The sequence below is a fragment of the Equus przewalskii genome, chromosome 7, assembly GCF_037783145.1.
Source record: "Equus przewalskii isolate Varuska chromosome 7, EquPr2, whole genome shotgun sequence".
In the NCBI taxonomy this organism is placed as follows: domain Eukaryota; kingdom Metazoa; phylum Chordata; class Mammalia; order Perissodactyla; family Equidae; genus Equus; species Equus przewalskii.
In genome coordinates, this window is record NC_091837.1 from 75511489 (window position 1) to 75583577 (window position 72089).

At 41.0% G+C, this 72089-nt stretch overlaps 1 long non-coding RNA gene across 1 annotated transcript; it reads right to left on the reverse strand.

Annotated features, from left to right (window-relative positions):
- Positions 1-14537: 14537 nt before the first annotated feature.
- LOC139084568 (uncharacterized) lies at positions 14538-20582 on the reverse strand. Its single transcript, XR_011542054.1, has 3 exons — positions 20175-20582; positions 14984-16141; positions 14538-14851 (listed from the first exon to the last, which is right to left on the reverse strand). It is a non-coding gene; the product is annotated as an uncharacterized lncRNA (long non-coding RNA).
- Positions 20583-72089: the final 51507 nt, after the last annotated feature.

The following is a 72089-nucleotide window of genomic DNA, read 5'->3' on the forward strand; positions in this document are numbered from 1 at the left end:
TGTAGAAGGCAGCATCTTCCCTTCCCACCTGACACTCACGTCACCCAAATGCCTTCCTGCTCCCCAAACAGACAGGGTGATGTCCACTGCAGACAGGCTTCCAGGATGCACTCTTCCTTAGTGTCTGCTTTCATTGAAAATGTCTGTCCTTTATCCCATTCCTTCAAGGTCATTGGAAGTGGCAAAAGTTGTTTTAAGTTAGTTGTTAGGGACAGTAATAATAGCTTTTAAAAATACTGGCCTTTATACTTTCATCACCTTAACTCCAAAAATTAAGGTAAAATATTCAGGTATGAGGTTAATCATTCAGGCAGAGGGACATTTGGTTCATATCGAATTCTCACTAAGGGAGCCCCTAGTCTGCCTTGAAAATCAAATTGCCTATGTATCCCAAGTTGGGTCTCTGATTATCTCAACCTGTGCAAGAGATTGGAAGAATAAGGGGAGGGTATTTTTATCATTCATTTATTTATTCATTCATTCAATGGATATTTTACTGCCTAGGGGGCACTGCCCTAGAAGTGGAGGATAGAGTGATGATCAGAAACAGACACAGTCCTTACTCTCTAGATTTTACAGTGTGGATGGGATAGATATGAACCAAATAGCAACTCTGAAAAAAATTAAAATAAAATCATAACTGTGATTAGTTCTCCAGAAGAAAACACAGTATATCCATGAAAACATACAAACATACTGTAGTCTGAAGGAAAGATGTGGGTCAAGGGAGGATGGAGAGCGATGAAGAGTGTTCCTGTAGCGGGAACTGCAGGACAAGGTGCTGTAGTAGGAGGTGGCACGACAAATGCCAGGAATTGGGCCCCTGTGGTAGACAGAATTCTAAGATGACCCCCACGGCTCTCGTCCCCTGGATGTACTCACCCTGCACAATTTTTGAGACTGTGAATAAGATGGATTCTATTCCCCTGATTAGGTTATATTATATGATACAGTTAACTTCCAGAAAGGAAGATTATCCAAGCAGACCTGATCTAATCACAAGAGCCCTTTAAATCTGAGTCTAGAAGTCAGAGACAGAGGAAGTCAGAGATTCAAAGCATGAGAAGGATTGACTATGCCATTTCTGGCTTGAAGATGGAGGGGGCCACATGACAAGGAACATGGTGACCTCATTTAGCTGAGAAAAACACTGGTTGGCAGCCAACAGGGAAATGGGACCTCAGTCCTATACCCAGAAGAAAACTGAATTCTGCCAACAGCAAGAATGAGCTTGTGTGTTAGTCTGCTCGGGCTGCCAAATCGAAGTACCACAGACTGGATGGCTTAAACCACGGGAATTTATTGCCTCACAATTCTGGAGGCTAGAAGTCCAGAATCAAGGTGTTGGTAGGTTGGTTTTTTCCTGAGGGCAGTGAGGAAGGATCCATTCCAGTCATCTCTTCTTGGCTTGTTAGTTAGCCCATGGCTTTTCCCTGTGTCTCTTCACATCATTTTCCCTCTAAGCACGTGTGTCTCCGTAATTTCCCCCTTTTATAAGGACATCAGTCATATTGGATTAGAGCCCACCTCATGACCTCATCTTAACCTGATTACCTCTGTAAAGACCCTATCTTCAAATAAGGTCACACTCTGAGGTATTGGAGGTTAGGACTCCAACATATGAATTTTGGGGAGGAGAAGAGCTGGGGAGACACAACTCAACCTATGCAGCTTGGAATTGGATTTTTCCCCGGAGTCTCTAGACAAGAACTCAGTCCAGCCAACACATTGATTCTGCCTTGTGATACCCTGAGTGGAGAAGATAGGCAGGCCATGCCTAGACTTCTGACCTACAGTACTGAGAGCTAATAAGTGGGTGTTGTTTTAATCTGCAAAGTTTGTGGTAATTTGTTTTGTAGCAATAGAAACTAATGGTGTCAGAGCTTGGTGACATAAAAGGTTGGCATTGTGGCAGGAGCCAGATTGCACAGGCCGTGAAGACAGTGGCAAAAATTTGGTCTTTATCCTGAGAACAATAAGAAACCACTGAAGGGATGAGGATGATAATGACATGAAGAGATTTTGTTTCTCTTTTGGTCCTTTCTTTTTACTTTTCTTTCTTTTTCTCCTCTCCGAATTAAAACTCCCAAGGACTGGGTGGCTAAAGAGAAAAACTGCAGTTCCTTATTCTACGTCAATCCTTACAGCGTATTGAAAAGGAAGAAGGAGAAAGACGAGGATGAGAACAAGATGAAGATAAATACCATTTTTTTGAGGGCTCACTCTGAGTCCGTTACTATTCTGAAGCTCTAGGTGCATTTTCAAATTTAATTCTCACAACAAAACTCTTATTACCCTTGTTTTAGCGATGATGAATTGATGAATTGAGACATCTAGAGGTTTAGTAACATCCTCAAGGTCATCAGCTTGGAGGGAGTGCAATTGAGATTTGAATCCAGGCCTGATTGGCTTCAAAGTTCCCATCTTTAAACCCCATGCACTAAAACCATGCCCCCATCCCGCCTCGGCCAGTGCCCTTTAAGAGTGCTTGGTAGATCTCGTCCAAGCCTCGGCAGAATCCTATGAGTTAGGCAGGACAGGTGTGAGTGCAGAGAAGAATGCTTTGGCATGAAGAGTCAGGTGGATTGGCCCAACTGAACACAGGCAGCAGAACTTGTACAAGAGCCCAGTCACCTACCTGGCTGGTCCCCTTCATTCTCCTCCCTTTTCTTGCTTGAATAAATTGTCAGTGCCTGAGGACTGGAGCGGAGGAGGTGGTAACAAATCCTCCCTAGAGATTTAAGGTGAAGTAAAGGGTTTTGAAGATTTTGCTTTTTTCCTTTTTCTCCCCAAAGCCCCCCGGTACATAGTTGCATATTCTTCGTTGTGGGTCCTTTTAGTTGCAGTATATGGGACGCTGCCTCAGCGTGGTCTGATGAGCGGTGCCATGTCCGCGCCCAGGATTCGAACCAATGAAACACTGGGCCGCCTGCGGCAGAGCGCGCAAACTTAACCACTCGGCCACAGGGCCAGCCCCAAGTAAAGGGTTTTTAAACCTTTCTCAAGAACATCCAAGTTCTGAATGGTCCTCAGCACCCCCTGGGGGCATTGCATTTTTCAGCTGGTCCTACTGAGGAAGGCAGGACACAGAGCTAGGAGTGAATCCTGCTGATCCATCCCAGGGCACTTCTGAAGACTGGAAGAAAACACTCAAGTCACCCATCAACTTATTAGTTCTTAAAACAATAGTAATTTTTTTATATGTAAAGATTGGCACCTGAGCTAACAACTGTTGCCAATCTTTTTTTTTTTTTCCTGCTTTTTCTCCCCAAGTCCCCCCAGTACATAGTTGTGAATTTTAGATGTGGGTCCTTCTAGTTGTGGCATGTAGGACACTGCCTCAGCATGGCCTGACGAGCGGTGCCATGTCCGTGTCCAGGATCTGAACCGGCGAAACCCTGGGCCGCCCAAGCAGAGCGCGCGAACTTAAACACTTGGCCCCGGGGCCAGCCCCCCAATAGCAAATATTTTGTGTACTTCCTTCAGTGAATTACAAGAAATCATAAATCTTATTATGTTCTCTAAAGAATTATTACATTGTGTATTCTTTACCTTCTTATAAAAAGAAGGGTGGATTACTTTTCTAGCAGTCATTTATGTGCCTTTGATAAATTACTGTAACCAGATTAGGGAGATAAAATAACCAGTCTATTAATTACAATGATTATTATTTAATGGAAAATGGGATTCTAGGCCAAGTGTGTAGTAAGAAGAAAGCTCAGCAATGCATTATATAGATGTGGTATTTTATCTTAGAGAGTAAGATAAGTGTCCAGTCTGTTCCACAATCTAGAGAATATGTTCATTAACTCTACAAGATTTATATGTATAATTGACCATAATATTTTAACACTATTTCCTTGATTTGGTGGTACACGACGAACAAGGAAAAACCGTAACTTCAATTAAATCGAGTAAATCCCTCAGCGAACATATAGAAGGCCAGGTCTACCCAGCAATGTGAGGAGCAGAAGGTTGAACCATGGTTAAAAAAAATTTTTTTTTTAATTAAATAAGGTATTGTTTTAATTTGAATTCATTGGCAATTTATTTTTTAAATGGTAAGGATTGGAAAGAGAGCTTTGCCCATATCACTTATCCTTATAACTAATCTCAAAAAAAGCCAAAAGTGTAATTTTTGGATAAATGTTAATACTTTCTAAAAGAGAAGCTTAGCATCATGGTCAAATCCTGACTTGAGCAAGAGTGGATGTCAGATCTTGTCTCACTTTCCTCAGCTATAAAAGTGAGAATAATAGTTGCAAACCATGGCCAAAACCAGCCAGCTGTTTGTTTCTGTACGGCTTGCAACCTATATTTTTAAACAGTTGAGGAAAAAAATCAAAATAACCGTACTATTTCACGACGTGAAGATTTTATGACATTCAAATTTTAGTGATTGTAAGTAAAGTTTTATTGGAGGATAGCTATGATTATTCCCTTATATATTGTCTAGGGCTGTGTTAGCGCCACAGTAGCATGATGGAATAATTGTGACAGAGACCGTATGGCCAGCAAAGACTAAAATATTTATTATCTGCCATTTTACAGAAAGAGTTTGACAACCCACAGACAAAAGGAGTAACACACAGGTTCTCAAAGTTTGCCACACATTAGAATCATCTGAGGAACGTTAAAAAACGCTTTGTCCATGTCGCATCCCAGACCAATCAAATAAGAATCCCCGAGTGTGGACGCCAGGCATCAATAATTTTAAAATTTCCTGGGGGATTCCAACGCGCAGCCAGATTTGAGAACCAGTGGACTGACGTGCTGTGTGAGGTACATAACGCAACACATGGCAAGCCCTTAATCATTGTTAGCTGAACCAATAAAATAAATTCTCATTTTATTCTTCAATGGTTTCATTAAAAAGTTATTAAATAAGCATTGGGTGCAAAATGTTTTATTTCCCTTCCCTCTCTCCTTCTTTGCTGCCCCTGTTCTCACTTGCATGCAAGAATATGGACAAGAAGAAAAACAAAGTTTCCTTCTGCGTTTCAAGTTTCTAAACATTCACACGTTCATTAGTCTTTTCATTTATTTATTCCACAAGTTTTCAGTGTACAATATCCAGTCCCATACAACTCTCATGGCAGGAAAGGGCTGTAAAGACGAGCTTTCGAAGTTCTAGAGAGTGTGCCGGTGTTCTTATATATGGCCCCCTGTGTTTGGACAGAAACCTCTTGAATCTTCAAGCGTTCTTGTAAGCAGTCTTGTAAATATAACCTGACTGGCTTAGTAGCAGCCTTTAAACTAACAAATGCATGGCATCTTCAACAGGCAATAACGAAAAAGAACACCTGTATCCATGTGTAGTCAAGCAACCAAATAATTGATTGGGTGCATACATGTATTCCATATTAAAATATATCAGAGAATGGTAGAGGGAAAAAACCCCAGAGGCAATGATTTCCAGAGGCCTGTGATCTACTTAGTAAGCCACAATTACTGTACGTTAAACAAGCAGGAGATTCTAGCTCCATCCTGAAGAATTTACTCCTTTGTCACCAGTGAACACCCACTAAATCTCCCCAACAGGGAGATGGATATGGACAGGAATAGAGATAAGACTAGGACAGAGAGATTAAGTATACTGGTTTTGAATTCACACCACCAGGGTTCTAATTCCATCAATAACTGCGTGATCTTGGGCAAATTACTTACCTCTCAAAGCCTCAATTTCTTCAGCTATAAAATGGGGATAATCATTCTTATCTCATAGAGATGAAGTAACTATTTTGAGAATACATGTAAAACCTGGAATTTTTTTCCCCCTAATTCTTAGATTCTTATGCTGGAACATGATCTTGACAGCCTAAGGCATAGTGTTGGGCCCCTCTGTGCTATGAACTTGGTTCTCAGTGTCAAAGTTCTCACTTGAGCACTGTCCTTCATTGTCAAATATGAATTCCTTGAAGGAAAGGATTATCATTACACAGACACTCCTCAAATTACATCACTATGCATTTCAAGAAGATCTTACAAAATGTGAATTTGGTGTGCAATGAAAATATATGTATCTAACGAAGGGCTTTAAATTACGAGGGGATCTTCTGAGTGATAAACAGAAAGCAGTTCCTATTTGCAACTTCCCACTACATTTGCCCCAAACCAAGTGTATCTTTTGCAGCCTTCAGTACTGGGGTTGGTTTTAACTCGAAAACATATACTCTTGGTGATATGCTTTCTCCAAAGTCTATCTAGTTTCATTCGTACAAAGACTTTCTATGCTGTGTAATCTCCTTCTATATTTCTTCTTAACACTCCCATTTATATTTTTGTTGCTTTTGTGTCTATTTTAGCAGTTGTACCACCCATTTTTTGATCGTTTCAATTACTACATGACCCATCCATGAGTGGCCCCATTCTGCAAGAGATCACTGTGTTTTCTCTTTCCTTCTTCCGACTCCAAGACTATTTACATGGTCACTAGGCTAAGTGATACGCATTTTAAACTCTGATTCACCACAATTGGGAGTAAACTCCTCTCCATAAGTAACTTTTCCTCCTGAAGCCTGCTTTGTTAATCCTTTGGATTTTAAAGATGAAAAACATTTTTCGTGCTTTTTATACATCATCATTCAAAATGCTTTTCTCTAGTAAATAAGCCAAATAAGATTCATGGACAATAAAGACTATGGGTACCTTTCTATTTCTTTGATATTTTCATTTTCAATTATAAATGCAAACTGGTCCTCTATTCTGGCCATCGCTTTGTCAGTTTCTGGTACTAAATAAAACAAAGCAAAGGGGAAAATAAAATAAATAAATGAAATAATGCAAGATAATGCAATTAGAATCCACATGGCAACAGAAACCACATGGGACTCAACAGAAGGGCCTTCCCTCTGTTAAGTGCTGGCTGCCTCCCGCTCTCCATCCTAATACTGTTCATCTCTGCCATGAGATACTTTACATTTCCATGGATTACACTAATATTTTTGCATCTCTAAAATTATATTCTGTCTTTTATGGAACAACTTTTAAAAAGTTAACATTATACAAATCAAGAGTTGCACATTTATATATCCATATACACATCACCAAGAGGCTCTAACCTCTGCGTTGCACATTTCATTTACTTTGTCAGTGTTAGTTGATTGATTTCTCTACAACAGCAGAACTCAGGGACCTTAACGCCTGTCCAGACAAACCAAATAGAAAGGCTAACAAATGTCCAAGAAATGCAATTACCTATCATATTAGTTATCTATTGCTGAATAACAAATTGCCCCCAAATTTAGTAGCTTAAAACAGAAAACAGTTATGATATCACAGTCTCTGTGGGTCAGAAATTCAAGCTTGGCTTAGCAGGGTACCTCTGGTTCAAAGTCTCTGAGAAAGCTAAAATCAAGGTGTTGGCTGGCTGAGTGGTCTCATCTGAAGGCTTGCCTGGGGGAGAACCTGCTTCCAAACTCACTCAAGCAGTTGCTGGCAGGATATAGTTCCTCAAATGCTGTGCCACGTAGACTTCTCCATAGCAGCTCACAACATGGCACTGGCTTTCCTCAAAGCAAGGTAGCAAGAGAACAAGAGGGGGCATGCAAGATGGAAGCCACAGTTCTTTATAACCAAATCTCAAAGTGACATCCCATCATTTTTGCCATATTCTGTTAATTCGAAGCCATCACTTGGTCCAGCCCACACTTTGGGTAAGGGGATTATACAGGGTGTGAATTACCTGGAAGTAGGGCCACTGGTTTTGGTGTATTGGAGGCTGCCAACCTACCCCTCCTGCTCTGGACTTGCTACCACATGCCTCCTCATTTCATTGACTCACCAGCACAATTCATGCGACTTCCTGCTTCATTTAGGCCTGTCCTACAAGTGCAGTCGTTTGAAAAAAATCTCAGTAACCATCACGTCTATCAGCCTAGTAATTCAAGTTAATAGAAAATATTTTGCAGGAAAAATATGGTCTTTTGTAAGAGCTAAGTGTCTTAAAATAGAGAGTAAAGTATGTCAAAATCTTTCTACATGCCATTGAAAAAAAGACAATTCACAAAAGTTAAAAATAAAAGGCTGGATAAAGATAGATCCATAATACAAGGAAAACATGATTCAAAGTTCACAATATCAATATCATAGAAGCAGAATTCAAGGCAAAATGTCAAATGGGACAAAGAGGATCATTTTATTTTTATAGCGGTTGCAATGTAAAATAAAGATATAATAGTACTGAAATGTACGCAACAAATCAAACAGTATCAGAACACATAAAGTAAAACTAACGGAATTAGAAGTAGGAATTGACCTATATAATGCAATGCTTTTTTCACTTCCTGACTGATGAAAGTAAATAGTACTTAAAGATGGAGAGAATTCGAAAAGTAAATCTAAAAGTAGACTGATTTAATAGATACACATTCAACTTAGAACCCCATGATTAGAATGAGCAGAAAATATAACTTCTATGTCAGCGCCCATGAATTATTTACCAAAAGAGTGATGATGTATTCATCCATGATGAAAACAAATTTCCTGAAGCAAAAATCAAATAGACCATATTCTCTGACTGCAGTGTGATAAAAGTATAAAAACATACATTTAAAAGTCAACACTTTCCCCTTCCAATTATGACCACCTTGAAATAAAATAAAAACAAATAAATAAATGAAATTACAACACCTCTCACCCAGCTGGAGTGCAGCAGTACATGGTGTCCCACGGCTTTGACCTCAGTCCTCAGGACAGTTGGGTTGGGTGTGAGACTGGCTGAGTATTCTAAGTTCAAAGTCGTTGACCTTGAACGTCCTCACCTAGTTTTCCCACAGTGCTCTACAAAGCTTATTTGCCATATGCATGATGATGCGCAAGACACAAACTGAACTTACAGGCTATTTATAAATTACTGACAACGAGACTACCATCCTCAATCTTAAGTACAGTAGGAGGCAAAAAGTAACAAAGATAAAAACAGAAGTCAAGACATTGATTTTTTTACATAGAATTGATGAGTGAAAGGCCAAAAAGGATGTTTTTTGGTTTTTTTTTTTAAAGGTTGGCCCTGTGCTAACGTCTGTTGCCAATCTTCCTCCATTTCTTTTTCTTCTCCCCAAAGCCCCCAGTACATAGTTGTATATTCTAGTTGTAGGTCCTTCTAGTCCTGCTATGTGGGATGCCGCCTCAGCTTGGCTTCATGAGCAGTGATCTGAACCAGTGAAACCCTGGGCCCTGAAGCACAGCATACGGACTTAACCACTTGGCCATGGGGCCAGCCCCAAGGATTTTTTTCCAGGGTTTTTGTTTCTTTATTGAGTTCATAATAGTTTACATCAGTGTGAGATTTCAGTTGTACATTATTTCTTGACTGTCACCACATAAATACTCCCCTTCACCCCCTGTGCCCACACCCCAGCCCCCTTCCCCTGGTAACCACTGAACTGCTTTCTTTGTCTGTGTGTTTGTTCATATTCCACATATGAGTGAAATCATCTGGTGTTTGCCTTTCTCAGTCTGGCTTATTTCACTTGGCATAATTCCTTTCAGGTCCTTCCATGTTGTTGTAAATGGGATGATTTTGTCTTTTTTTCTGGCTGAGTAGTAGTCCATTGTATATATATACCACATCTTCTTTATCCAATCATCAGTCAATGGGCACTTGGATTGTTTCCATGTCTTGGCTTTTGTGAATAGTGCTGCAACTAACATAGGGGTGCATATATTACTTTGGATTGTTGATTTCAAGTTGTGTGGGTAGATACCCAGTAGTGGGATAGATGGGTCACATGGTAGTTCTATTTTTATTTTTTTGAGGCATCTCCATACTGTTTTCCATAGTGGCTGCACCAGTTTGCACTCCCACCAGCAGTGTATGAGGGTTCCCTTCTCTCCACACCCTCTCCAATATTTGTTATTTTCAGTCTTAGTGATTATAGCCATTTTAACAGGTGTAAGGTGGTATCTTAGAGTAATTTTGATTTGCATTTCCCTGATGATTAGTGATGTTGAACATCTTTTCATGTGTTTATTTGCCATCTGTATATCTTCTTTGGAAAATGTCTGTTCATATCCTCTGTCCATTTTTTGACTGGGCTGTTTGTTTTTTTATTGTTCAGTTGTGTGAGTTCCTTGTATATTATGGAGATTAACCCCTTGTCAGATATATGATTTGTAAATATTTTCTCCACTTGGTGGGTTGTCTCTTTGTTTTGATTCTGGTTTCTTTTGCCTTGCAGAAGCTCTTGAGTCTGATGAACTCCCACTTGTTTATTTTTTCTTTTGCTTCCCTTGTCTGAGAAGACATGGTATTTGAAAAGATCCTTTTAAGTTCGATGTCAAAGAGTGTACTGCTGATATTATCTTCCAGGAGTTTTATGGTTTCAGGACTTATCTTCAAGTCTTTGATCCATTTTGAGTTTATTTTTGTGTATGGCCTGAGATAATGGTCTACATTCATTCTTCCAAGAATATTTTTTTGAGTCAGACAGACTGAGTTCAACATCTGCCTTCACCAATACTAACTATGGTGCCTGAGGTCAGGTACTACATAAGCTCTGGAAGCCTCAGTATTCTCATCAGCACTATGAAGAAAACCAGAAGGCTGTTGGGGGATTAAATGAGATAATATACATAAGGTTCTTATCATGAAATCTCCAACACATGATAAATACTCAAAACATGGCTGCTGTTACTAATCAAGTGTGGGCTTCTGAAAAGATCAGTAAAATAAACTCCTGATCAGTCCAAAGAGAAAATAGACAAAAATGAACATTAATGATGAGAAAGCATATCTAGCAACAGATATGATTATAAGAGAACTATATGTTATTCTATTCTACCAAATTGAAAATCTCAATGAAACAGATTATTTTCTAAGAAAGTATAAATTACAAAGTCTCTCTCAGGAGCAGTTAGAAAACCTGAATATATCAAGACTATTAAATAAATTGAAAACAATTGTTAAAGCATAATCCCCCCCCAAAAAAGCCCATAATGTTGTGTAGGGGGAATTCTAACCACCTTCAAGAAACAAAAATCTCCTTATGATTTAAATTTTCTAAGCATAAAAAGATGGAAACATATCAATTCGTGTTACAAAATGAGGACAATCTTTTTATCAAAACTTGTCAAAGCACAAGGAAAAAGATTTGCAACCAATCACACTTATGCCTATTAGATACAAAAATACTAAATAAAATATTCATAAATTTAATTCAAATGTATAACGCAAGATTATGCACCATGACCAAGTAGGGTTGATTCTAGGAATGCAATCATAGTTCAACTTGGAAATGGATTAACATAGTTATCATATTAATTGGACAAAGGAGATAATCCATATTACCATCTTGATGGAGGGTGAAGGTAGAGTATATGCTAAAATTCACTATCAACTCCTCGTTTTTTTAAAAAAACTATTAATAAAATAGAATAGATTTTTCCTTAGCATTATTTACAGAAGTACTTATCCCTGACCCACTTTTCTAATAAAGTCAGGAATGATATAAAAATTTCCACCATTAACACTTCTATTTAAGATTATCCTGCAATTCTAGTTAATGCCATTAACCATAAAAATAAAATATTGGAAAGGAAAAAGAAAAACACCCAGGAATTACAGATGTTATGGTTGCTTACCTGTGAAAAATATTGGAAAAAGAAGATTTATCTGAAGAAGTATTAGAACTGACATCCAGGTTAGTATTCAGCTGCTGTGCCACGGAAAGTCTGTACAAACCATTCACACCCAGTGTCTGTGCTCATTGTTGCATTCAAGCTGCACCACTGATTTAGTATTTTGAATTGTAGCTGCTAGTAAGATGTATCATTAAGAAGGCTAGCAATAAGTCAATAGGTAAATCAGCAGCTTTCCTACTTACCAATTATGATCGGTTAAAAAATATAATGGTAAAATGATCCTATTCACAGTAGTAACCAAAGATATGAAATATCTAGGAAGAAATAGGGCCAAAAGAATACGCAAGACCTTTTTAATGAAAACTATTAAATTTTACTGAGGGCCATATAAGAAGACTTGATTACTTGAATGCAGAGAAGTTGTATTCCTGTAGTAAGAATACCTAATATCACACAGATTCTCTGCAAATTAATCTATAAACGTAACTCACTCCTTCCAAAAATCCACTGGAATTACTCTTTGGAGTTTGATAAAACTCTGGTAGAATAAATATGCAAAAATATTTTGAAAAAGAAGAGTGATGGTTTGGGATTTTCCTTAGCAGATATGGAAAGGTGTTATAAAGCCACAATACTCAGAATAATTTGACATTAATGCCAACATAGACACATCGGTGAAATCAAGTAGAAAATCCCAAAGCAGCCCTATGTATATTTAAGAATTTAGTGTATGATAAAGATGGCATTTCAAATCTGTGGGGAAAAGATAAATTACTCAATTAATAGCTGAAGAAAATGTGGTGACTAGTTTATAATCTTGAAGTTGGGAAGGGCTTTTTCTAAACATGACACTACTGGTTGAAATCATACAAGAAAATAAGGATACTTGTGATCTCTAAAAAAATTCTACTGACAAAAATTAAAGAATGAAGAATAAAGTCTTTAAAAAAAGAGCCAATGTTTTCTTGCTCATCAGTAAATCTCTAGATCCTGCAATAGTGCCCGGCGCAGAGCAAGAACTCAAATAAATGGCTACATGAAGAGGCCTTGCAAGTCAGTGGGAAACAATGAACACCTCAATTTGAAAAATTAGCAAAGGACATGAAGCATTAAGAAGAAACATGAAAAAATCAGTAAAAAAGTTCAAACATTATAAACTCACCAGCAATAAAATAAATACAAGTCAAAACAACAGTTTGTCATTTTTCATCTATTACTGTATTTCTGATTACTCTGAATTGGCCAATATGTGGGGAAAAGAGCACTTATCAACTGCTGGTGTAAATTCATAAAGCCTCTCTCATAAAAATGTGTGTAATATAATTAAAAGTCTATAAAACTGCAGACTGTCTGACCTAACAGTTCCACTCTTAGGAATTTTCTCTAAGGAAATTATTAAACAAACATGCAAAGACATAGATACAACGATGTTCATTGAGCATGGGTTATAAGAGTGAACAACTTGAAACAAATGTTCAAAAACAGGGAATTGATTTCATAAATTTTGGTACACTTTTGCAATGAAATATCACCCAACAGCAATAAGCAGTGACACATTAATTAACATCAAAAGATGTTTATGATATGCTACTAGCTAAAACATTCAGTTTCAAAGCAGCATATGTAAAAATCATATCTTCGTATGCATGGAAAAAGTCAAAAGATAAACTACCAAAATTTCAGAAGTGGTTTTCATCATAGTATTTTTATTTTCTTCACCATGATCTTCTATATGGTAGAATTATATTCAATAAATGTGCTAGTTCTACAATGAAAGTGGTAATTTTTTAAAACAGTAGAAAAGTAGTAGTATTCTGAAAAGCAATCTTTAGGTTTCTTAAATGATGTTTCCATCTCCTGAGCTTACTGTCTTACATTGAATGGCTTCTTTTCAGTAGATCTTTATAATTTATTTGCTAGAAGGTAACATTTACTTATTATTAAATGGAAATCCTTAAATTATTTTCCACTCTCTGCTACTATATTCATCTGCTATTTCCCACCCACTTCAAACCATTACTCTTGTATTTTTTATTTTCTTCATGGTCTTCTATGTCAAATCATTTCATTGACATATTTGCCTACTTGTCTATTATTTATGTTTCTCCAGAAGAATATAATCTCCACAAGGACAGGGACTTGAATTGTTTATGTCCACAGCTATTTCCAGTACCCCTGGCAGTGACTGGTATATAGTAGATGCTCAATAAATACATGTTGAATGAATGAATGAGTGAGTTTGTTTTGGAAGAGTTGGTTTACCTTGTAGGATTAGGTAAAAGATTCGTTGCCTCTTGAGAACCTTTTGGAATTAGATCTGCTAATTTTCTCTGTTAAACAGTGACGCTGACCTACCAGGCAGTGGTGTATGGTCGACATCACTCAAGTCAAGAAGCTGTCAGTAGAGCTGGACTGCAGTCCTGACCTCACCATGAACAAGCTTTCTAAAGAAGTCAGTTTTGCTGTCCTTGCTACATGAAACTGGTCCTAATCAACAGCTGGAAAAGGGCAAGAGACTAAGCTGCTATCCTTGCCCCCATCCATGCTGTTTTACCTCTGCAGTAGGGTTCACGCCCTCTCCTCGTGCCTCCTCCTCCCCTGCTCTGCCCACCCAGTTGATGGATGGTAAGCTGCTTAAGCCTCCATAAAGTGCACTCCGCCCATCTCCAGGGGACACAGGCTCATTTCCCTGCCCTCACCATCCTCCTCATTTGCCTCTCATGGGAGCTCCTTTCAGGGCAGTATCCAAAACACTCCTATCGATTGCCCTACTCTACGTGCTTACTCACAAAATCAAAACAATTTTGTTGTCTGCGAAGCAGGAACCCTTGGGAAGAATCATCACCTTGTGACATAAAACTCAGATGACAAGAATATGCTATATAATTACAAGGCACATTTACCAGTCATCTACGTTTGATCCAAAAATAAAGTTATAAAGAAAATCAGAATGCTTTCTAGTACAGAATAATTTAATTAATAATAGATGTCATCATTAAATAGCCATCCATGTCTTTAAACACCATCATCCATGTGGAAGGTAGAAAAAGTTGGATCCACTGCTAGCTTGGTGGGCTCAAGACCTAAACTGTAAATGTGAGAGACTGTCATCTCAACCACGCAGGACTGCCTTGGCCCTGGGAGGAATAGTATTGCAATCTTTGAATTAATCCTCTCTTCTTTCATTCCCAGGCGTTGATAACACAGCTGTGGAAAGGTGCTCCTGGCAGCAAGGTGGCATGCAATTTCTCAGGCTGGAAGCAAATATCTGAATCAAAAAGAAAAAAAATCCAAATGGATGAATTTGTTCAAGTTTTAGAACTGGGGGAAAAAAAAATCACTAAAGGTTGAAAGCTCAGGTCCAGAGAGCACGGAATGATGTCAGAAAGTAGGTAATTACCTGAATAATCCATGTCCCAAGCTCCCGCTTGTTGTTCAGTTTTCCAGGTAACACAGGCTGAAGCTGATTTCCTCTTAGGTGTGGAATTGGTGATTGCTCCACTCGAAGATGCGCTATACAAGTCTCCATTACTAAGCACAGGCTTAACTTTCCAGATCAGATTTTAAAAGCCTTTGGTTCTTAAATAAAACATTTTCATTTGTAATACATTAGCCCTTTGCTTTCTTTTTGGGGGTGGGGGTATAATTATGTACTGTGTGGTTTTCATAATTTGAAAACATATTATAAAGATGCAATTAAAGGACTTTAGGAAAGATATTAAAGGTACTTATGGGTCATGAGACTACCTGAGCTGAGAGGAAAGCAGATGACTTAAGACTAAAAGAATTCACCATTCATTGAGCTCAGAGGAAACCAACCATCTCTGTTTTATAAGCAAAATCAGATACAAGGCTGTACTACTCAAGAAATAGCAATGAATGGAACAGCTCAAAAGGGCAGGCAGTCTTTGAAAGATGCGAAGATTGCACATTAGTTTCTGGCAGGCTGGAGAGCTACTGCAAAGGCAGCATCCTCCACTCAGGGCACATAGCTGGACAGTGCCCACATCCACTCAGCAGTATTGTGCAGCACCCCACAGTTACCAGGGCACTTTAGTAGATACCATCTCATCTGATCTTCACATTTTTCTTTGGAATGGGACGGGCAGAAGCTAGCTTCTATGGAGCATAGAACCATATTAGTAACTGGCCAGTGGACATCTGTAAGTACAACAAATCAGTCAGATTTGACTAAGGATCAAAGCTGGAAGATCTCAGAACTTTGAGATTCTTATCAGTATGTGAATGTTGTGGATACACACTTCTATAACATCCACTGCACCCACAGTAGTATTTTATAGAAAAGGTAATTAATTGCTATTCTGCTACTAATAACTGTTAATACTAAACATTTAAAATTTTCCATGCAATTTCCTAAGCATATCACATGTATTACCTTATTTTATTCTCATACTAACTTCAAAAGATACACAGTAAATATCCAGCAAATGAATGGCCTGACTTATGTCAATTAACCAGCACTGGGTGATACTACTTTCTCCCTTCACAACCATAGCACCATGACCTTCATTTGACTCTTGTTAGAAGTATCTGGATGCTAGAAAAAGAAGGGAAAGATGGAGAGGTAAGAGGCTGCAGTTCACTTCATCAGAAGCTTGTGTCCCTTGTCCCCAGCTCCAGGAAACTCAATCCCACATTTCTTCAAGTAGTAAAAGCAATGTTCTAGAGCCAAGAGAGGACCTAATTATTAGCCCAGTCTAGAAATTCTTAGCCCTCTCAGGATGCAATTTCACTGGTGGAACTTTTCATTGGAAAATTTGTGCGAATGTTTATTAAGTGTCTATAATGTTTGACATATTCTGACACCATAGAAGAAACAAAATATCACCCTCAGGATCATCATAATAATAGATACTATTCAGTGAGCGCCAATTCCATCTAGGCTTTTGTGTAGGCTCTCATCACTATAACCATGGAGGAATTATTGTCCCTTTCTGACAACTAGAGCTAAGAGAGATGAAGCGACCCGCACGGCTCAAGACGTCAAAGCTAGCAAGTGGCAGAGCCTCTCTGAACCAAGTTCAGCTTGACACAAAAGCCTGTGCTCTTTCTACTACTCTATACTTCTTCAAGTGTTTAAGCTCCTGCCCTCGAGGAAATTATGCTTCAGAGGAGGAGACAAGATTCAGAAAAAGATAGCCAAAGGTGAAGGGGAGTTCAAGTGCCAAGGGAGTGGTCCAGTCCAAAACCCCGTCATTTGTAGAAAGCAGTAATGACAGCGGTGGGGGAAGCATCAGAGAGGAACTGAGGGAATAGGATTTTAGCGGATGGAAGGTGAGCAGACCAAAGTCTCTCAGTGTTCACCAGGAAAATTCTCCTCTTCTTTCTTTGAAGAGGTTTAGCTGGGTCTTGTTTGCCTAACGATATTCTATTTCCCAGATTTCCTTAAGGTTAGCTATGGCCATATGAGCCCGTTATAATCATGTTAATGAGAACAATCCCCAAAAGGAATAACAGAGCACAAGGTAGAAGGACCTGGTCCTTGGACCTCATGGAGCAGACACTCTTCCCACCTTAATATCATGGAAAGAAACTTCAAAATTCTTTGAGATGCTGTATTTGGGGATATCTTTGTAACAGCATCAGCCCATTCTCTACCCATGCAATGAACCAAGCACAGAGCATATTATGAAAAGGGTAATCAACTGAGCTGGAATTGAGAGTTTGGGAAGGTAGAGTAGAAAAACACCTAGCTTGAAAGGTCAGCTGTGGTCCCACTGTGGAGAACCTATCTCATCATTTATCCATCCAAGCACATTCATGGAGCACCAATAGGTTAGGTACTATGCTGGACACTAGGGGTACAAAGATGAAAGAACTTCTCAGTGTCGGCAAGGATCTCAGCCTCTATAGAGGGCAATAAGGAGAAAACAATCACCTAGCATTGAAATAAGTACCATGACAGGCTGCTCAGGGGACTGTGAGAACACACACAGAGGAGGCCATCCAATAAACTTGTATGTATCAGAGAGGACCTCAGGAGACACATGAGCTAAGTCTTAAAGGATGAGTAGATCTTGGCCAGGCAAAGGCAAGTGGGCCAGGGAAGATGTGGTCCAAATAAAATGTATAGGGGAGAGGTTAGAAATAATGATGGAGAAACAGGCAGGGGCCAAAATTATGCATTTACTCATGTATTTATTTACACAAAAATATTTATAGGGCATCTATTTATTAAGTTAATATAAGTAAATTGCTTACAATAGAATCTGGTGTATGGGTAAGAGCTATATATGTGAGCCATTATTACCTAGAGATAAGACAGTTATGTGCCATACTATGAATATTGTTATAAGCAAGAAAGACGCTGCCCCTGTCCTCTCAAAATTTAATCTAGTGGATAGGTCATTTTTTTTTTAAGAAAAAGCAGGAACACAAAGATTCCATCATAACTGATAAGGAAGTAGATGAATGTATTATTCAGTGTAATTTACACTAGCTGATGTAACAAACAATCCCCAAATTTCAATGGCTTATCACAAAAAAATGTTTATTTCTTACTCACACTACAGCTCCAGATCTGGCAGCTCTCCTTCCCAATGCTGAATCAAGGAGTCATATTTTTCCTTCTTCTGCCTCTATCTACCCTCCAGGCCCTCCCCAAAGTATTTTTCTAAATTATCTTCATTCAGCTGGTCAGTGAGGGGAAAGGAACAGCCTGGAAGATAATATATCTGACACTTAACCACTTCTGGATGTGATATACATCACTTGAGCTCTTGTTCCGTTGGTGGGAATGAACCATATTGTTTCATCTGGATGCGAGGAGGTGGGAAATGAAGTTCCTGAGTGGAGAGCCACTTACCAGCTGAAACTCTATTCAATAAAAGGGAATACCACTTGGAAGTCATATGTCTGGCTCTGTCACAGGGAGGTATCTGAATGTATAGGTGGGGGAGCCTAGCCAACTCTAGAGATCAGGGGAGGCTTCTCCAAGGAAGTAATGTTTCAACTAATGCTGATGAGCCATGCTGGGTAATTTTAATTATATCCTGAAGCAGGGAAGGAAAATTTTAAGTAGGGAAGCAACATAATCTGCTCTAAGTTTCAAAAAGATCACTCTGATTGCAGCATAGAAATTGGACTCATGGAGAACAGAACTCTTGGTATAGAATGCCATGACTCAGATAAGAAGTGAAGAAGATCTAGACCAAAGATGTGAAAATAGGGTTGAAGAGAAGAGAGACTACTCTAGTCAACTGGGCCTGGTGGTGGATTGGACAGAGGAAGGAAAAGGAAGAATATAATGGTAGTGGTCAGGGATCTGGTTTAAATAACCTGAGGGAATGTAATAAAATTGAAAGAAATGAAGGAAGATGGTGACTGTGGGCATGAGAATGTTGCTTTCCATTTTGGATGGGTTGAATCTGACATACTTGCTGGGCATCCAGATGCTAATGTCCTGTCGAATAAAAAACACAAGTCTGAAATCTCAGGATTAAGATCTGGAATGGAAATCATCAGTTTCCATCAGTATGAGTTGGGAGTCATCAGCTGAGATGAGTCATGTGGAAGTCATGGAAATGCTACACTGTTTGGACTTTATCTTATAGTTAGGGAACCTATCCCATCTGCTTTCCAGGTTTCTCCCACCTGGAGGACCTCACTGCTGTTTGCAATGTCATAGTGGCATCCTGTCTTCCACAACTCTCCCCTTTCTCAGCCACCATCTGGGTGATTGTCATCATGCCTTAAACAAACTCTGTTTTTACTCAGAGTTTTGTTCCTCCTCGTGTTCTCCTTTTTATTGCATGAAGCATGTGCTCTCTCTTGCCTTTACACATTGTTGATGGGTGCTGTGCAGTTTTCCACTATAGAAGAAGTACTTCCCTACTCCATCTGAGCCCCTACTCTTAGCCTGGGGTTGACAGAGGCTTTTCTGCACAGCTGCTCCTGCCACTCTGCCCCAGGTTCAAAAGGAACAGCAACTCCTCGACCAAGCAGAGATGAAGAGTGTCATTTCCCTGGCCCTCTGCAACCCATCTCACACACCCACATTTGCATTAGTTCTCAGCTTGTTTCCACTCTGCCAGTTCTGTTCACCTGTCTGGCACTAGGGGTGGCTCCCAGGACTTTCTGCAGCCCTCTTCTTTCACCCAGAAGGAAGGTGGACCACTCTGACCCCAATGTACTGCTGAATGCCAACTGGCAGGTGGCTGGGGCTAAGGGAGAGTGATGACACTGCAGGGCACTCCCAGTAGGCAGGAAATTGGGGCACCAGAATGGCACCCACAGTTGCAGCTTAAAACTGTCAACAACAGCTAGAATCCTGGAAGCTGAACCCTCTTGTCATTCCCCACAATCTTGGAATCTTCTCAGAGTGGCTTGAATACTAATGTAGAGGAAATTTCTGAGAAGCCACATTCAGTCTAGGAATCAGAGCTGAAATAGTGTCTCATCCTCTTCTAGATGCATGTAACATACAGATTCACTCCCCAAACCAATCTTAATCTCTTCAACGATGGAGGAGAGAGCAGTTGTTAGACATACACCATAAACAACATTCTTCTTCAGGATACCACCCAGCTTCTGCACTGCTGTTTCTAATGTATTGGGGTGCAGGGTCTTACTGTTTGTGCAGCTTTCTAAAGATTCCTCCCACCAGGGTAGGTTGCCATTGATGTCCAAGGAATTTTTACATGCACGAAAATCATCAGCATCTCAGCTTGAAATGAGGCTTTACTCATGGATGAACCTCTCTCCAACTCTGACTTCTGCTCTCAGAAACTCACCTTCTCCGTTCTTGAGCAAGGAAGATTTCTGCCTCCCTCCACTCTCTACTCCTCGACATCCACATAACCCTCCAAGTTGTCTCTCTCTCAATCACACCACAGCAGCTTCCCTTTCTATTCCATTTAACTGGATCTCCCCACATCCAATGGGCAACTGTGTGACCAAATGGCAGCAACTCATTTGCTTTAAGATATATTCCAGCTATTTCTTATTAGCCTCTCCATATCCATTCTCCACCCTTTCCCACCCTGCTCTCTGCTTTGGGAGGTTGACTCATGAGGACTGAATGAATGGGCTCCCTTGTGTGCTGGCAATGGGAGTTTGGCCAATAGGAGGTTCCAGGAGGAGACAAAGGGTGGGAAGAAAGTGAGGTCAGTGTGTTTACTGCCCTAGTTCCATTCCTGCCAAGCACTGCAAGTTAGATGCCTCCCTCTGCTATAGGTAGGAATTCCTATGAGAAGGCCCTCTTCTCATAGCTTCTCTCTCTGGGTTCCCCTTAGCTGCTCCTCTGCTTGAACCTTCAGGTCTAGGGCTGGTGATGGCTCCCTACGGTTGCTAGCCTCAAAGTACCACAGTATCCCTCTTCGACTTCCCAAAACTCTTCCCAAAATTTGTAAATATTTCCTTGACTGAACTCTCCTCACATATCCAGTTTGGATGTGTCATCTATTTCTTTCCAGGACACTACCTGATACAGGAGACTTTTACTACACTGTGATGGAAGGTTTTCCTAATTTAATCCGATTTGATTTAACAAATAGTGACTGAGTGTCTACCGTGAGTCAGGTCCTGTTCTTCACACTGAGGTTACAGCAGCAAACAAAACAGAAAAAATCCTGCCTTCATAGAGATTGCATTCTAATGGGGAGAGACATAATTTTTAAAATAAATAAGCAAACTATATGATATATTAGCAGGTGAAAAGTGCTATGAAGAAAATATAAATCAGGAGAAGGGGATAGGGAGTGGCAGGGGTTGGGAGGCATGCAATGCAATTTTATAGCAGCCAAAGATGGTCTCAATGAGAAGAGACTTGGATAAGAATGCAGCAAGGGCACAAAGAAGTATAGTATGTGAAATGTTTCCCTGAAAGAGTTTATACTCAGGTTAAGAAGACAAATTGAACACAGGAAATTACATATACTACAAGACAACAATTCAAGAGATGTCAAAATGGCAGCAGATGATTAAATGTCAGCCAAGAATATGACAGTAAGTTCTGCCATTGTCATAGGCTGGGTTCTTGGTGAAACAGACTCTGAAGTGAGTCTCTGAGGTTCATGTGTGGAATTTTTATTAAGAAGCACCCTTGGCATCAGCATCTATGGAAGGAAGGGAAGGGAATCAGGATTGGGTAGAAGGAGAAATCAAACTGTGAGTAGGCCTGACAGCCTCCGCCAATGGTTCAGAGACCGCTGGAGCTAAAATTGCCCATCAGAGTTGTCTCGTGTTGGGCTAAAAAGGCAGAGTCTGTGTACCTTCACCTTGATCCGTCACTGGATGTCGGCCACCAGGAAGGGCATGACCTAGGGCTAGTCCATTCTCTGAAGCAAAGACAATTCCTGCAGGAGCTGAGAGCTGAAAGCTGTCTGTTGACAGCACTATCAGTAGGTGGGGCAACAAGTCCTTCTTCAAAGAGGGGTCAGGACAGCGTATCTCTGTGTCCACTACACCCATGTACTAAAAAATACTTGAAAATGAGATTGTTAAACCATCATCTGTGTATCGAGAATCATAGTTACTCGAGATGTGCAAATATTGATTTCGATTTTAGTTCTGCATAGCATAAATCTATGATCTAAGGATGATCTTGGGCAAGATTCTAAAATGATTGTTAAAGCAATGTTTTGTGGTCTGTTAGAAAATGTGATAAAATCTGAGACACAACTTTCCCAAGAACAAGTCCTGCCAAATTAACCTCATTTCTTTTGATAAAATTATTAAATTAGTTCATCAGGGGATTTGGAAGACAGACTATGTCTAGATTTCAGAGAAATTATGATGATGCTCTTGTCAGAGTGGCATGCTAGACTACACGCCTGCCATATCAATTTCCTTTTCTAGTTTCATCAGTGAAATCAGCCCTGTTAAGACACAGATACTCTTACAAAGTGATTCCACTCTCCCTGCTCCTCACTTGCATTCAATAAACCAAGCTTGACCAAGAGGAATCAATCTGCCGTCAGCCAGTGACCAATCCACTTCTCTCCTTCTAGGATTTGAACTAATAAAAGAGAAAAAAGAAAGAAAGGAAAATCAGGCAGATGATACTGGATCCTGAAACAGTATGTCCATATAGAAATAGTGCCCAGATTGCTACCACAGAAAATTAAAGTTAAAAGGAGGTGAAACTAAGAGTCTCACAGAGGCAGTTGACCTACAGTAAGATGAATGGAAGAGATGTGTGGACCCTAGAGAGAGAAATGGAAAAAGTAGCTGACTAATGACTTTCCAATTCCATGGGGCCCAGTAATATTTCCAGTAATTAAGTTATATGAGACTCTTTGTGTCATTATAAGTCTATTTTTACCTAAGCCACTTTCAATAAGTTTTCTATCACTTGCAATCCAATAATGCCTAACATGAATCTCTAATCATATTCTTCTGTGTTGGTAGTATACTGATAATGAACCAAATGACAATATATTAGATGGGTTATTAATTGGTTGAAAAAACATATCTAGAAAATACTGCTTAATTAATTGGTAGGTACCCAGAAGGGATTCCAAATGACTGACACAACATTGTGTCTTCATTGCTGAGGCATTGAAAAGTCTTGTCAGTGACTAGAATATATGCTCCATGAAAGTTGGTATTATGACCATCTTATCAAGTGTCACATTTCATACATAGTTTAGCAGATAGTAGGTATTCAACAAAAAGTTGTTAAGTGAATGAAGATCTAGATTTTGCAGATAATATGAATCCAAGAAAGATAATGATATTGAAGAGTGAGAGAATTAGGAATTAGCTTAGTAAAATGATTATATCTTATAGGAATAGATGCAAAGTTCTGGAAAAGAGTTCAGAACACCAACAGTGCCTCTTAGGAGCATATTGAATAAAGAAATTTTGGAGTTTTTATTGATTGTGGGCTCAAGAGCCAGCAGCAAGCTGATGAACTTGCAGAGGGATTGATGCAGACTTAGGCTGTGCTGATGGAGGTATAACAGCCGAAGAAGATTTGGTCCTGCTCAAGCGTCCACCAGTCAAACCACAGGTGGCATATCACATTCAGCTCCAGGCATTACCTTTAAATAGAAAACCACAAACTAGAGTATAAAGATAGGAGCCAGAATAGTGAAGCGACTCAAAAAGTATTCCAGAGAGGCCCAGGAGTGAATACCTGTAGACCTACAAACGTGGAGCAGATACGGTGGTGAATGAAGGCAGCCTTCAAACCTCTGAACAGCTGTCATGAGGAAGAAGAAAGACTCTTAATTCTCTCCCACAAGAGGAAAAACTAAGACCCACAGATGGAGTCTATATTCTTTGTATCAATAAAATATTATTTGAGCAACCTACATTTAGTCAGTCAATGTTTTATTGCTGGTTTCACTGTGCAGAGCAAAGCAGGCAGTCTCTGCCCTCGTGGAAACTTGATTTAACGGAAAGACTGGCATTAAACAAAAAGCCACGATATAAATGTATAGGAAGGGCTAGGAAGGACAAGCAGAAGGTGCGGTCAGAGTCCCCTGAGGTTTTAGAGAATGATTTGTTTTGATTTAATTTTTGTTTTGCATTATTTTGTTTTGTTTAAGAGTTAAAACAATGTTACTGAAGCCTAGGGAGTAAATGGGAGAATGGTATGAATTTTTGGGAGACCAATTAAAATGCAAGAGCAGAAGACCAGGGAAGGGATATTCTTTAATGGGTTAAACTAGGGTGGTGGCAATGCAAATAGAGAGAAAGCATTGTATTTAATGTATACTCTGGAGGAAAAATCTAAATGACTTCAGGATATATTGGGCAGAGGTAAATAAGACCTTTATTAACTCACACTCTTGGTTTCTTATTATCTCGATGAAAATTTCTCTAAAATATTTTTAGTATCTGTACAGAAATGTTTACTGAGTCAAAGAAACAAATTTGGAGGGAAGGGATTTGGGAAGAAATGTTTAACCTACTTCAGAGAATAAATATTTTTAAGGGCTTAGGTACATGCCATCATTAAAGAAGACTCATAGGGTCTCTATAATTTGAAATAAATTTCTGAAGCTCAGGCTTCTCACAGATCCAAATAAGTCTTTATCCTATGATCATTTATTCATTCAAAAAATTTTATTTATCATTTAGAATATTCAAGAAACTGTGTGAGTTGAAAAGTTGAATCAGGAAGGGGTTTGTAGGAAAGTAACAGGAATACAGAATGTGTCCTAACTTAGGCTCCATGACAAGCACAAATCAAATGATCTAGAGAAACAGTGAAGATTTTATTTGTTTTGTGCCTTGAAAGATGAGTAAGGGTGGGCCATTCAGAAGCAGATAAGCAAGGATTCTAAGAAAAATCAACAGCATGAGCATCAATGATATCGAGAAAGTTGAGAACACGGGCTGGGCCAGAAAGAATGGTAAAATGTGTGGGGTAAGAACTAGAAAAATGTTAGTAAAACATTTAGTTAATGAAAACATGAAAAGTAGGGAAATGAAAAGTTTCTCCCCAAATGTACTTTATGTATCACAGATTCATCCAATCATATAGCTGAATGGGATCTTAGAAGGCAAACTCTCCAACCCCACTGGTTTTCATCACTGCCTTGCTATGGTTTGGCCATAAAGACCTAGGACTCCAGTTGGCTTCCCATGGCAAAAGCATGAAAAGTATTGATCTAATGTCCAGGTTTCTGATCCATAGACCCTGTTTCCACTCCAATTTTCTTTCAAACTTTGAGTGATATTGTCCCCTTATAATTAAGCTTTGAGGTCATCCAGATATTCCACAAAGTACAATTTCCATTTATGGGTCTCCAAGATGCCAAGTAAGCCCACAGGCTTTTACTTGGGGCACAAATATTTGAGGCTCTCCTGAGTTTCCTCTTGTCAATGTTTTCCTATCAATCCCAAATAAGGCTGTATACTTCCAAGGAAGATGGGAGTGGGAGCGGGCTTCGGAGATTCTATGCCCAAATGGGGTTAAGCAAATGTGGGATTGATGGTTACACACACAGAAAACCGGCAGCAGACATCGTTCTTGCTGCCAAAATAGATGTTCTGCATCCTTTTGTTCACAAATATCACATAATTTTTTTTAAAGACCTCCCCTCATAATATGAAATACTTTCTTTAAAAACATAGTGACTTTTATTGAGCAGTTGCCAATGCCTATTTCTTTTGAACTATTTTTTCCAGTAGTGGTCAAGGAGTCAAAACAATCTATCCGTTCTTACCTTTTGACTAATCTTACCCACTTAAAAAAATGACTATTCAGGATCAAGAATAAAAAGTAAGACTAAACCTGCAGAGAGCAGAACCCATGATTTTGACTTCATCATTGCTCTATACTAACCTGAGCTTTCCAGCCTTGATAATTAGGTACTGACACTCAAGAGCCTCGAATCACACACAGCAAGCAGCTGTCTCTGGTAGCTTCATATTTATGCCAAAGATATCACCATTTGTCTGGTCCTAGGAAACTCAAAGCCTGCATTTCCCCTGAGGTCCACCTAGGAAGTTTCCCACATTGAAGGATGGTTTCTTTAACTTAACATAGCAAGTGCTAGTGAAAGATGGTGAGGTTCACAGAGTAACAACCACCTGTCATCTCTTATTAGTTAGATATTCCATATTGGGGATTTGTTATATTAAAAGGCACTGAAATTGCTTACATCAGATAACTGAATTATAATTAAATGCTATGTAGATTATTAAAATACTGTTGTTCCTATCATAGGGAAACATAAATAATAGCATCAAAACAGGCTCGTTATAAAATTAGCGTATTTCTAGACACCCTGTCAGTTTGTCATTAAGTGGAGGCCTTGCCAGACCTGCCTGCTCTCACAGTCCCTCTTCCACCTCCGCTTTCTTGAGAGCCACATCCCAAGTGGATGGAAAGAGCGTCACATGCTTACAACTGACTGGCGGAGTGAAGAACTCAGAGCAGAGATCTAATAGCTACCATAGGCTCCTCCACTGGAGGCACCACTGGATCCAAAGAGAACCCACGTAAAGGTGAACTAATCACCCATGAAACCTCAAGCTCCTCGGGACTTTACTTCAGGAAAAAAAATCCATGAACAGCTGAGGGGATGGCAAAAATAATCATCCTAAAGTGTTTCTCCATATTAAAGTCAGTGCAAATTCTCCAAGTTCAAAATCCTCCAGGGAAATCTAGAGTGTGGGGAAGACAGTCATCACTTCACTCAAGTTTGGCCTTCTCTCTACCCCATTTTCCAGGTTGATGTCTTCCCAGGACAGCCCAACTCACAGTTGCACCTCCCTCTGCTCTGAATTCCTGCAGCATACGTTGCTTGTAGCATTCATTACTGCTTCGTAGACATCTCTAAAACCACTATGTGGAACTATTGCTTATCTCTTCTATTGATATTTAACTTCCCCATATCGATGACTTCTACTCCTAGTTACAGCATAAGATATGTGAGATTAGGACCTTGTTTTTTGTGCTTCTGGTCTGCCCAGAGCCTATCACATAAGAAATAGGTGTATAATAAATGCCTACTGCTTGATTAGAAAGGATGGTGTTGGAAAAAATTTCCAATTCGAGAGAAACTTCATGTAGCAAATGCTGCTGCCATGCAAATGGAGTTCAGTATAATTGAATATGAGGCAATAAAAAAAGTATAAATCAAAGCATATACCCACTTTTAATTTCTTTAAATTATAACATCCCCAGGGCCTGAAGAACTCAGGATTAACGCACTAAAAACTCAGCCCAGGAGCATGATGAAATGCTCACGGTCAACATCATCAACAACAATTCCCTTGTGAGCATTTTTGAATATGGACACTGCCTTTCTGCAGGATACATGATCCATGCTCCTGATCCCCCTTCTCAGCCCTCGGACCATGAGAGTTCCACATCTAGACTCACAGGAAATGAAATGCACCAGAAACACATAGGGAGAAAGCCAGGGTGACTTTTTGTGTACTCCATCTGGTATTTATTTCCAGAGTGAGCTTAATATTAACCAGAAAGGAAACTATTATTATTTAATGGAGACCACCATGGCACTTGGTCTTCAAGTTCAAGTAGGAAATCTCCTTTTGGGATAACACTGACTTGATCTCCACTTGAACCCCACTTACATCCATCACTTCAGTTGCCTGGCCAACACACATCCGTGGTCAGCACATTAGTGACTGTACACGCATGTGGAGATTCCATCTACATTAACAGTATCAGCCTCTTCCTTCCCCCAACCCCACTCATCTGTAGACACTGAGGACCTGCAACCTCAGCTCCACTTGCTTCCCCCGGTGTAACCTGACAGACAATGGTGTGCAGTGGAAGAGTTCAGGCTTTTGGATGAGGCAGCTCTGGATTCAAATTCTAGGTCCATCCTTTGCTAGCTGTGAGCACAAGGGTGAATTAGGTGACATCTAAGCCCCAGCTTTGAAAAGAGAATAATAATAAGTCCTCACAGGGCTTTTTTGAAGATCCAATAGGTGCTCAATATGTATTATTTCCCCTCGGCTATCCTTCCAAGCCTCTCTCACTGGGAGCTGGACCCCTATGTCCACAGCTTCTACCACCAGATGAGCTCCTACTCTGATTCATTAACCACAGGACCGAAGATTCTGCCATTATCCTGCCTCCAATGTCACCCCTGCCTGCAGTCACCTGCTGGCATTGTCTATCCACCAGATTGGACCTACTTTAATGTTGGGTGTGAGCCCAGAGATAGGTCAAATTCACCACATTGCTTTGAGAACTGTCATTTGGAGTCCTGACCAACACCACCCAAACCCGTCCATGCCCAACCTCCCTTCCTCTGCTGCCTGCCCGGGCGGAAGTCCTAGAACATCTCCCTGTGGAGTTTTCAGTGAGAGATCCATTTTAAAGGATGGCACTGTCTCCCTTGGTTCTTGCTGGGCCACTGGTAAGTGCACATTGAGGCTGGCAAAAGAAAACACACACCTCACTTGCATCGTTTGACCTAAAGTCTAAAAGAGCTTTATAACATTCTTTTGTTGTATTAAAAAGTTGTAGATAAGGTGAGGGGGAAAACATCCGGCAGTATCTTCTGATCCCCAATACAGTCCTCATTCTTAATGGCCCATGATGGAATGAGAGAGTGTAAACTGAGGCTTACATTTGGGAATTCCCTTGAAGGATTATAAAGGGCAAGCATGGTGATTAAGAGAAAGAACTCTGGAGCCAGGCTGAAGGTTCTGAATCCACTCAGCCCCTTCCAAGCTATGCCATCTTGGGAATGTTAACATCTCTGTGATTCAGTTTCCTCTTTCAGAATAATAATAGTACCTACCTCAATAGATTATCGTGAGAATTGAATGAGATACTGCACAGTGCCTAACTTCTAGTGAGCGTTTGACCTATGTTAGCCATTTTTTTTACTATCCCAACCTGCTCAAATTAGGAATGCCTTATGGAAGTCATTCTTTGAATAACAAGTCCAAAAATATGAAACATGAGAAATCTGATTTAAAAAAACTCCAGGTGAGAGCATAGTAGTTAAAAGGTGAACTGTGAGAAGGGTGTCTGGAATATCACAAATTCTCCATTCTTGAGTTCTTGGATTCCCCTTTCTACAAGGTGGAGGTAGTCTTCAAGTAATGGTTTAAAGAAGAGAATTTTTGAGCTCTTGCCTGGTTGGGAATGTCTCTAATTGTCACAGACTTCCAGCCTCCAGAACTGTGAGACAATAAATGTCTTTTGTTTAAGTCACCAAGTTTGCAGTACTTTGTTACAGCAGCCCTAGCAAACCAATACAAGGACAGGGCCAGACATCAATTTTTGTTGAGGTCAGTCAAGTAAGAGCTGCTTGTTGAACACGTCAGGACACTGTGCCAAGTGTTGAGAGGGAGAAAAGCTGTCTAAGGTACAATCCCTGTGTTCAAAGACTGACATTCTAATGGAGAAGGCAAACACACACACAAACATACACACACACACATGCACACAAGTCAATGTACAATCAATGTCCAATGGGTGGTTGGACAATCCATGTTACAAGAGTTCAGAGCTAGGTAGTCAGGAAAGGCTCTATCTAGAAAGGTCACAAATGCATTCCAGCACTGGGTGGAAACAGTTAAATTCCTGCAAAATTCTTCAAACCCAAGAAATCTGTCCTCAAGGACCCTGCATGCCCCTTTTCATGCTGTCTTTAATTCTAGCTGCGTTTTTCTCAGCACATCCTCTGGGGCGTATCTGTTCAATCCATAGTCATTCCATACACGTGTGAAATTCCTCCCCTTTTGTTCCTTCAACTTTCTTTGCAGAGGATGCTTCACAGCAACAATCACATTAGCTTTACAAATGCTGTTTGGAAACCCAAGCAGAGCCATGGCTTTCTCAGATGGTTGGGAATGTGATACTCCAGGTGATTTTTTTACCCCAATTTAAGGGTCATGCTGCTCAGATATACAGAGTAGGGAAAGAAAGATGAGTGGGAGAAATTCTATCCGCCACCCCCAACAGAAACATGCAGCCTTCCCTGGAAGGCACCAATGCCACAAAAAACAATCAAATAAATAATAAATATTCTTTCACTAAAATGCTAAGTCTCACTTCAGTAAGCAAGACATTATGCACCATACTGGTATAATAAAGCGCACATCCCCTTGAATCATTCCCACTAATACAATGTATTCAGTGCTCATATGATTACACTTTTACAGCCTGTTAGCAAAAACACATACAATTGCAAAGTGCTGTTAATGCAATGTGACAGAATACTGTTATTACAAGAAGAAGTTGTCAGCACCGAGCAATTGATTTTCCTTCATCTCCTTCCTGCTTCGCCTGTCCTCCCCACCTCTCCTGGAGATGTTTATTATGTACTCTGGGCTCAGTCTTTTCTCAGAATCAATTCCGATAGAGTGTAGGGAAGGAATTCAAAGACAGGAAAAGTTAACACTATTCTAGGTGTTCTAAGGGGAAAAAACTTCCTTTGGGGATATTGTCTTCCCAAAGTCTTTATTCAAGTTTGGGGAGCTGTGGTTCCCTTCCCGCAGCAAAAAGATCTGGTCTTTTTCTTCTATTGTGCATGCCTATGTATTTTCCCCTTCTCTTCCCTTTCCTTCTTTTTGTAAAATAAAAATAGAAATGGCTTTAAAGTATGAAGGCTCCAACATTCCTGCTGATTCACTTCCATGCACTTTGTAAAGCAAAGGAGGGAATAAATAAGAATACAAGAGGCCAAGAAGAAACATTATTTGGTTATTGGTTGGTCAATATTTTCCTTACAAATGTTTACCTCCATTCACAAGGTGACAATAGATGTGTTAAACAATGATGTCTTTCTGGAAATGAAAATAATTCTCTGGCTAGCATCAGCAACCAAATGTAGAATCATAGAATAGTACAACTGGACAGGACATAGAGATCATTGAGTGCAGCGTAATTATTTTACAGATGAGAAAAGCGAGGCCCCAAGAGTTCAGGAATGTATCCAAGTTCTCACCACTAGTTAGTGTTAGAGCTGAATCTAAAAGCCATTTTTTTGGGTGTTATACCATACTATGCCTTTAAATGTAACACATGTATATCAATACTATATGTGTTACAAAATCACCAAATGGCCCCTACCATCTCTGTTTTCTGTTTCTTGCTTACAAAGGAATCGAAGAGTTCCTCTAGTCGATGTTGGTGTGAAGAAGAATAGACAAGTCCATGACAGTTGCTTGAGGGTCTTCTGAAAGAGCAAGTTACGAGAGAAAACATTAAAATATCACAGTTACAGATTCCGTCTTGGGATGTAAGACCTTCCTGGAGTATAAAAACTTGCTATTTCTCCCTATCCTATTTCAAGGACCAATTCCCCCATCTTCATCTTCCCACTTCATCTCATTAAATGGACCACCCCTTGTTGGTACCAAACATAAATGCTGACGCCTCCTCTTTTGCTCAGCAGGATCTCATTATAACATGCTCCTAAATATCTGAGTCATATGAACCAAGGGTTACATACAGGTCCCCAAACATTACTGCCCATTAGCATTAGAAAGTTAAAGTGGATTTTGACCCACTGAGGCAGCTGAATCTGTGGTTCTGGTTAGCCTTTACCTTTTAAAAAGTTGGCTGCAGAGTTTGGGATCATGTCTCTTGAGTGTGGCTAAGGTGCTCCATGTGTGAATAGAGGGTATATGTATGGGTGTGTTTAATCTGAATTTGGTTTTGGTTTATGATGCCAACTAGCAAATATTCAGGGGGTGGAAAGCACTTAATTGGGGCCCAAAATGATCCGTGTTGAGTAGGGATTTGTAGCTAGAATCACTGTTTGAGAAGAACTACTCTCCCTCACAGTTTCACACCCTTGAGCTGCCCACACTAAGAAACAGAACAGAAGGACAGCAGGGTGTACCTCCCATAATCTAGTGTAGCAGCCCTCTGCAAGCACTGTCCTGCTGTGACAGAAGCAGCCTGAGGCAACTTTATGGAGTTTAGGAAGACTCACTTCGCAGCGCATCCACCTCATCTTTATTACCCTCCTTCTCCCATTTAACGTCATTTCCGGATGCCCCTTCCTACAAACCACACTGAAGCTTCTCTCTTTTCAGTGATGTTCTTGGCTTTCCTCTTTCCACATCAATTGTGGAAATGCCATTTCTTGTTTCTTCCCCTGCCCATAAATCTACTAATTCATGCTAAGCCATTAGGTAGGACCACCACTCATGACCTCCATGATGGCAATTTTCTCTAGTTCAACCTAATGGGTAGCAATTAAGACACTATGTCCTCTCTAGTTTCTTTCTTTCTTTCTTTTTTTTTTTAACTTTCTTTCACAAAAAGCTCCTTTAGACATGGATACCCTTAATGGTGGAAATTTCAGGCTCAGTTGACATGTATCTGGTACAGGGGTGCTGTGACATTCCCAGAAAACTCACTAGACACCCAGTCACTGTACATTCCAATTCTGTAACTGATAAAGGAAAGGGACAGTGGAGGATTTGCTTCCTCCATATTCCGGTCCTACTCAACTCATTATATTCACTGAATATTAATATAAATGTGGCAGACACCATACTGAGTACTGTGAAGAAAGGCAAGTTGAAGAGTAAGACACAGTCTGGGTTCCCCCAGAAAGTCTTAATCTGAGTAGGAGGACAAATTCCTAGGTACCAAGTGGTATAAGAGAACCACCACAAAATGTTTTCAGAGCTAGGATAGAAGAGGTGAATTCCAACTCAGATACCAGTCAAGGCAGCATGGAAGAGGAACATCAGCCCTGGCCCTTGGAGGAGGTATCAAGAGGTAGAACTCTGGGGCTAGGTCTTCCGGCAAAAAGCACAATCAGTATTAATAACTAAGCAGACTTCCTTCTAGAGGCTGGTTATCCTGCAAGTGGTTATGACATCTCTGGTGGAGCCCATCGTCTCCTGCTGTCGGGGTAAGGAATGCAGGCCAGCAGAAGGGCTGGGGAGACCCTGGGCATATGTTTGCTTGTATTTCTGTGTGTTCATTTGTTGAGCACTTTAACTAGCTATGATCTTCTCCAGAACAGTGGATAAAATGCCAAAGGAAATATGGAGCCATAAGAAGAGGCTAAGGGAAAGTTGTTGGTTTTAATATATGCCTCTTTGTAGGCAGATAGGCCATAACATAACAATAAGGAACTATAAATGACCTACATAGAAAAAGATAAAAATCAAGTAATTACTCAAGCATCATTTCTTTATGAAATAAGTGGTAATGACCTTTGATAAAGAAATCACATTGTGATATTGCTGACAGGACAATTTTCCACTGAGGCAGTGGGGAGAAATGTAGCAGCTGGTTCTAGAAGCAGGAAAAATCTAAGTTAATTTGTTATCCCAGTCAAGAAAACTGCTCATTTATTTGTACAAGCTGAATGAGTACATATTTTTTAACTGTAGGAAATAAGAGCGGCCAGTTAAATAATGCTATTCCTAGATAAAGTGACAGGTCATCATTAGTTCTCTACCCAGATTCCCAGGGGTCACCTAGCACTCCAAGCATGCTGATGGCTTCCTGAGTCTCTCTGCCTAAGGGTTTTCCAGTCATACTGTCCCATAGGCTGGAAGTACAGAAGCGTTAATACCCTAGAACCAATCCTCAACCAATCAGGAGCAGAAGTTAGGAGAAAATATTCCAGATTCATCTCACCTCAGTGGTCCAACCCTGATGTATGTTTATCTGAGTCCCCATCAGGATTGAACCTCAGGTGCCCACAGCTGTAACCCCTACTTCAATGTGCATTTTATTCACTTTCCTCACTCTCCCCTTCACTTTCCTACTCTGCCTGGGCTTCCTGGATCACCTCTCAAATAAACAGCTTGAACCCAAATTGATGTCTCAGGAGCTGATTGAGGCAGGGGGGCCAAACTAAGAAACATCACTTTTTCACATGGTGATGTGTCAACGGACAAGTATTTATTCATTGAGAACATATTATCTAAATAACACAGTGCTAACTTAAACTACAAGGAAGTTTAAGTCCCTAATTGCAAGGAACTCACAATCTAGGTGGGCTAGTAAAACATGGATTCCTCAAATATTAAATAATAACACCAGGCAGCATGTGATGAGTACAAAATGAGCTATCCAAGGAAAATTGGGAAATGCACGGATTTGGGTATCTGAGACGGAAGGGGAAGGACAATCCTGTTGGAATGACACAAATGCAGATAGACACTGTCTCTAAGAAGAAAGTCTGCAGTACAGAAACATATTAAAATATGATTAACCCAGTGATTCCCAAATATTTCTGATCTTGCAAACTTTTCTTCAAGTGACATCTTATAAAACTAATGTTCAATTGAAATACTGTCTTGGAAGTCAAGTTCCAGCTTCCAGTGTCAGAATCCAATGCCTTCCTAAGTTCAGCCCAGGGTTTCCCCACCTCCAGCCCCATGGGCCAACTCAGATCTGAAGTAATTCAGTACTTTAAGCCAGTTTGGATGAAAACAGGTAGATTGAGCAGTCTTCCCACATATCTGAGTTTTTCTGTGTGATGTCAGTGTGGATGTATGATGACATCTTTCCAATATCTACAACATTATTCAAAGCCCTGGGAACAATAAGGAGAAGCTGACAGATACTGAATCTATTCTTTAGAACTCCAACTGCCTTGGATAGAAAATGATCAGTTTATTCTCCATGAAAACATATATTATAATATATATATATATATATTCTCATGGGGATATATATATATATATGTATATCTGTTCAATTGTCATTATCTGTATCAGATGAAGCACAACCTTGAGAACCTTGGGCAAATTCCTTCACTTGTCTGCACCTCTCTTCTTCATCTGTCAAATAAATTTACTTCATGGGCTACTGTGAGGATATAATGAAACAATACATTGAAAGGGCTTAACATCATTCCTGGCCCCCAGCAAGAGCTCAAGAAGTGGTACCTCTGTCTGTAACACGATTACTACTGGTATCATTCTCATTACTTGGTGCCCTTTTAACTTGAGTGGATTTCCTTCCCCTGTGACCCAAACTGCCTCTACTAGAACATAACCACAACTTGGGCACTTTGCAGAGTACAGACAATGCCTAGGCAAGCCAGACACAACACGGACAAGTTCTTAAAAAGAGAACTTGAAATTCTCCCAGAGGGAATTGTCTCTGCTGATACAACTTTGGGGAATCTGGATTTAATACATGAAGTTATGTATTAATACAGATAACTTTTCAGTATAGAAATTGTTGCAAAAAACAAGAGACTTTATATAAACTTTTTCAGAGAGTTTTGTCAAGCATCTTTTATTAATTTTTCCCTTTGCTTTCTTGCCTCAATGCGTATCATTGCTCTGAGGAGTTGTAAGTCAGTGCTGCAGCCTCTTTCTCCTCCCTTCTTCCTGGCTTGGTTTGCTAGTAAAATCTGATGCATGTATGGGTGATCGCTAATGTTAAAATATCATGGAAAGCTAAATAAATAAGATTGGTCTTCATGAAACATTCTCTTCCTCCCTCCTCTCCATCTTCCTTTCCCTCCTTTTCTTTCTCCTCTTCTCCAGTGCCCCCTGACCCTCTCATCCTTCCTGTCTTTCCCTCTCTCTCCCCATCTTCTCTCTCTGCTTTTCTCCCTACCACATTCTCATTATCTCCAATTCTCTGTGCTTCTTGTCCAGTCTCCCTGTCTCTCTCTCTCTCTCTTTCTTTTTCATCTGTCTATTTCTGGCTCTCCATCTCTCTCGGTGGGTCTTCGTCCTCTCTTGGCATCTCTGTCTATCTCTCTCTCTCCGCCCCTCTATTTCACTGGCTCTCTTTCTCTCTCCCACCTCTCCCTTCATCCCTCCTTCCCTCAGTCTGCAGTTCACTTCCTCTCTCTCTTTGTCTCTACCTCTATCTCTCTTCAGCATGAGCCCTGGATGGAACCAGACTCTGTATCTCATATTGTCCTCTAAGAGAGGATTTCCTGATGTAAATGGAATATACAACATTTAATACTGCTGACAGCTTAATGAGTGACACAGTGTCAGCAGACTTCACCAAGTGTGTTGGAGGGGGGAGGAAACGACCCTCTCAAATGGCTGCAAACGCTGAAGCAGATGAACAAAGGAAATTAAACCAGTTGCATCCAACAGACTTCGAAACACACCCACAAGCCTTCCCTGCCCCCTCCTCCATCAGCAGATCTTCACACTTTGGCTAATACCAGCTGGTTCATACACTCCAGAAGTATCACCCTCTCCAGTTCCTGAAAGTGAGACTTCAAATATGGGTTAAATCCACTCTGGTCATTAGGCAGTCTTTCTGTCCAATTTTTCCCCTGGATTTTCTTCACCTAGGAAAACTTCATACTTTACACATCCATCATAGGAGAAAAAATACTGCAGCAACTGGGATGAGGAAAGGAGAAAGGGGAAAACTAGACAAATGTCACCCAGAAGCTCATTTTTTTTCTTTCTTAAAAGTAAGCAAAGGGATCAGAAGGACGGTGCTAGTCTCAATTCAGCAGTAACTGGGTAAATGTGTGCTCCACAGATACAGAGAAATATCTGATATTTGTGTGACATCTTTTGGCAAAGATTTCAAAGAATGTGAGGTTAATCAGATAATGCTCACAATCTATCCTGAGAGTTTATATCAGTCAGATCTCTACTCAGTAGCAAGCTGGACAGCTAGAGAAACTGAGGCATAGTTATGTGTCTTGCCCTCCCACCTCCTGTCTCAGAGAAGCATGGAGTTGACAACTCGGACAAGTCTGGACAAAATCCGAGAGGTGAAGCTTGCTAGTGGCACCTTCCTCATTGGCCTTGGGATCACAGGTTACTTACACACACACACACACACACACGCATACACAGTACTCCAACCCCTACAAGCTTGACATTTCTTTTGGTTGCTGCCTTCTCTTCTTCTTGACAGTGGCTATTTATTGCTGGAAATTTGTTTCTTCAGGGTCCTGTTCTCTCTCTTTGAAGAGATAGCCTAGTTGATCTAGACTGAAACCAATCCACAAGAATGGGTGTAATGGGCTAATATGCTTCCCCTGTAAAAAGGCATTCATTCAATGCAATCATAAAATAATGAGTAATGAAAATCTAAGAGGACTCTAGGGGTAGGCATTTCAGACATCATGGTTGGCGGAGAGAAAAACCTTTTGAGGGCAGAACAACTACCTGCTCCTTCTGGAAGGGCTAGCTTTGGATGAGCCTCAAGATTCTATGCTCTTCCTGTTGAATTTCTCTACTTCATCACACGTTGATCAAGATACAGAGTCTCAGAGTACGTACTCCTGAATGCCAACATCTCAGAGGTGCAAATCTTTGTGCACCAGAACTTAACCACACGGATATTCACTGTACAACAGAATTTGAAGCAGGCACATCTTAGTACCAGTTTAAAAGATTCAAGTGCTCCAATGTCTGTGTTAGAAGCTGGTCTTATCCGGAAAGCAGCCCTAAGGCTCGGGAACCTAGACAATGTTCTGTGGGGCTCCAAGAGACTTTTATTGCACACTTGTTAGCTTACAGCTTTAATGCTTTTGGCCCAAAGGCCATTTTGAAATTTCTAGAAGAAAGGGAGTTCAAAACAGAACAAAGTTAAGGTATGTTAGAAGGAGGTAAATTTTTAGATTTAGATATTTTTTTAAAAAAAGAAGAAATCATTAGGCTAATACACCTAAGTGCCCATTTAATCTTAATGTCTATAACAAAAGTGATTCATTCAAATGCTTAGCAAGTCTTCATTGATTTCCCACTACATGTCAAGCATTGTGCTAGTTAAAGGGCTCCAAAGGGGAACAAGACAGGCACAGCTGTCCCTCATCTCACAGAGCTTAGCAAATACAAGAAATATTATGAATCTTACAACAGAACTTCTAAGAAATACTCAAGTTGTAAAAAATACTCAAGACTATATGAAGTCATAGCAAGGACACCTAACTAAATTCAGAAGATAGGATGGGAAGGAGAGGGTTATGGGAGGGGCCTAGGAAGGCTTTCAAGGGTCTCTGGGAACCAAAAACATTAGTAGGGGTCAACATCTAGAACGTAACATGGGTGGAGTAAAGAAAGATTAGGATGCAAAAGCAAGAGGGGCAGAGAGAGAAGGATGATATAAGCTCTGCTAGCAGCTTTAACTTTATCCAAAGGGCCATAGGGAGCCACGGAAGGCTTCTGAGCAAGCTATTGATGTGATCCACTGTGACTGTGAATTGTATCACTATCAGTGCAAAAGGAAAGTCTACATTTTACAAATACGCCTATTAACATGTATCGGGCCATCAAGGTTGTTAACATTATCTCAAGAAATGTCTGGAAAGCACCAGATGCAAAAAAGCATGATCAAAGGCCATTTTGCTAAACTGCCCTACAAACAAGTTTCTCTGTTGCAGTTGCAGAATCTGGCACCGCTTGCCTTCTATCTTGGCAGAGGGCATGATCCAGAAGCATAGAGGCTTGTCTGGATTTGAGGAAGGTCAGATTAATCAGGTTTAAAATACTCACTGTCTCACATAACATAAGCTACCAGTCAGACCAATCTTTATCCATCAAAGATTCGGCGAGCAAGACTCATTGCTGGCTGGTCCCTGAAATGGAGCGAACAGAAGTAGTATCACCCAGTTCTTGCTGGTCCTACAGCAGGACGGAGTGCCACATTGACAGATGACCCTAGATGACCATTTGAGCATGGGCTCTGAGGGAAGGACTCACTTTCAGACTTTCCGGTGGTCCTTGGCGAAGCCACAGTGAGGGGGTTTACCGACAGATAAAGCTCATCATCTCTCTCTCTCTCTCTCTGTGCCACCCTCTTGTGAACCAGCTCCGTTAACTTCAACTGATACAGTCTGTCCACCTTGTCCGGAAAAGTGGGGGCCCAGGATCAAGACATGCCTGTGCCTCCTGACTTCCGGGGCTTCCACAGGAACCGCAGGCACCCCATGACAATGTTTGATAGAGCTATTGTTAAGTGACTGTTTTCATTGTTTGTTTGATTTTATAGCTAAACTAGTCTCCAAGGAGTAAACTTTCTAGTCCACCATATGTACCATACAGTTAATTATAACACACTCCCTCTCTTACCCATGGACCCTGAACATAAGGATGTTTCTAGTCTACATATGGTGAACAATACTGTTCATGCATTCTACCCTCAACGCAGTTCCTAGAGCCCTCACACAGTGGACATTAATGACTTCTTTGGGCCCCTTCTGGTTTCACCAGATGAACAAAAATGAAAATAAGCAGCTGTCATACTTTAACTTAAAAAAAAAAAAAGAAATTCATCAAGCCTACTCCAATTTGGAGAAGTATTTGGCTTACAGAGAGGGGAATCGGCTGTACCATTGATGGCAAAAAGCTCACTTACTAATGCACAACTTCCTGACATTTAATTTGCACAATTTGTCTCTTATTATCTGGCAACTCTCAGAAGATTTTGGAAGCAGGAAAAAAGAAGGCAGAAACATAATAAGCAGTAAGATTCAAAAGTGAGAACGTGGGGGGCACCAAGTTAAGAGTCAGATGACTAACTCCCACAGCATGCCTCCCGGCCCATCAACACCTGTTGACACACCACTCTGACCAGGTAGGGCCATAAAAGGGAACCAAATGGAAGGGTCGCCAGAAGACAACACACAACAATGAAACAAAAGCCACTCATGTTAGTTACCAGGCACTTTAGACACCAGAGAACTCATTCTAATCTAAACATAGATGCGATATATCTGAGAATATTACCACACACCTAGATAGGGAAAATCGCATATTTTCCATCATAAAAAAATACCAAAATGTTTTATCTGTGCTTCTGCAATTCAAAAATGACTGAAGCTGTGAACTTCAAATTTGGCAAGATTGTAGTCCTCATTAAGGAAGGGAATGGAAGCCAATTTTGAAGAAAAATGGTTTCCTATTTTTGAGCGTAGAAGGTTGAAACAATGAGTGTTGAGCTGAAGATGAGGAATATTTGCTCTGCTGTTTCAGCTTCCATTTGGATAAAGATTATTAACCACAGAATAAGACTAGACATGTCTCTTTTTTGACTTATAAATGAATACATCTTTCCTGATTCCTTTGTTTCTCCTCCAGCTTTATAAATCAAAGTTCAATTTGTTACCACGAAGGTAAGATGTACAATTAAAACACCTCAAAAACCAGATAATTCATAAAATGACTTTCCTATGGCCAGCTTAGGCCCGGGGTAGTGTATCCTCATGTGTTTTGGCAATTAATTGGCTATGGTGCAATATACAGGATGTGCAAAGGACTAAAAGGATATTGTTATAGGAAATGTAACTTTGGAATTTCCTGATTTGATTGCAAAGATTTCAGTCTTAACACTGTGTCAATATTGGTTTTAAATATATACATGTTTGTTTATTGGCACACACACACATACACACAGGAATCACATCCATAAAATGCACCCACATCTGTGGTTAAACACAGCAGCTGTTTAACAGCCCAGTATAACATTCTGAAAAAATTGGGACCTGAATTAAGAATCCCACATCCAGGCAAAGCTGCAGCGGGAGCGGAGGTCCTATATTAGGAATGCTGTCTCGAGAGCTCTCCAAGCTCCCCCCAGACAGAAGCCCTTTGCCAAATTCACAGCATGTTTCCCAAAATTTGGAAGCGATTATGAAAGACCCTGACTTCATTTCTTGCTCTGATACTTGCATTTTAGTAAATACTTTGAAGTCCAGCTCAAAGTAGAACCAAGGCGATTTAAAGTCTGCTAAATGTGCAACACCTATGAACAAAAAAAGCAGACGCAATTCAAGGGCTCTGTCCACATAACCATAAAAGCAAAGGCCCGTCCCAGAGCGAGTGTCCCACAGGTGCTGGCGCAGGAGCCAGTGCACACCTTCTGTTAACATTCCAAACCACGCCACCCCCTTGTGTCTGATAACCTTAGTAAGAATAATCTCGGAAATAATAGAGGAAATGCACAGCAATCCGAAATCACACCCATAAATCATCGGGACACGCTAGAGCAGGTAATCTTGAACGTAACGCCACCCTTACTTACTGATTTCTCCCGTTGACTGAGGTTGTTGGAAAGCCCACCGAGTGATACACAAAAGAGAAAGCATGTCACATTTCCTGTCACCTACAACTGCCCAAGTCTCCAGATGCAGAGATGAGCCATTTTTATTATAAAATGAATTTGCAGATTTTTGTTGCTGTCTTCTCACTGAATTTCCTTTTTTCATCTGTGCATGTGTTTTCTTCTTTTTTTTTTTTCCTAATTTTGTTTTTTAAAACAAGTTGAATCAGTGAATCTTACCCACCTCCTACTACTGCATTTTCCTTCCAACAGCTGCACAACGAATTCCAATTACCCTAGCCTGGAACTCCAGGCCCCCTATAGTCTGATTTCATTCATTCATTATTCATTTACTCATGTGTTCACTTATTCATTTTTTCCCATTAAATTCGTATTTATTAAGCATCTACTATGTCCAAGGTATAATGCTAGAGATTGAAAATACATGGATAAGATATGTTATCTGCATCAAGGAACTTAGAGTCTAGCATGAAGCACACACAATAACTATTAATTATAGCAAGGTAATAAGGCCTAGGATAGAGGAACGTATGAGGCATCGTGGGACCACAGAGAGCAATGTGCCTAATTCTGCTACAAAGGAGATGCAAGGTGTGAGCTGAGGTTCAAAGCTGGAGTAGAAATTTCCCAAAGGATATGCAAAATGAGATAACAAGGGCTATTACAAGTAGCAGAATCAGTGTGAGCAAAGTCACTGGGTGGAGAAGAAAAAGATGGGCAGGTGGGAGAACCCAGCATTTTTATGTGGCTGCACCTGTGATGGGTAGAGCAGGCAGGCGGGGATTGAGATACAGAATTGAAAGGTTGGCAGCAGTGAGTCCACAAAAGGCCAGGAAATCTCTACTAGGAAGTGGAGCTTGCTTAATTGTTAGGTAGACATTGGAAGATTCTAGTTAAGATTCTAGAGCTAGTTAATCTAGGAAGATTCTAGTTAACTTGTATTTTTGTGAAATCACTCGAGTAAAGTGTGCAACATGGGAGCCTAAGGAATTCCATCTCCCTCATTTCCTACCATTCTGCTTTTCCCAAAGCTTACTCAGTTCAACTAAGGCAGCAAGTAGGAACTATTTCTCCACCCAGGCGCACAAGAAACAAGCCTATCCAAATTTTTCTACAAGTCCCCTTTTCTCAGGGAATCAGGGTTCTCCTCCTATTTTCCCAAGATTCTAAATTCTTACAGGGTGAGGGCCTGGAGAATCTGACAGCTCTTGCATTTCATCGGCTCTGCACTTTTGTAGGGGACCTGCCCTGTGCCCTCATAAACGCTCTAAAGTACCAGACTCATCAGAGAAGATGACACCAATCCCTAGTGAACAAAAGGTTACTCTTCCTTCATAAAATCCTTGCTCTCCACTGAAGGTTTTGTGCTTAGCATTTCTTAAAGTCTTTTGGGCCAGTTCTTTGGGTAGATCATTTGGACATCCTGTTATTTTTCAAATTCTGATATGAGTCAGTGTGTCCCTGAGCTTCTGCATTCGAACAAGTTCCCAGGTGATGCGGACGCTGCTGGTCCATGGCCCTAACTTTGAGCAGCAAGGATCTGCATGCTAATCATGTTCTACTTTTCCTAAGAGATGTCTTCTCTATTCTCTATTATTATTAATTTATTGTTTGGAGTTTTTAATAAAATTATTCAGTTATTCACATAAATCAAGAATATTAGCTCTTTGAAGGCAAAGAATATGCCTTCCACCTTCTTGCACCCCCCCAGGAAAGGTTAGCTACTCAGTAACTGATGGCTTATCCTAATTGATTTGCTGACCCTACACTTCATGCTGCTTTTAAGCCCTTCAGTGGCTGTTCTCAGGATTCAGTACAAACTCCTCAGATCATGCTGAAAAAGTCACGTGTGACCTGGCCCCGTACCCTCTCTAGCCTGATCTCCCTCATGCCCCCACTTCCTGCTCTGTCCCTGCCATCACATATGAGATGCTTTCGCATTCCTATGGGGACTCCAGAGAAATACTTGACTATTGTGCAAGAAGTTGCCTCAACATGAGGACTCTGGGGAGTTAAGAAAAGGGTGGGAAATACGTCCTATTTCTTTTGCCCTCAACTTCTAGCCCAGACACAGGCTTTCCGTAACTCACATGCAGACATGACCTCTCCTCACATCAGAGGCAACAAGAAGCTGAACTACGTCGCACAAAGATTGGACAGTCCCTTCTTTCATCCCTCAGGTTCTCTATCCTCTTTCCTATTTTTTTTTCATCCAGGCGCTGGATAATTTCAGCTTCGGTTATGTTCTTCCATGCTCTGAACTAACTTCTAATAACTTTTCTTCCACTACATTTTTATCTTTGAGAATTTTGTTTTTTTCTCAGAATATCCATCTGTTTCTCTTCCTTCCTTTGTTTTTCTTCTGAGCTTTCATTCCTAGCTCTCTTTCCTTTTGCCTCCTGTGTTTAACTGCCCTTATGGCAATTCGGTGCACGGTTGACAATGAACAGCTTTCCCTTCCTAACTGGCCAAGGTCTATACTTTGAGTTTGGCTTTCAAGTTCATTCCTCTTGTACCAGCTAACATTCTATAAAATTGGATGTTGCGTCTTCATGGCCTCCCACACCCCATTTAGCATGTCTTCCTCTCTTTCCTTTTCTCAATTAAAGCCTGTTACACTCACATGTACAAATTAAAACAAATTTTACATACATTCCTTTTATAGTTCCTGGCGATTTGCACCTGAGCATGCAAGTGAACACAATACCTGAGGATGTTACAGCCTACAGCTGCTACCTGCTCCAGACACCTACATGGCGTTCGCTGACGGGCAGCCCGAGTGGTCTCAAGGCTGGAATCCTGACAAGTACTGCACCTGCTGGGGGAAGTGATCCAATCAGAGCTTGTTTAGATGCGAAATGATATCAATGAAGATCTCCTGCCTTATCAGGTTGTGGATTGCTTTCCCATAAGCCACTAAAATCTAAAGATTCATTGGAAACTTCAGGGAACTCCTCACCCAGCTGCTTTCTCCCCTAAATGACTTGCCTATTGTAAGACTGGTGGCTTAGGGCTTAGCGTGAGGGTTTCATCCAGATGTGATGGGCTTCAGGCCCCAGCACACTCTTGCTTTTAAGTGGTGGCCTGAAACCTGCCATCGGAAGACACAAAGCGAGAGTGCCTTTAAGCTCTTTAGAGGATATTAGCATATTGCTCAAATGTCCTCCTGGGCCGGTTTCTCTTTTCCTTATGCATTAGATTAGCATGCTAAGGATGTGCTTTCTCATGAAGGGTAAAGAAGAGCTGGCACCTTCTGCAAGAATGGCCAAGTTCTGTTAAATCAGGATGCTCTGTGGGTAGCTCAGCATATTAGCCTGGTTCATAATCACAAGCCCAAAGAAATTAGATGGAACCCAAAGGAATCCAGCTGTGGTCCACCAAGCATTTTAATCAAAACAGCTAGCTTTGCTCTTCAGCAACCACACTGTCCTCAGTGGAGACTGTTATGTTCAGTGGCAAGAAAGCTCCCATTGTCGTGTAGGTGTGAAGAAGTGGGAAACAGTGAAGATAAACTGGGGAGTCATCAGAGATGGAAACAAGAAGGTTGCTAGATTCAAGGGGAGGACAGATAGTAGGAAGAAATGCCACCATGCATCCTGAACTCAGACGCCTGCTATTCGCCGTCACTTTAGAAAGAATTTTGACCATTATTTCAACTTTATAACAACTTTCCAATGCATGAAAAATGCCTTGTAATTCAAGGCCCCAATTGCATATAGAAATTAAAATGTATTGATCCACGGCTTCCTTTACATTTCAATTTAAGGGTGACAAAAGAAGGAGCTGCATTTTTCTTTCTATCACTTTCCTGCAAAAGAGGGAGAAAACAAACACAGGTGCTTTAAAATTTTCAAGGTGCAAACTAAATTACACGATGCCCAGGAGTGTGCAGTAGCATTTCTTTGTTTGAGCATGGAATAAAAGACAGATAATTAGGAAATTGGGAGTCTATTAATTTTCCAAATTTACTCATGCAAGAACCACTGAGCTATGGTGATATTTGCTTACCTCGTCATTATGCAAAAATATATTAGCTAATTATTTTGACTAATGCAATTAAGATATGCATATTTAGCATAAACCATACAATAGAAATGTTACAGTCAGCAATTGCTGGGTTGCGCTCAGGGTAGCAGAGAGGCAAAAGTCCCTGCTCAGTCTCCAATGGTAAGCCACGAGATTGCTACAACTCTGCCCGCACTGTTATTATTAGTTTGGTTGCAGTAATTAATTTACTTTACAGCATGACTAGGTGGCACAGCTAGCAGTGGTATTAATTTTTGTTATGAGACACCTGAAGATGTCAGCTTTTGTGCAGCAACGTCTGCACCTTTAATTGCCTTAATCAGTGGAAATGCACTATCTCTTTCAGGGATCCAATTAAGAACACTATTGTTATTTGTCTTTTCTCTCTAACTCTTGCTAATGAATATAGGAGCTAGAGAAAGTTAAGATGATGGCAGTAGCCAAGAGGGGCATCTTCTCTTCTTAACCCTGGGAACTGAGCCTTGAGCTCCTGAATGACAGAACAAGGCTTTTGCTAAGTCTCCTTGGGCTCCATCTTTCCATACACTCTTGCTACTCGAAATGTAGTCAGTGGACTAGCCTGGGCCCACCCCAGACCCTCTGATTCAGAATCTGCATTTTAAAAAGATCTCAGTGATTAGCGCGCAGGTTGAAGTTTGAGAAATGCTGCTAGAGAGAAGGGGACAGCGCTAGCCTCCCACCTAAATGAAGTTGGAATGATTTAATCAGTGGTGTGATTTGAGATCATGCAGGAAGGAACCCATGGACAAACATACAAACTCCAGTGCCTGCCATTTATTCCTTTGCATTTAGAAGCAATTCAATCTAAGGGAGTTTCATAACAAAAGTCGTATCCTGCTAAGAGAGATGAAGATTTTTCTCCACTTTCCTTTTACCCTGTGACAGCTGAGACACTGGAAAAGTGAAGCAGGGAAGATGCTGGAGGGAAAAGGCCAAGAGCAGAAAAGGCTTGAGAAAAGGGTGTAATGAGGATGATGCCCCAACCTCACAATTGGGCCACAGAGCCAGGCCTCCCATGGGTTTCTTCCTGGGCTCCAGCATGATCTTGACCAAGGACGTCAGCCAAGTCATTTTAACAGTGTGTCCTCCACCCACAACTTGTGGCACTTTCCCCACAAACTCCACCTGTTAGTCCCAGATTTCTCTATCTTGGTTCTTTCTCCCTTTGTCCTCATACAGGAAGACTTATATGGGTTATGTTACAGCCTTTGCGTTACCCAGATTTCGGCTTTCAAGAACTTTCCTCTCTGGTTTTTCCTGACTTGCTCTCCCTTCTCTATTCGCCGACCTTTCATGGCATCTTATCCTACTAGAAAACACTATGGAGACCTTTCATTCCCACTCCTGACCTTCCACAGCCCTCCATGTTTCATACAGATGTATCCAAAATCTGGACCCTTTTATTTGTATCTCCACTCCATGTCCAGTTACTAAAATTTTGTGTCTCCAGAGTCAAGCTCTACTTATCATCACCTTACTAGCTTCCGAAATTATCTAGGCCAGCATAGTTTAGGAATCAATGAGGTGGCCATTAGCCACAGTGAAAGATAATTCCCTCTTAGCAGAAGCAGCAGGACCAATGAACACAACAGAAGTATTCATACTTTCTATACTTATTTTAGAAAAAATTACCATATAAGCTCCTGTTACGAGCTGAATTGTGACCCCCTCAAAAGTCATGTTGAAATCCTAACCCCCAGTACCTCACAATGTGAGCATATTTGGAGGTAGGGCCTTTACAGAGGTGATCAAGGTAAAATGAGGTCATTGCAGCAGGCCCTAATCCAATATGACCGATGCCCTCATAAGAAGAGGAAATTCCGACACAGACACACACAGAGGGAAGACTATATGAAGACATGAGGAGAAGACAGCCAACTACAAGCCAAGGAGAGGCCTGAAAGAGATCCTTCCCTCACAGTCCTCAGAAGGAACTAACTCCGCTGACCTCTTAATATCAGATTTCTGGCCTCCAGAATTGTGAGACAATAAATTTCTGTTGTCTAAGCTACTCAACCTGTGGTGCTTTGTTATGGCAGCCCTAGAAAACTAATACAGCTCCTTAAAATACAAGAAATCTTGCTCACGTATTTATCCCCTCACAACACCTAACATAATAACAGGTGTCACATAGTAGGCATTCTATACTCATTGAGTGAATGAATGGATGCACATATGAGTGAATGAGTCATTGATTCCCAGATCTTTAAGATAAGACACATCTTCTTTATTGTGGCCTGATGATTCTGCGGCACATGCATGATACGACCTTTCCATCCGAAGGGGAAACAAAAGCTGATCCTTGAACAAATCCCCTGGAGAAAAAAAATGCTAGCTCTGGGGCCCCTCTTCCAGTCACACGGGGCTTTTTGTTGATCCTTCAAGGAGAATTCAGCATCCCAAGGAGCATGAGTCAGCCGGGTGGCAAACATATTTGTTTTCACATATTAGTTATATATTTGATAGAGTGTATAGCAAATGTATGTGATAACATAAAATATATTTTAAAATTACAAATTTGGACAGCTGTCATGACATTTGAAAGAGTACGTTAAAAATGTTGCTATATCCATTTTTAAATGCCATGCCGAATGGCTAAATTTGTCAGCCTTTCCACATATTTCGTATTTGCTTCTTTGTTTTGATTTTAAAAAGGGAGCTCACCAGGTGATTTCTGGGCAATTGGTCAACATTAATGAAAACTCTGCTTTGTAGAAGCTAAATAAAAAGTGAGTCTAAGATGAACCCTACCGGCTCCACCCAGTTTGTCCTGTTTCACAGCCGACCTTGAGCAAAATAGACAAGAAAGTATCAGGATCTAAGGGGGAGATTTAGCAAACAGGGTTGGCAGAACAACAAGAAAGCAAAGTTGGGGGTTCAGGAGTTGGCATTTCAAGCATTGCGTGCTTGGGTTGAAGTTGGCACCATGTTGCATTTGCCCTGACCAGTGGAGGACAGTTGCTTGGCTCTTGTCAATTTTTGTCATGAGAGAACACAGACCTAGAAAAGAAAACCCAGAAATGCACATTTAAAATTTCAAAAAACCTCCTCACCTTTTAAGAACACTGCACAAAGCCAAATTAAGTAGGTCAAGAGGCCAGAGGTGGCTGTGGGCTGCCATTTTGCAAACTTTGCATTATTCAATGCTCAAAAATGCTGGAAATCAGATCAGAGGATTTCCATACCACACTGGGTTTCTCCCCATATACCTATCCTAAGGAACTTGGCTTCGGGGCTACCTTATATGTAAAACTGCTTTGTAAGTTTATTTTATACATTATATATATATTTTAATATATTCTATAAAATTCTCATAGTGGGAGAAACAAACTTCAGCACAGATAACCCAACGTATTTTGTGTAGGGGGGAGGTGTTGGTTTTATTGGCAATTGCAAGATGTGTCTTCCTGATTTTATTTAGATTGAATCAAAATATTAAAATTGGTTTGCTTTGTCTGAACGTCTGAGAGCTGAGAGTGAGGAGCGGAGGCCCACATGCATGATGGTGGCAGAAGGAAGATTGCTCAGAACCTGAAATTTGCTTCAGATCACCAAGTGTCAACTGTATTGTGGCAACGTTAAGTTGTCCTTTGGAACTGAGCTAATCCTTAAACTGTGTGCATATCCAAGACATTAGCTATCTGCTGTCAGGCCTTTATGTGCCACATGCTGAGTTAATTAACACAGAGACGCTTGATACTGGAACCCTCCAGAGGAGGAAACAGAAAGAGGCCCAGGCCTAAGAACAGACAGAGCCCTCAGGGGATGGAAAACACAGGGGTCTGTTCAGTTTTTATTTCTTTCTGCTCTTGTGATACAAGGTCAAGGGGTTAGCCAACCCCATTTCTACTCCATTGTCTGTTGTAATTCCCAGGAAGACATCCTCTATGAATATTGAAGCCTTACTGCCTTCCAAAAGTTAAACATCCAAACTCCCAACATTCCCTCCGTGGTGGTCAAAGAGAACGGTTCATCAGAAAGATGGCTTGCCCCTACAGGACAGTAGCTGTCTCTTTGGAGCCCACTATGAAAATGACGGTGGTTGTCTCTACTCATAATTTCATCCTTAGAAATGCATTTATATATTTTAATGGAAAACAGGCCCAAAGTCTTACATTTTTACACTGTGGTGGATATATGTACATACACAGACACACAGATATCTCCTCTTTTGTGGTTTTAAGGGCTATTTAATAGAGAAAGCCATTCTATCACTCCCCTACCTCTAGAATGTAGGATGGCAGTGTGTCTCTGAGGCTCATGCCTAGAAGTCATGGCACAATGTGGGAGAGCACACTATTGGAGGGACTATGTGGTGACCAATGGCAAACATATCAATAATACTATAAGGGCCAAGAAACCTCTTCTGGACTGGCTAGCAGCAATAGAGACTGAAAAAGGAATAGGAAGAGAGATAATCTGAAAGAGGAAGAAATGAGACTTGGAAAGTAACTAAATATAACGTCAATGTATCACTAAGGTTTCAAGCATGGATTTGGAGGAAGCTGGTGCAGGGAAGGAGAGGGAGCTAGAGAAGCTGCTGGAGAGGAGACCGTCAAGCATGGTGGCCAGTCACCAGCTGTGGAGTAAGACAGACTTGACTCTTAGATGTGTAACCCCAGGGAATTCCTTCAACTCTCTGAGCCATAGATTCTTCAACTAAATATTACAAATGATGACAACATCTTTATAGGGTAGTCATGAGGATGAGAACAGAAAATGTACATATCATAGGCAGTGAAACACAGCATTTAAAAGCATTGACTCTGGAGTAGACAAATTCCTTTTCCTGTTAAGGTTATTTCCATAATAACCATGTAACCTTCGGCAAGTTGTTAAAGGTCTCCAGGCTTCCCATGCCCCATGTGTAGAACTTAAATGATAATAATAATACTTGCCTCATTATTTTGTTGCAGGATGAAATAAGACGATATAAATATAAATCACTCCAGCCAGAGCCTGATATATAGTAACCATTGAATGTGTATTAACTGTTATAAGGCAGAGTGCTTAACACAGTACACGGAACAAAATAAAATCTCAGTTAACAAGGCTTGTGTTCAAATAATGCTGTAAGGGAACATCAGTAAGGAAAGAAACTTGACAGAGATACAGAAATGAAAAAAGAGCCAGAGAATAGCAAGGACAACCAAAGTTCCACTCCACCCAGAGTGAGAACACAAGAGACCTCCCCGGCTCATGAGACACAGGCCGGGCTGGATCGCCATGGCTGTGTCTATCACCCTTGGCCTTGCCAGTTCTCGTACACAGGCTACAGACAGGGTTCAGAGAAGCGCATCAAAGCACCGCAGTGTAATGATGGAGGAGCATCTCAGACTCTACTGACACCTGCCCCGCTAGACATCATGGTGCTTGTTTCCCCTTAGAATTCCTACATCTCACCCCACAACACCCCTACTACCGCCGCCGCCATCATTTTGGCTAATTTTGCATTAGACATGTGGACTGTCGGATGGTTTCTGCTGTATTTTGTTGCCCTTTCAAATATTTCTTAAATAGAAGATTGTACCATCTGGTGGACAATCTGCCTGTGTGCTATCTCACCTATCACAGCGTGGATTCCACTCCTGTTAGGGAAGGAGTGAGGGAGAGAGGAGAAGCTGTTTGCTAGCACACTGCCTCTGGCCACCTGTAGCCCCTTTGTCACTGGTCTCCCCATCTCCCCCAGTGGCCTGGTTCTGCCTGCACAGCAGTCAGTTTCTGTGTGCTGAGCAGATGTTCCTCCCACTCACTGCATGGCCAGGCTATTACTCCTGGGGCTTCAGGGAGCAGATGTGTCCATAGCTAGACCCTTCTGACCTGTGCTGACATTATACCTACATAAGCATCAAATGGCTGTGTAGCTCCACTTCATACGTAGGAGAGAGAGAGGCTAAGGCTCAAATCCCACACATAAAATATCTACTCTACCAAGTAAAAAAATTGATTCAAGCTGCTCAGAATATTAATGGTACCTAAAGAAGAAAGACATCCACAGATCTACCGAGGAAAAACATGTATGTAAATATATATATGTGTGTATATATATATATATATATATATATATATATATATCATATATCATAGACCTCATGGACCTTGACACTGAGCCTCGTGGCTTATTTAACTTTGATTCTGCTGCAGGGAACAACAGTGATGCCTGGGGAGAAATTGAGAGTTGACGTTTTTGATTTAGAAGACGACACTATCAACAGTAGCATCAAGACTTGAGAACATTCTCTGGTAAACCTTGTTTGACAGGAACAAAAGCAACTCTCCTGATTTGTCCTCCATTTGGGAAAGAGCAATGGGGTCCCAATGAGGTCCATGGCAGAATACTAAATGATTGTCAACTATTGCAGTTGTCAAGTGGTCAAGAATGGGAAATCTAGAACCAAACTGCCTGGAGTTGGACCCAGACTCCACCTTCTAGATGTGTGACCTGGGGCAAATTACATAACCTCAGTTTTCTCATCTGTAAAATGGGTGTAATAATAGTGCCTACCTCAAAGAGTTGTTTGATTCAAAAACGTGTATAGTGCTTCCTAAATGCCAGACACTCTCCTACACTCTTTATAAATCAGCCGAGGAATAGTTCCCTTTTTCCTGAATGGAATCGTGGCATAGCCCCAGTGGCCATTCTGAACATATGTTAACATTTGCATCCCATTACCCATGTGGCCAGAGAGTCAACATCACACACTCCCTTACTGAGAAGCCTCAGGGTAGGCTCCCTTTCCTCTCATACCACATGGATAAGGGCTGAGCTAGGCCACTCTGTGCCTCCCACTGTCTCTCCTTTGTTACTTGAAGCAAGGCAGGATATGAGCAATTTGCCACATCAGCAGGTAAAACATGGCAACATTCCAGTTTAATATGGCATCTGCCTAGTTGCATAACGCAATTTCTCCCAATGTCTCACTAAAATACACATGAAGACACATAAGAAAAGGAAAACTATGGGCCGACCTGGTGGTGTAGTGGTTAAGTTTGTGCTCTGCTTTGGTGGTCTGGGGTTTATACATTCGCATCCCACACCGCTCATCAAGCTGTGCTGTGGAGGCATCCCACGTACAAAATAGAGGAAGATTGGCACAGATGGTAGCTCAACAACAATCTTCCTCAAGCAAAAAGAGGAAGATTGGCAACAAATGTTAGCTCAGGGTCAATCTTCTTCACCAAAAAAATTTTTAAAAAGCAAAACTCACCACAAAACCAACAACTGAGTTTAGCAGATGACCTGTGGTCAAAATTCTATTTCTGCTAATTATGGATTTCTACTAATTACAAGGCTGATTGAATTGGAAGTAGAAAAACAATTAGTGGGTCTACCACACTTTGTCTCATGAACTAGCTTAGCCCCATCCAGCCAAAAGTCAACCAGAAAATTCTCCATTTCTCCTTTAGTACCTTCTACTCTAATACCTTCTCCCACTTCTCCTCACTTCTAACCACTCATATCAAAAAACATGGTGGCCATTTCTCTCATTGCACAGGAGATAATTGTGAGATAATAATTTGAGCTAACATTTATTGAGTAATTACTATGTGGCAAGCACTCTGCCAAGCACTTCATGTATATTGACATATTTAACACTCACAACAACTCAGTGGAGTAGGTACTCCATTATTAAGTTAGGAAACAGAAGCACAGAAAATTTAAATAACTTTATCAGGGTCCTATAGCTAATAAATGGCAAAATGAGATTTTAACCCAGGCAGTCTAGCTCTAGAGTCTTGTAATCACTATACAAGACTCAGTTCTTCCCATCAGATTCCTCATATTTCTACGTCCATACAGAGATTAAAATTTTTAAAAAATATCTAAGAAAGCAGGTGGAACTCATGACACAAATTGCATTGTGAAAAGCATAGTCTCTACAAGTAAAAGAATATGAACAATGGAAGGAATACAGATAGCCTTAGTTTCAACACATATTTGCAAGTCTAGGTTTTCCTCTACTCTATGGGTTCAGGATACAAGAGAACTAGGCACTGAAAGTGAAGGAGGATCTCCTTTGGTCCCTCAAAGCCTCACTAGATGAAGGCCAGCTTAACAGTGGAGCCCAGAACATCAACCTGACCTCCTACTTAGATTTCAACCAACAGTGGACAACAAGTAGAATCAGGGGAAAATCTACTTTTGCTTGTTTGGCAAATAGTCATTCTGAGTTGACTTGCCTTCTTTGAGGTTAAGCAAAAAGAAAATTTATATATACAGACAATAGAAAATACCAAAGATTAAAAGAAATGGAAGTTATCCTGAAGACTAAGCAGAAAAGAAAATATTAAAATGATTTACTATAAGGACAAGAAGAAATTTTTATTTCTTCAATATCTTCAATAGAATTGGAGAAGTCATGGGGGCCCCAGTGGCGCAGCGGTTAAGTGTGCACGTTCTGCTTCTGGAGGCCTGGGGTTCGCCGGTTCGGATCCCGGGTGCGGACATGGCACCACTTGGCGTGCCATGCTGTGGTAGGCGTCCCACATATAAAGTAGAGGATGATGGGCACAGATGTTACCTCAGGGCCAGGCTTCCTCAGCAAAAAAGAGGAGGACTGGCAGTAGTTGGCTCAGGGCTAATCTTCCTCAAAAAAATAAATAAATAAAAAATAAAGAATTGGAGAAGTCATCATGTCTATGAAACAGCAGAAATACAGACTAGATTGACATGAAAATCGAGCTGGACACCATAAGGAAGAATTGCAAGAAAACAAAGTTTGCAATGGCAAAATAAAATCTAATTTAGCAAAGAGCAGATCTGACACTGTCAAAAATAAAGTCCATAATATGGAGGACAAACCAGAAGATTCATTCTTAATGCTCAGGAAAAGGACAGAGATAAAAACAATGAGGGCTAATATGATCCACAGGGCAGAACATGTAGCTATAATTTAGGAATACAGCTATTCCAGCAAGACAAAAGAAAACTAGTGCCAAACAAATAAGAAAAGATAAAATTAAAGAAAATTTTCAGGACTAAGTTTCATGGTAAAAGGGCCGATCCAGGCAAAAATTAAAGAAAAGAAAGAAAAATTAAAGAGTATGAGAGCATCAAAGAAAGAGAAAGACAGAGATGAGAGACATGGAGAATAAGAGAGACTAAAAGAAAGTGAGATCCAGAGAAAGTGAAAGGAGCAGAAAAGAATAGAAAATGTAATATGGAATTACTAGTAATCGATTAATCATTCAAGCATCAAGCATCCCCACAGAAGAAAGAGGTTACTTTCTGTGGTAGACTTGGTTGGTCCCTACACACATCCTCTCAACCTTACCACTTCAGTGTAGGCAGCCTGACTTCCAACTGCCAACTCCTGGGATTCTTTTCACCAGGCCTCTCTCTGACTCTATAGCTCTTTCACCTGCCCTTAAAGATGTCTGCAAGTGCTGGGGAATCAATAACTTCCAGGAGCTGTGTTCAGCCTGCAAGAGGCAGGATTTGGTGATTCGATACCCTGGTTCCTTCACTTCTCTGAGAGGTTAACTTTGGGAAATGTGTTTTTCACTGACTTCCAGCATTAATCCAGCATGATTAAACTCCAGGTGTACACAGTGGTATCCGGCGTGATAACACACTCTTACTAACGCACTCTTTATTGGCTGCCTTCTTCCCTGTCTTCTCTCTCCCTCCCCTACCTTCACCTCCCAAATAAACTACTTGTACCTGAATTCTTGCATCACAGTTTAATCCTGGGGGAATTCAAAATAATACACCCTCAAAGAGAACTAAAATTAGGCCAGATTACTCTCAAATGCTGAATGTCAGAAAACCGTGGGGCAATGTTTATCCAGGTTTGGAAAGAATGATTTGGGGACCATGAATTTAATGCTCAGCCAAGTTGTCATTCATGTGTGACAATTAGAGACATTCCCAACCATGCAAGAGCTCAAAAATTCTCTTCTTTAAATCATTACTTGAAGACTACCTCCACCTTGTAGAAAGGGGAATCCAAGAAACTCAAGAATGGATTATTTGTGATATTCCGGACACCCTTCTCACAGCTCACATTTTAACTACTATGCTCTCACCTGGAGTTTTTAAAAATCAGATTTCTTGTGTTTTGTATTTTTGAACTTGTTATTCAAAGAATGATTTCCATAAGGAATTCCTAATTTGAGCAGGTTGGGATAGTAAAAAAAAATGGCTAACATAGGTCGAATGCTCACTAGAAGTTAGGCACTGTGCAGTATCTCATTCAATTCTCACGATAATCTATTGAGGTAGGTACTATCATTATCCTGAAAGAGGAAACTGAGTCACAGAGATGCTAACTTTCCCAAGATGGCATAGCTTGGAATGGGCTGAGTGGATTCAGAAGCTGCAGCCTGGCTCCAGAGTTCTTTCTCTTAACCACTGTGCTTGCCCTTTATAATCCTTCAAGGGAATTCCCAAATGTAAGCCTCAGTTTACACTCTCTCATTCCATCATGGGCCATTAAGAATGAGGACTGTATTGGGGATCAGAAGATACTGCCGGATGTTTTACCCCTCAACTTATGTGTCATTAAAATAGTTCCAATGTAATGTAGAGAATATTTGTGTTGGCTTAAAAGGTGATCCTATGTTGGGCTATAAGCTATTTTCAAGAGCCACCTCAAAATGGCCACCAATTTTAGAGCAAAGCTGTTCAACAGAACTTTCTGCAATGATAAAAACGTCATCTGTCCAATATGATATCTAATAGCCACACGTGGCTGTTGAGTACTTGAAATGTGGCCAGTGAGAGAGCAGAAATGAATTTCTAATTTTATGTAATTTTAGTTGATGATGAGAATTTAAATTTAAATAGCCACTCATGGCTAATGACTACCACACTGTACCATGAGCTCTAGATCCCTTAGAATCAGAAAGGCCTTCCAGGCATCTGTCTCCAGCATCCTCAATTTGCATGGCACCAACTGGAGAAATTCTGCCATTAACAAAACTTGGTGCAGAAAAATTGTTCCAACAATCCCAAAATACGAGACAAACCCCATCCAGAGTGTTTATGACTCTTAAGGAGGCACACACGAATTCCTGTCTCACCAATTTTGGTGGCTTCATGCTCCCAAGATGCTGCTGGTGCTGCCGGCAATCTCCGGAAATACCCTAATGCAGTGGTTTCCAAACTATGCTCTTCACCCTAGAGTTTATCACACTGCTTCGGAAATTCTGCAAACATTTAACTTGAATTGCTTTTTAAAATGTTTAACCACTCTTAAACAGTAATCTAAAACACTGAAGAGATATAAACAAGTTTGAAACCATTAACTATAACCTGGTACTATCAGGTTAACCCGTTTTTATGCCAACTTCGGAAGCTCACTCCTGAAGCATCCCCTTGGAAACAGAGAATGTTCTGAGATGACAAGGTAAATTTAATTTAAAAAATCTTACCATTTCCTTTTACCTAAACGTCTGGATCAGCATTGTTTCCATACTCTGTAACCAAAACAACAGTTCATAAATAAAGAGAGTAGAACTGGGACCCGAGGCTGCTATAACGTGGCAACAGTCATCCCTAATTCCCAATTTCAATTTCTTGTGTTCAACCAAACAGCCTAAGAATTCTCTTTGAGTGCCTCTAAAATAGGTGAATTAAGTTTAAAATTATAGTTGCATAAATTTGTAAATTACAAAATAAATTCAAGGTACTCAAATGTTCCTTTTGCTGCTTTGCATACTTAAATGCCAAGTAACGTTTTATTTGGAAAAGAAAATATTTCACTGCTTAATAAAAAAGTTTGACAACCACTGAGCATAATGATGGAGGGTCCAGCGGGTGGGCAGGGGACCTCCTCACACCCCAACTGAAGGGTTCTTTCCGCTCACCCACCTCGAGTTGGGTCTGTGCTATGTGATGCAAGATAGAGACAGAAGTGACAATACATTAGATTTCAAAGCCAAGTGAGAGGCCAAGTGATAATAATTAGCATAGTATTGTCACTGTGTTTGGACCCAAGCACACAGGACTTTATTTGGCCTTGCACAGAGTTTTCCTGTGTGTGGTCATCCAGCTCCTTCAGGAGGAGTGCGTGGTGAATACCTGCAGACCGTGACAAAAAGCGACAAAACCCACCTCGGGGACATTGAGTCCAGATGCTTGTGAGTACTTGCTAAGGCTTTAACCATCCCTCTCTCTCTCATCCAGCTTATTTCTATTTTCTTACCTTTAAAACTAATTTTCCTCTGGGGACCATACACAATTTCGGTGCCTGCCTGCCTTTTTAAATTGATGAACGACTGTGACAATTGCTGTTGCATTTTTAAACAGAGAAAGTGAGGCCAACAACATTAAGACTGCAGTTGGATTTCAATCTTTTACAGAATACACATTGCAACCGGGACTTCATTTGGTGAATGTCGGAAAATCAAGAACGAAGGGGAAAATGTCTCTGCTACAGGACTTGAGAGTAAGCATCCAGAAGGATGCACCAGTGACCCCAGGAGGGGAATGCACTAAACCATGGTTCATCAGTGTGAGTGAACTCTCCAACAGGCTGATTTCTTCTGCTTATTTGATCCTTGTCCACACTTGCTTATTGTAGGATAATTTCTCTAACCACCTTTTCTCCCACAACACCCTGAAAGAAGAAGAAAAAGGAAAAAAGCCTGCTTTATTTTACAGCTAATTTGCTGTAAGCACATAGCCCAGCTGCTCACAATGAAGTAAAAGAGGAAATGGGAACAGAGGGAACCTTCTAATGAAGGAGGGGGGAGAGCGGTAGGAGATGGAAGATTAGGTTGGATGCTATTTGTATGATTAAAGACAAGCAAAAACCAGTAGTAAGCAGATATGTTCATCTTGAGCCTAAGAACAGAGAAATAAGAGATAAAAAATTACTGAAGTGCAAACAATTTGTTCAAGATGTATTTTAACTGGCAAAAGAAATCTCTCCTCCCTTTCCAGGATACAAAGTTATATTTTGGATTTTGCTCTTGAACGTGTGTTATCATTGGCTCATTATTTGTAGACAAGGGATGATTTTAAAAACAGATGTTAAAAACTTGCAATTCTATAAGAAAGCATTCAGAGAGGTGGGTTTAATTGATTACGTGGGGAAATGTTCCGATGAAATAATTCGGGGACCACTGGGAAAATGACATCCTAAACTTCTGTGTTAGCAGACTGCATGCCGCATTCTTACAAAATATTTCCTTTTAAAAATAGGAAAGAGTACATTCTTTATTGCATGCTCTCCTTTCTGCCAACTCAGCATACACACGCCCCGCCCCCCACCCTTAACAAGACCTCTTCTAAGTCTTTCTCCTGGGGGCCACATCAGAATAGGGTACGCTTATACTTTTGTACTTTTTGAAACTGCAGAATACGATATTCATATGGAAATGAAGAATTTCCTGAAGTTTCAGCTCTCATAATGTAACCCGTTATTGGGAGAGGGGCGGTGGATGGTTTATGAGCTGGAAGAGAAAATAAATAGGTTTTAATATTCAGCTTTAAATAAATGTACTGAATTGGTCTGTATGATAATAGTGCCAAAGTAATTAATTTGAGCCTGGCCTTCTCATTTGTCAGTGAGAGCAGGTTGCCGTGCTCTCAGGCTTCCGTGAAATGCTAGAAGAACCAGCCCGTCATCACTTTGAAGCCCAAGGCTCCTCTGTGTCTTCCCCTGGTGGAAGCTGAGGCCTAATTTCCTCTGGCCCAGCTGGGGGCTCCGCTCCGGCTGGCCTCAGAATCCTCATTCTGAGAATTGTTTCGGCACCAAGGGAGCTCCTTGTCCCACCTCATATCCTGTAGCATTTTTTTGCCTGCTGATCTTCAGAGGAAACCAACATTTTCAGTTGCAATCTGATAGCAACAACTGGGAATTCCAAGTCCCTAGGTTTAATCCCATTTAGTAACTTGGAATAATTCCTTAATCCTCACAACTGGTGACAAGGATTGAGGGCCACTGTAGTGGACAGAGCACTCTCCTTGGCACAATGAGAGAAGAAAAGAGTCCAAAAAGTTCTGAAAATAAAAAATAAAAAAATAAAATGTACTATATAAAACTGATAAAGCTTTGGGCAGTCTACATGTTCAAATCTATCCATTTGCAAATTGGCAAACAGGACATACCTAGACGTAGGTCCAAGAATGATAAAACAATGACAGTAATTAAGATAATACCAAAAATGTACTTTTCTTGGATTTGAAAAACTTTGAGCTTTAAGAATGGAAATTATTTTTAAAAAATAAAATAAAATAGTCATTGGTGGGGAAGAGAAAAAGAATGAAAGTTGTTTTCAGGCTTAATAAAACATCAATAGGTGAGGTCAAGAGGAAGATGAATTATTCTGTTTGTTCAAGTTTGCTGTCCGAATTTTCTCAGCACTTGCACACCTAAAACTCTCTCAGGGTGCTGTCCCAAATGGTTATGGACCCATTCTGTATACCTATGTATAAGAGCTGGAAGAATGCTAAAATATAGGGACAGTGGAGTAGTATACAGCTATGAAAAGGGAAGAAGGAATATCCCTACATAATACTCAGAAGTAATCCCCAGTATATATTTTGTGGAATGAAAAAAGTAAGGTAGATAAAATGGGTATAGTTTGTTACTGTATATCTAAGAAATGGGAGAAGAAATGTATGTACATGACCATATTTATAAATGTACGTATATGGATAAACCAGTGATTCTCCAACAGATGGGATTTTGGCCCCCAGAAGATACTTGAAAATGTCTAGAGATTTTTTTTTTTTTTTAAAGATTTTATTTTTTCCTTTTTTCTCCCCAAAGCCCCCTGGTACATAGTTGTGTATTCTTCGTTGTGGGTTCTTCTAGTTGTGGCATGTGGGACGCTGCCTCAGCGTGGTCTGATGAGCAGTGCCATGTCCGCGCCCAGGATTCGAACTAACGAAACACTGGGCCATCTGCAGCGGAGCGCGCGCACTTAACCACTCGGCCACGGGGCCAGCCCCTGTCTAGAGATATTTTTAATTGTCACAACGGAGTGGATGTTACTAGCATCTAGTGAGTAGAGGCCAGGGCTGCTGCTACATATCCTGTAATACATAGGATGGCCCCCACGACAAGGAATGATTCAGTCCAAAATATCAGTAACTTTAGGTTAAGAAACCCTGGTGTAAATATATATGTTTGTGCATGAATTTTCTTCTATCTGAAAAATGGAAAAACAAACCATAAAAATACAGAAAATGGATTATCTCTGGCAGAGGAAGGGATAAGGTGGAGGAAATAGGAACAGAAGCAAGATGTCCATGATTATACCTTGTTTTCAAGATTTAGCTTTGAAATCATGTAACTATTTGACATAAGAACCAAGAAAATTAAATTTTAAAAAGAAAACCCTAAAATTTATAAGCAAAATTAAACACATGAATCTGTGTTTTGACCAGGTAGCGTAACCACACAAAGAGGAGTCAATGACCTTGAAATACATTTGTTGCCTCTACAGCCTAATGGGAAAACCCCTAAGGACAAAAGAACTACAAAAATAACCTTAAACTCTTTCCAGTTGTATTTGTGATGGTTGTCTTGGTATTTTATTCTAAACCTGTTTTGTGTATATCGTAGAATAAAACAAATGAGTAATTATTTGTTGTCACTGAGAATCAGGATTAAACATTAGAGATACAGATATAATATAGAATAAGGTAGGTAAAAATCCTCTAGTCCTGAATTTGAATGGAAGAATCCATATAGAATCATGATATACAAACAAATATTTCTTTTCCAGCTCTGTCCACTGAAAAGGCCTAGAAATGATAACCTTAGCACCCAGATTATGATCACTAAATATCATTTTCTGGGACAGATAGCTTGTTTCAGGTCTGAGGAAGAAAATGTACAAGATGAGTCTGGAACATTCTGCAGTAACAGAAACAAGGAAACTATCTAAGCCACTAGTGTCATGTTAAAAGCTCTCAAAGGCCAATTTGAAGAGGCTCCTGCTGGCCAACCATCACGCAATTAGAATACAAATAACAATTACTATGCATTGAGACACATCAAAAATGTTTACATCCATGAATTCATATTTTTTTAAAAGTCAGGAACTTTGGAGAATGCTAAAGAAACAGCTAATTATTTTGAAAACTAACAAATAGAAAAAATTAATCATTTGTACTGATTTTCCTATATAGACTGTACATCTGAATGACCAAATAGTTGATGAAGTGGTTTCTCTTTGTAGATGTATTTTATTTTATTTTGTTTTATTGTATTTTTAAGATTGGCCTGAGCTAACATCTGTTGCCAATCTTTTCTTTTCTCCTTCTTCTTCTTCTTCTCTCCAAAGCCCCCAGTACATAGTTGTATATTCTAGTTGTAGGTCCTTCTGGTTGTGCTATGTGGGACGCCACTTGGCCACATGGCCTGACGAGCAGAGCCATGTCCGCACCCAGGATCCGAACCGGCGAAACCCCAGGTCACTGGAGCGGAGAGTGCAAACTTAACCACTTGGCCACGGGACCAACCCTGGGTGTATTTTAGATAATTAATTAACAAAACAAGATGGAATGTTGCCGTCCCTGGTGAATTAATGGATCTAAGCAATGGTTATCAATAACTGTTCACATCACAATTTGATAGACCTTCCATTCCTACCCATAGAAGAAATTCCACTGCTTGTGAAGTATTCTTGCCAAATAATCAAATCTGAATCCAGTCAAGCCTCTGAATCTCACTACCTGTTCCAGAAAAAGCAGAATACAAGGGAATGACACCATAAGAATGTGATCAGCAAATTCCTGACTGTGGAAACCCTTCAACAAATAAATTGCAAGGGGGAAAAAATGATATGGAGGAGGAACTTAATATATTTTAAAAGACATCAACTAATTGTAATATATAGACCTTAGCTGGACCCTGATACTAACAAAAAAAGTAAAAAATCAAACGGATTATAGACAATTGGAGAAATCTGAACACTGACAGATATTTGGTATGTTAAAGGCACTTTTAAATTTTTAGATTAATAATAGTATTGTTATTTCTTTTTCTTTCTAAAGAGTCCTTCTATTTTAAAGCCACTTACTAAAATGTTTATGGATGAAAGGGTATAATGTTAGAAATTTGCTTGAAATAATCCATTCAGGGAACGGGATCAGGACAGTGGAGACCAGACTGGCCAAGAGTTGATGATCATTGTATATGGAGGTGTGTTATACTCATCCATTTTCACATAAAATTTGAAATTTTCTGTGATGAAACGTCTTAAGAAACTTAAAAATGAATAAAAATAAAAGAAGGAATGGATGTGCCTTAATTTCTTGATGTATTAGAAACACTTCATATCCATCATTCTGGTGAAAACATGACTGCAGGAACGTATACTTCGAGAAATGTTCTGAAAGAGTCTTAGGAAAGTCATCTGAAAAGCTAGACCTCTCCGTATTTTACACATCTCATCCCCATCCATCCTAGTCTGCAAAGACTCTTACCAGGAAGTTTTCTTCCTTCCCCCTTACAGGTAAATACCCATTAGCCCTGGCATCACCTCATTCTGATGGAGGCTACAAAAAAGATAGCATCAGGCCAACCCCAGTGGCCTAGTGGTTAACATCAGCACACTCTGCTTCAGTAGCCCAGCCTCAGTTCCTAGGCACAGACCTACACCACTCGTCTATCAGTGTTCATGCTGTGGTGGCAGCTCACATACAAGAAAAAGAGGAAGATTGGCAGCAGATGCTAGCTCAGGGCAAATCTTCCTCAGCAAAAAGAGAAAAAAAAGATAATATCAACTCCCACTGACTGAACACCTTGTATGTCCAGGCCCTTTCCATACGTTTGTTTTCATCTTTACAACAATGAAGACATTACTATCCCTATTGCACAGATGAGGACAGAGAAGCCTAGACAAATGGTGTCTCTTGCTTGTGGCCACGAGGCCACCACACATTTCGCTGAAGATTTCCATGCAGATCTTTCAGACTCTGAAGACCGTCTCCTGCACCACGACAAATCCACACTTGATTGTGCTGTTTTGGCTAAATTTGCCCCAACCCCAAGCCCGCCTAAACTATTTTATAACTTTAATTTGCATCAGAGTCACCCAGAGAATTTGTTTAAAATGCAGATTGCTAGGCACATTCCAAGAAATTCTGATTCCATATGTCTAGGACAAAGGCCCAGAAATCTGCATTAAGCAAAAGATTCTGCTGCAGATGGTGTGGGAACAAAGCTTTAGAGACACTTCCCAGATCCATCACAGTCTTAAACTTCAAATGTGTTATGATCCTCGGTGATTTGGCTCCTGGCAATGCATCCCCTTCAATGAACGAGCAGTTAGTCAACTGCTTCAGAAAGTCTCTTTACTCCTGTTCTTCCTTCCTCTAGTAATAATTTTGTAATGTGATTGTAATGATAATGGTTGTAATAACAATCACAATCATAATAATAAGTGCCCCAGAACCAATATTCCGAGATGTCTAAAGACCATGCCAACGTTTACATGCCCTTCTTCAGTCTGGCCCCAATGAGTCGGATTTAAAAGTACAGCTCTGTAATTTACCATTAAGACCACTAGCCTAATCCTTTCAGTTCAGCTCAATTTCTATCATAACGGAACTCTTTCCGAGAGCCAAGTGCGATCAGACAGCAGGCACTACACAGACGAGTGGGGTACAGGCTTTTCTCTGGAAACTTTTAGAAGCAGAGCTGTAAACAAATAATACAGCAGAATATAGACAAAAGTAGAAGAATGCTACAGAGGAGGGGCCTCATCTTCTCTTTGGAGTAGGAAGGCAAGCTTCTCAGGGTCATGAATGACCTGAGCAGGACTTTAAGTCTGTCATACAGAGAAGAGGGGCATTTCTACACTGAATACATAAGGCAACAAAGTTTGGAGAGCCCGTGGTCACCCTGCTATCTTGTTTGGGGCAGTTTTCAGGGCCAATGAGCTCAGTTCTTTAGAGATGTACAACTCCAGGCATAGAGGAATTACATAATTTCCCTATGCTCCTTCAGGACTCCCACAGCCTCCCCCAGGGACGCCAGCTCACGGTGCACTACTCTTCCCACCATCCCATTCATTTTTTCTCAGGATTTATCAGCCACAAAAATGGGTTTAACCTTTTGAGCTTCAGTTTGGCACCTCATGCTTTTCCACCCTCAAATGTTGTCTCCCACCCCAGCTGGCTGTGGCAAGACTCCTTCAAGGACCAGACAACTCTAAAATTAGGCATCAGCTGAGATTTATGCTGATTCTCCTGATTCAGTCCAGACTTGTCAACTTCCCTGGAAGCAATAAGATAGTTCCATAAATTACTGCAGCCTATAACCGACCAAACTATTTTTAAAGGGTGGTCTATATCAAATGCAATTAAATCTGAATTGTTGCCTCAATAACTCTGCCTTCCTTCTTTTCTTGTTCGCTTATATTCCCAAGTGTATTTAGCTTGCAATACATTTCGAGCTCAGTTCATCTTTTTCTTGTAGCCTCTGGAGGAATGCTAAGAGCAGTGGCACCTTTCGTTTCGGGAAGCGTGGAAATCAAGTCTCAGCACATCACTTCTTAATATGCACCCTGGTTAAGCGTGCCACCCTGATCACATCCCTGGAAAACATTTGGTGCTCATTAACAGAGGTGCCCAAGGAAGTGAGCACAGGGGAAGTTCTAGGACTTAAGAGCTAAAACATACCTTAACATCTCCATCAGTTTCGATGATTCTGGCTCGAACACGTCCTAGTGAGTGCTCTGTTACCGAACTACGCCATAACAAGTGGACCCACGCCTCCCTAAACTAACCAGCCTCTATTCCCCACCTCACTCGTGATCTCTGCACAGGTGGAAGGGGGGCCATGCAGAAGGAAGGGCCCTGAGACCCCCGTCCCCCTCCTCCGTGGCCATCACCCCAAATGTCTGAGAATACTCAGGGGTGGGTTCCGTAGAGAGAGGATGCACAAAATGAGGGATCTGAGTCCATTTTTTGTTTGACTGCTGACGGCTCCTGAGCCTCACCCCTCCCTCTTCCGGTGGTGCCCACATCTGGACAAGCTGATAATAAAGTCAGTACTCCCTCCCCTGGCACCAGTGGGAGAGTCAAACCCTGCAAACCTCTGAGTCTGGGAACTCTCACCCCAGCCCCGCCATTCCCTGGGAAATCATTTCTGACTTGCTTAGTGGCCCACCCTGCTCTCCCCAGAGATTTCGATTGTGTGAGTAATGAACCTTTTCATACCCTCTTGGTGTACATGGGGCATCATCATCGTAACATCCAGATCAAATTTTGGGTGGGGGTTCATTGGCCTCTGCAGGTGATCAGAACAATGTGTTTTCCTCCCACCTGAGACCACAACGTCTCTCAAACAGGTCAGGGAAAGACAGCAAAGACCCTTGAGTCTCTCTCACTGAGGGTGGAAACCTGAACACACCCTCCCAGTTGGTTGAAGCCTGCGGAAGCCCTGCTGCATTGCTGCTCCTGCAATGCATTGGCCAGAGACCAGAATTCTGGCTACAATCACCTCTACGATTGGCTGCCTAAGTCCTGCTACCCGAGTTTTCCCCACATTGGGAGCCATCAATACCACATCACTCTCTTTCGCCACCCTCCAGCCCAGCCCTGCCACTAGCTCAGTGTGGATTAATAAGGATGATCTTTCTTATTGTCATCTGCCAGAAAAAGGTGGTAATGGCTGCATAAATCTAAGGTGATTGAAACATGCGTGGCTCCCCCTGGAGTTGTGCAATTCACGATATACCAAACCATAGGTGAAGTCCCTGTTCCACCAAAGCTGTTCCTAGTCCTTTTCTGAATTTCAGCAGAAACACAGGCTTCATCCAAAGCAGTCAACCTGGCAGACTCCAGCTCTCTTGTCATTTGGTGTCGGCACCCCTCAAGTTGGAGGAAAGGCGCCTGTATTATATGTTCTGCTTCCCTTAACTGAAAAGTTCATCATCCAATCCCTGCTCATTTCCATGGGGACTCATTGTATGGGATCGTCTCACGTACTCTGGGACATCTGACATCCCAGCAACCAGGCACCAAACGTCAGAGGCATGCCCCGGTTCTTGTGGAAACCAAAACAACCCCTTCCCCATTTCCAAATGTGCACTAAGGTGACAGTGTCCCCTCACCCACTGCAGTTGAGGACCACATGATAATCTCTTTGTATCTGTTTCTATCTCTAGACTCAACTCTTCAAGAAGGCAAGCACTTGCCTTACACAAATCTACATTCCCAGTGCCCAGCACAGGGCCTGGTGCTAGAGTACCTGTCATTTGATCTGAATTGAACAAACAGCCCTCCAAGACTGGCAGGGACAATGAGGACATCAGGGTGCGCACTTGCATGTGAAGTAACTCGAGTTCTCCCCCACCTTACCTGCCGGGAGAGAGCTCAGGTCAGCTCACCCCTACCCAAACTCAGAGTGCCTTGTCCTTTAAATGCTTCTCGCAGGGGGAGGGCATCTGTTTGAACCCATTGGCGCACTTATCACCTACAGCAGAAATGTTCATCATGGTAGGCTTCTCAGCCCTTCTCCTTCTCTCAACAATAAGTCACAGGTTGCCTTGCTTTTATTCCTGGAGAACTGGGTGGCAAATGCCTCCTGCTTGGAAAAGGAGGAATAAGGCGAAACATGCCAGATAGAAATACTGAGTCACTCATTAAAAAAAGTTAGGGGAAGTGCTGCATAAGGATTCTGCAGTACATTCTACTGCAATGTATAAAGTTTCTCGAAGCATTTCTATATTTGTTAGCTCAAAATCTATGTGAGGACTGGCCTCACAGGATTGGAGTCTACTCATCATCTTTGGTCCTTGCTAACTGACCATGGTTTGGTTCAGATATCCACTCTTACGAGACATGGTCCTATTCCCATGGCAGGGGTAAATTGAAGCCGCAGGTTGACAAAGTACAGCTCAGGGCCAAATCCGCCCTGCCACCTGTCTTTGCAGGGCCTGGAGCAAAGAATGTGCAATGGTTGACTTTATGTCAACGTGGCTGGGCCACAGTACCCAGATATTTGCTCAAACATTATTCTGGATGTTTCCGAGGGTATTTTTGGATAAGATTAACATTTAAATGAATGTATGAGCAAAATTAATGATGAAACCAATGACTTTGAGTAAAGCGGATGGCCCTCCCTAAGGCGAATAGGGCTCATCCAGTCAGTTGAAGATCTGAATAGAACAAAGAAAATCAACCTTCCGTGAGCAGGAGGGAATTCTGCCAGCAGACAGGCGGGCTTCGGACCCAAACTGCGTCATCAGCCCTTCCCTAAGTTGCCAGCCTGCCGGCCCACCCTGCAGATTTTGGACTCGATAGCCGCCGTAATTGCATGAGCTAATGCTTTAAAATAAATTTCTCTCCATATATGTATACACATCCAATTGGTTCTGTTTCTCTGGAAAGCGCTGTCTAATACAGAATGGTTTGTATATTTTAAATGTTCTATAAGTACCTATACAATGTCCTCAATTTTGCTTCATGGCCAGCAAAGCCTAAAATATTTACCACCTGGCCCTGTATGAAAAGGTTTGCTGATGTCTGTTCTAAGCCAATCATCTCTATCCTATTCACCTTCCAAGTGATTGGTTTAAAGATAGCACCAGTCTGACCAGTTAGACAAGAGGGACGTTCCTCTAGTGGCCTGTTTGCTTATTAGGACAAGCTTATTTGCTCATAAAAAGAAATAGCCAGATGTGATGCCTGGAACTGCTGCAGCCATCCTGCAGGCATGAGGTGAGCCTGCCTGAGCACAAGGCAGGCACCACACTAAGGATGCCAAACAAAAAGATGAGGCCCCATGACATCATGGAGCTACAGAATTAAGGTCTATATCAAGGCTTTTTGTCATGTGAAACAACAAATTACCTTAATGTTTAAGATGCTTTGAGCCAGAGTTCTTGTTACTTGCACCTAAACACATCCTGATAGATCCAGCTGGTAAGTGGAAGGTCAGAGAGTTTTCCTATCTTCATCAATGTCCCCAGTTAGTGGTGATAGAGCTGGAACTAGGAGACTGTCTTGTCTAAACTGAGAAGACTTGAGTTTCCAGCAGAGAGACCATGTGTAGCTTTTCATGAATGGACTGAGGGTAGCTAAGCAGATTCAACTGATTTATTTGTAGTTGGTGCTTCGAGGGAGCTTGTTTCATAACAAATGAAGACCACATCTACCTGACTTGCATTCGTTTTATTTTTTGTTAAATTTTATTTTTTGTTAAATCTTCAAGAGACCAAATCATTAATATTTTCCCAAGAAAGGGAATCTTATAAAAACACCAAGCTGTACTTGTGCAAACAGGAAATCCATGTCCCTGGTCCTGCCATACTGTTTTGGGGGGTTCTTCCTCATTACTGGGACAAGCAATTTAACCTCACTAGCTATTGCTGCATGAATGTTCTAACAGACAAGATATTCTTTTCCTCTCATGTTACTCAGATGGCCATTTTCATGCCATGAGGTCATACCATGGCCAAGCAGTTACCCCTCATTGCAGCCCCCTAGTGGTTTTGCAACAGGTTTTATAGTTCCCACTTCACAGACAGAACAGAAGAGCTTAAATGATTTTCCCCAGACTATACAAAGTACAGCTCACTCCATCCAATGTCCTATGAAGAACAGAGACAATTACTGGATCCTTCCAGCCAAAGCTCCCACTTTTTGGCCTCAATCCTCAGATGTTTGCCTCCTGCCCTCGTACAGGTGTGTCTGTAAAGACCTCCTGAGGCCATTCGAATGAGTCATTGTAACTACTCTCTGCCTGTGGTCTTCCCCGTATAGATCTCTGAGATCCTACACAGACTCACCTTCCCTTTGGGGATGTGGTTGATTCTCAGACATTTTTCAAGACCAGGAACTAATTGCGAACCAAAATAAAATTTACAACCAACCCGGCTTACAGTTACGATTTTGTTTTATTCCAAATCATCTCAGAATCCTGTACTTGTGATTTTTGAGCTGTGTTAGAATCAAGTCCATTGTGTAGAATTGTGGACCCAGATGTAAAGAACCATGATCCCTGGATGGAAAGGGGCTTTACTGGACTGCCGACTCCAATGCCCTCCTCTGCGTTTAGTCCTGTCCAGTTCCTCCATCTCTGCTTCAGCACATCCAGAGCTCATTGTTGGAAAGCTCTGCTCAACACTGGGGACAAAAATCTTTCTTCCTGCACCTTTTACCCACAGGTTGTAACTCTGCTGGCAGCTACCTTCCTGACAAATACATTTCCTCTTTCACAAGACATTTTCAGATATTTTAAGACTGCTACCTTGTAACCCAGAATTTTCTCTTCCCTGTGCCAAATATTCCAAGTTCCTTCAGCCTTAAAGCAAAGAGCATGGATCAAAATCCATGGATCTGACAACTCATAGATCTGACCACTTTTCCCCAAATATGGGCCCCAGAAAATAAGAGACATTTCAGTGAACATTAATATCCCCTAACTTTTCCCCAAATCTACATGTTCTATAAATTTCCATTGAATAACACTTCTTTTTATGGGCTTATTTCTTATGACGTTTCGGAAAGATACAAATTTAATCGTGCTTTTATGATTCTATTTGTTTGGATCCATAATTCCTAGAAAATCCTTGCATCCCTGTGACAATCAGAGCGGATTTGCTTTCTAACACCAAGGAGCCCAGTCTCTTTCTAATACCATTAACAATGGGGCTGTTTTGATATGGGCCGATTTTGTCTACAATTAACACTCAGCATTTGATTTCAGATGCATGCCAAATACTGTCACATCCATTTAAAAATAAGTAAGTACCCCATTAATATGTGTGAACATCTTAGAAGTGAGTCTAAATATTCCGTGTGTCAAAGGGAGGAGCTCTTCGGCTCAGAGGCCGATTTGAATCAACACTGAGAATGAATGGTAACCCTGTCTGAATCCTAGAGTCCCCATAAGCAGGGAGTCAGTGAAGGCACAGCCCTTTAGTGATCATGAGCCAATAATTAACCAATCAACAATAATTTTTGAGGACCTACTATATGCTATGCAAAATAGTAACGTGGGAGTGAGTCAAAATATAATTAAGTCTGACGTGAGCCTAACCTGGAGTTTACCATCTAGTTGTGGAGCTAAGACATGTCTTGGCGACATAAGACCACACCTACTAAGTACTAATACGTGGAGCAGATTATTAGCATAGATGTTTGGCAAAAGAGGAAGAAACCTAACATGGGAGCACTCACTGAGTGCTCACAGCGCAACAGACGTCATTCCTTTACACTGTCCAGCAGCTTAATCTTAGGTACCCCTGGTCCATTTGGAGAGGGGAGAAATGAGTACATGAAAGATGGCAGTACATACTCTCAGTTAGATCTTTCTGGAACAGGGCAGGAAAAGGCTCCAAAACAAAATGCAGGATTAAAAACTTCCCTTTATGAGTATTTCCCAGAGCTGAAAAGATGATGCTGAGCAGCAAACATCTGAGCAGAGCTGCAGAGAAGGCGAAGAAGGAGCAGTGCGACACGAAAGGGTGGGCTTGGGCACCGCATGCAGATGGCACAGGCTGGAAACGGCCCTGGGCAAGATGACCCCACACCTGCTCCGGGAGAGGATGATGTCACTTGGGTGAAAGAGGAAGTCAGGATAGGACGGGTCAGGCTCTGCTCTCCCACTCTAAAAGCCACGGCTGCCTCCGCTCTTGGCCACCTGTGTTCCTAGAGTCAGAGTGAGAAGGCACCCTAGCCTTCCTCTAGTCCAGCCCTTCATTCTGGAGCCGAGGACACAGAGGTCCTGGAAAGTTAGAGAATGTGCTAATGTCACCTTGAAAATCCTACTCGGGCTGGGCTTAAGCACGGGATTCCGATGCTCAGTCCATTCTCTTTCCGCTAAACCACACCCACTTCCAACTCAGGTTTCTCAGCATCCCCATCTTCTCGTCCCATTCTCTCCATTTCTCACATAAAGAAGGGGCTTGCAGCACCTTCTTCTAACACCGCAACCAACAGCACTTCACACAGGAGCCTGCTCGACTGCCATGACACAAAACTCACAGGGTAAGGGAAATAAGCATTGCGCATAAGTAGCTATAAATAAAAGCCCCAAACTAGTGAAAGTTTCTAGATCTCCTTTTTATTTAAATGTTCCTCATTTATATGCAACCAATTCACAAAAGCCCACACACCAATCTGTAATGCACCTGGTATTGTGAGAAATTGCCAGTTTGGTGGTGTCGTGCTTTTTTCCCCACAATAAAAACTGCACAATGTCATGTCCTTAGGATACATCAGTGCCTTTCCTTTTTCTTTTATGAATCCCCTAAAGAGGCAGGTTTATAAAATACACCCAACAAAATGGGCTCTATTTATTCCCTACCATCGTAGGAATGCCCATCCAGGTACATTTTTAGAGAGTGGGTGTGTCAGCTCTCTCTGGTGTGACCTTGTGCCACACTTGTACCATACCTAAATCTGTTTCAGTCTGCCAGGGCTTCCACAACAAAGTACTGCTGCCTTGGTGGCTTAAACAACAGACATTTATTGTCTTAGTTCTGAAGGCTAGAAGTTCAAAGTCAAGGTGTCAGCAGGGCTGGCTTCTTCTGAGGCCTCTCTCCTTGCCTTACACATGGCTGCCTTTTCCCTGTATCTTCACACATCATCTTCCCTCTATGCGCATCTTTGTGTCCAAATTTTCTCTTTATATAAGAAGGTCAGTCATAGTGGATTAGGGCTCACCCTAATGACCTCATTTTAACTTAGTCACCTCTCTTAAGACCCTGTCTCCAAATACATTCACATTCTGAGGTGCTGGAGGTTAAGATATGAATTTTGGGGGCACAGAATTCAGCCCATAACACTCAGCCCTCCACCTCCACGTCAAATTTCATCTCTTTTGGCATGCAAAATCCATTCCCGCCAGCCCAACAGCCGCAGAAGGCTGAACGCTTCCACCATCTAAGGCTTCTGCCGTGAGCAGCTTTTAGGGCTGAAATTTGCAGAGGTAGACAGGGATTAAAAGAAAGTGTCATTCCCACCCAAGACAGGAGTTTAGTCCTGGTTTATAACACCACAAACAGAGGCTTTGGCAAACTGACCACTTCGAAGAGGCTCTCCTGTGGGGCTCCCCAAGTCAGAACTCGATCCGAGAAAAGCATCTCTTCTCCTGAGACCAATGCACAAAACTCTCAGGATGAATTGGGCAAAAACGTCTCTGGCAAA